Here is a 66,439-nt window from a genome sequence, read left to right on the forward strand (position 1 = left end):
CTCCAGCAACCCTCAGTTTGTTTCCTGAGATTAAGAGTCTCTTGTGGTTTGTCTCCCTCTCTTGTTTTTTCTTGTTTCATTTTTGCCTCCCTTCTCCTATGATCCTCTGTCTTGTTTCTCAAATTCCTCATATCAGTGAGATCATATGATACATGTCTTTCTCTGATGGACTTATTTTGCTTAGCATAATACCCTCTAGTTCCATCCATGTCATTGCAAATGGCAAGATTTTGGGGTTTTTTTGATGGCTGCATAATAATTCCATTGTATATATATACCACATCTTCTTTATCCATTCATCTGTACCTGGTTTCTACTCATTTCCTCTGGGCTCTGGGGTGGCAGTGGGTGTTTCAGGAAACTATGCCTGGCACTGGGTGTAATCTTGAAGTTTTTCCTTTAATATCTAAGTTGGGGTCCCCTCTGCTCCATGCAGAGTTTTGGAAAAGTCTCCCTTTAGGGAGGGTAGACATGTGGAAGATTAAGGGATATATAACCACGGAAGTACTGAATCTGGCCCCAAAGTCCGGATTGCAAGCTGCACTGCCATCGGTCCAGAGGACGACCCTAAGAAAGGCCCTCCAAATGTTCCCTGCTTTGCCTGGTACTGATTTAGGGTCCTCCTGGGAGATGAGCTACTGGGAGACAGACAGACAGACGGGTGGACAAATCTGACTCTCCAGTGGATGGACATCTGATGAGTGAGTGACTGATGGATTCTCAGACGCAGGTCAGACTGTGAGATGTCAACACAGGAGATGGATCTGTCAGCCAGAAGGTCAGGCATGTGACTTTGAGACCGACTGACCGCAGGGCCTGAAGGCCTGGGAGCCTGACACTTGCCGACTCGGCCGCGAGGGGGCGCCGCCACCCTGTCCGGCGTGGCCCACCGCTGCCTGGGCGCGCGCTCGCGGCCCGGCGGCGGGGCGGGGCTAGCGTGCGCACGGGGCGGGGCCAGCTTGCTCCCGGGGGCGACCGCGGGCGGGGGCGGGGCGCGCGTGCTCGCGGGGGCGGGGCGCGCGCGGCGGCGGCGCGTTCTGTTCCCGGCCGAGGCTCGCGGCGGAAAAGTTGTGGGGCTGAGAGGAGCGGCCCCGGGACGGGCGGAGAGCGGGACGCCGAGCCGGCTCCCGGCGCCCGCGGTCCCGCCATGGACGACCTCGGTGAGTGAGCGGGAGGCCGAGGGAGGAGGCTGCGAGGGGCGCGCGGCCCCGGGCCGGGCGGGCGCGAGCGAGCGGCGGGGGCCGCGGGATCCCGCCCCCGGCGACCCGGGTCCCGGCTTTGCTCGTTGAATACTGGGGTTCCGCGGGGCCGGGATCCCCGGCTGGGCCTGAGTCCCGGGCCAGGCCGGCCTCGCCGCCGTCCTCACAGCCGCCAGCCCCCGCCTCGGGGACGGCCCCACCTCCGGACCCCGGACCTCGGGGACCCACCCCCATCTCCCAGACCAGCCGTAGGGGCCAGCTTGCACCTCAGGGACCCGCCCCGTCCGCCCCAGGGACGGACCCCCCACTGCCTGCACCACATCGCCTCCCCCGCTGTGGGACCCTCCCCTCACAGACGGCTCCCCCACCCCCCACCTCACTGATCGGCCGCCCAACTCGGGGAACAACAGCTGCCGAAACTCGGTTGGTCCCTCATTTCCAGGACCTGCTCCCACCCCTTTAAGGACCTCGGCTTCAGGGATAGCCCCTCCAAGGCCACCCCTTTCATTTCACAAGTTAAAGATGAGCCTCCAATGACCACACCCCCACAAAGACAAGTTTCTCTCTGTCCTTCCCCCCCTCCCCCCCGGCCCAACCCAGGTCTGGGCACCCTGTTCCATGGGCTGGTCACTCCACTTCCCGACTGCCTGTCCACTCTGTGAACCAGCCCCTCCCCTTTCCTATCACAGATGAGCCTAATCCTCGAAGAGTAATTTGGGGAGACATGATTCTTCCCCCGCTCCCAGAGTCTGGTGCAGTGCCAGGGGAATGAGGTGGGAAGTGGGCCCCAAGGTATGGCCATCTCTGGACTTGTCCGGGCTGGCAGAGTTCCTCCCACCCCCCAGCATCCAGCCTTGCTGGAGGCCACACAGGTAAGGAGGACAGGATGCCCATAACAGAGTTTTACTGTTTTCATGTTATCAGAGCTCCCAAACTACTCTTTTCAGTCCAGTCTTGACCTGGTGTTAGGACAGGGAAAAGTATCTCCTGAAACCTGACACTAAACCCAAGGGGGTTCATGCCAGGGTTCTAGGAATGCCTTCAGTGACCTGAACCCTGGAGTGAGAGGATTCACTCTTCACTCCTCTCTCCCTCCCCTTCATGCCTGTAGCCAGAGGGCCTCTGAGCTGGGGAGGTATTGGGGGGGGGGGTTAGTTTCTTCTCTGTAGGAGCCTTGTCTTCCCTCTCTGGACTGTGGGTGGCTTGTGTGACCACTGATGCTTTCTCTGTCCCAGGCTCTGAGGAGCAGATTCATCAGACAGCTCTGACTGGCCGCCCCCAAGCACACAGGGCGCTAAGTTAAGACTGGCTATTTGTAGGTGCTGGACTTCCAAGGGGTCAGGGAGGAGGACCGCCAGCTTCCTTTTGCAAAAGATCAGGGCGCCGCCGAGAGATCCTGGTGCTGGGGATGGTGTGCAGTCCTGCCTGTTTTGCAGAGTGTGGTGGCTGCCAAGCATAGTTCTGCCTTTGGGTCAGCCTTGGCACCCATTTTTCTAACACACTCACGATTGGCATGGCTTGCAGGCAGGTATTTTTTTCACATAAAAAATAAGCTGAGAGGAGACTGGGGGATGTTTTTTGAACCAGGATCTGAAAGTCTTGATGCTTTCCCAGCAGGAACTGAGGAGCAGAGTTATGGTTTCTAAAATGCTGATGTGTTTCTGTTGCTTTTCTACAGTCCCTTCCACACAGTAGTGTTTGAAGGTCTGAGAGAGTTTTGTAGAGTTTGCTGTTGGAGTCCAGAATTCCTCTTTTCTGACAGTCTTCCATTTAGGGCCAGGAAACTGAGTGAGTCTCGGGAAAAGAGTATACTGGCAGAGGGGACTGCAGGAATTGAAATTTGCTGTTTATGGAGTGCTTCCCCATACCTCAACTTGTCCCATCCTCCCTCACAGCAACCCTTTATAAGAGCCCCTTACTTAGGGCCACTGCTCTCATTACTACCTGCCTTTTACAAATGGGGAAAACGGACTCAGAGAGGTTGATTCACTTGCCCAAGGCTGCACTGCCATGGAATGACCAAACCATGACTAGAAGCCCAGTCCTTGGCTCCTAGATCTGCAGCTCTCGTGTACCAAGAGGTCTTTCTTCCCGAGGAGGGGGTGAGCAGCACGTGAAGGAGGGGTCGCAGGGGGTTGGTGGCTGCCGCCTGTAACTTCCGCCACCTTCCAGCACAGACTCCCCAGTTGTTCTGGGCTGCCTGACTTCCTTGGACCAAGCTCCCAGGAGGCCAGCCACGCCTGGCTGCCCCGGAGCCCCTGGGTGGGAGCAGTGGGGTGAGCAGGAAGGGGAGAGGAATTTGCCTCTGTGCTCAGGCCCCATCAGCTGCCTGGTTGGCTGCACCTCAGCTGTTTTCCTTAGTTAGGGTGGACACAAAGGCCAGGCCTCTTGTTTTTATTTTTCTCCTGAGAGTGCTCTCAGCTGTGAGCCTCCTGGTCCCTGAAACAGGGGAGAGTTTATGGTCTGTCCTGTGGCAAGGCTAGAGGCGGCAGAGTCTCTGCTGTGGCTTGGTTTTTTTTTTTTTTTTGGTCTTAAAAACTGGGGAACTCTTCCCTCCCCAAAGCGGCTAGTGACAGCCTCACTATGTGCTGTTTAATGAGTTACAAATTTATAGCTCTTTGGGCAGAAAAACAGAAACACTGCCCTTCCCTGTGTGTTCTCTCCTCTTTGTGCTGCAGGGGTGGTTGCTGGTAGCTTTTCCCATTACTGTTTAGATGCTGGTTTGGCCCAGAGTTCGCTCTGTTGAGTTCTGGCCGGAGTTTCCTGGACAGAGTTCCCACAACACTGAGATGCACTCTGATTACGGTTTCGGACCCAACTCCTCGCTCTCCCCTCGTTCATGTTCCTAGTGCTCTTGGGGGGGGGGGGGCTGTGACCACAGCTGCGGTCCAATAAAGGTCACGTGTGCTTGATGGGAGACAGACATCAGACTCAGCACTTTAGGGGTATGATCACTGCCATTCCGAGAGGGAGGTGTTTTATCTCCGCTTTACACATGGGGAAACGAGCTCTGGGAGGTTCACTGGGGGAAGCTGGGGTTGGAACACAGACTGATCCAATTCCAGATCTAGTGAACTAAATCATAATAAGGTTAAGTGCTGGGTGAGGTGACTAACTGGGGGGTGAGCCATGGGCCTGCTGACTAATTGCTAGTTACCTTCAAAATTTGTGCTCTGGGGGCCATCCCGAATAAACGGCCTCTATGGTAAGGCGTGGGTCCAGTTCAGACCTTGATAGCTTTGCCTTCCCATTTCTTACAGGGGGAACAGCCAGCTGTTGGCAATGCCCAGTTGCTGCTAGAATCTGGACATGTCTTCTTTCAGCTTCTCAGCAGTCTTGACCCTCTGAAAAACAGTGCCTCATTGTCCTTAGGGGGAGTGCTAGGGGGGTAGGGGAGTTGCCTGGGGCATTCCGGGCTACGGAGCCTCCCTGTTTCCATGGAAAGTCCGGACTTTGGGCTTGCCTGTCTGTGGTGCCTCTGTGTGTTAGGCCAGGGTCAGGGCACCCAGCTGCTGGGCCCACGGCAGAGGCAGCCTGGGGAACGATGGTGCGTTCCATGTCCGCGCCGGAGCTTCCCCTGGGCTATACACTAGCGAGGTGCAGAGCTGGGCTCCGAACCCTGGGTGTTTGGTTCTCAGGCAGGTGCGCTCTCCATTGTGCTAAGCTGCCTGCTGCTCCGTGTGGAGAGGTTCGGGTTGCTGGGGCCATAGCCCTGCCGCTGTGGGTTGGAGGTCTTCCAAGGGAGCCTCGCAGTATTCCCTCCAGCTTCCCCAGTGATGGCCATGCATTGAGAGGCTGGGTGGGTCTTTGGCTGGAGCGCCGCTCAGAAGGCTGGAGTTACTGCAGGGGTACTAAGCAGCGCCTGTCCCCCATATAACTCACCATGCGTGGAGTGTGCTGACCCTCCAAAGCTTCCTCGGGCCTTTACCTTGTTCCAAGGCCAGAGAGTTGAAAAACTCCTCCCGCCTCCACCTCATTGCAGCCCTTCCCTGGGTTGTCCTGGTCTCAGTGCTTCATTAATAATAACAAACAGCTGTAGAACTCTTTCCCATAGTTTTTATTGAGCACTTAAACTGCGTACAGGCACTGTGCTGGGCACCTTACACGCATTGTTTCCCTGACTCATGTCGGCGATAGGAGGCACAGGTTCTATTATTATTACTACTGTCCATTTTACAGACGACGAAACTGAGGCACAGAGAGGGTTAGCCCCCTTACCCAAATTCTGTTAACTAGTGAGTGGCAGGGCTGGGGAGTGCAGAGTCGGGCTTGTAACCATTTTTACCGCTCTGTTCATGATGCTGGATTGGATCTCGCTTGCCTGTTGGTTTGGTTGTTTTCCATTTCTAGGATGCTAATCTGCCCCCTCCCCACAGCCTCCATTCTTCCCCTCCCCACGGTCTCCCCCATTCATCCTCTTCCTGTTCTCTGGGCTTCTTCCCTCTCCTTCAGTCTTGCTCGGGATGGGCTGCTGGACTGGTGGCAGAGGGTCTCCTGCTCAATGCCCTCCCATCCCCCATCCTCCCCCCCTTCAGTCACCTGTTCCCCTTGGGGCAGAGGGTAGTCCTCTGAGGTCCCTCTTCTACGCCTGGTTGGAATCGGAATCAAGCCCTCTATGCCCTTGGCCCATACAGATGTGCTCCTGTCTTCATTCAGGTGTTTGTATGTTGCCACCCCTGGAGCAGACCCATTTCCAGAGGAGGAAGTCTTTTAAGGTGGAGAATTGAGAGTGTCCTCTGGGAGGGAGAGAGGGCGAGAGAGAATTAGGGGGGCTGAGTTTTCCCAGAAACCTTGACAAAGCTCCTGATTAAAAGGGGTGTTCAGGAATTGTCTCCTCCCCAGGAGAAGCCCAGAGCCTTCCCAGCCCCCAGGTCTACTTTGCCTCTTCAGTTGGGGGCCTGTTGGGAGTCACACATCTGGCCTAAAGCCTGCATTCACGTCCCGATAAAGCCTTCCAGCTAACAGATTGATTGCCTAACCAGTGGGACTCAGGGCTGGCCTCTCCAGGGAGGCCTTGGACGCTGGGCCGATGGCAGGCAGAACGTGTGGTTGGCCAGGCCCGGCAGAGCCCCCGGTGGCCAAGTTTTCCCTTAAAGATGGCCTTTTAATGCTTATTTCTTGTGTGATTGTGGTATTGTGGTTTTATGGGTGAATATTATCATTGTTAGGTGCATGTTAAAAGTATTTGGGAGTAAAATGTCATGATGTCTGAAACTCAGTTTGAAATGATACAGTAAAAAAAAGGGGTGTATATATATATATATGGAGAGAGAGAGAGAGAAAGCCTGCAAACGTGTGCCTGTTTATACAAAATGGCAAAATGTTAATGACTGAATCTAGGTAGAGGGTATGTGGGTGTTCATTGAAATGCTCTTTCAGCTTCTCTGTATGTTTAGACACTTTCATGACTAAAAGTTGGAAAAAAGTAAAACGTGGCTTATTCTAGAGCGGGCTCAGGGTTATTCAGCCAGGAGTGTACATAAGTGTCCACCTGTGACCCTCGGCCTCCTGGGACGCTGTGCCCCCGGTGGAAAGACTGGGTGGGCCAGCAGGAGCCAAGCAGGCCAGGGATGGTCAGGATCTATAACTCTCAGCTCGGGTTGGGGCACACAGCCACAATGACCCACGCAGTAAAGAGGACAGGGCCAGCCAGAGACAGCGAGCTTCCACAGTGCGGAGGCAGCCTCCGGGGTTATTTTGGGTGTGGTGACATTAATCAGACGAGGGTCAAGGCAAGGGAGATGCTGGGCTCTGGGCAGAGTTTCGAGAGGGTTGCCTGGGTGGGATGGGAGCAAGGCTTTACAAAAGAATAGCCTCTGGGCAGCTGGAGCCTGGGGGAGGGGACGAAATGCCATTTGCCTCACATCATGAACCTCTTATCTGTGGCCAAAAGAACACCACTAGCCTGTGGGCAGCGTGGGCCAGAGTGGCCCCCAGGCTCTTGCTTGCAGCTCAGGTCTGGCCATCCAGCCTTCAGTCTCCCTCTCCTGGAATCCCCACTTCCCAGGTCCCTCTTGTCTTGTTTTGTGCTGACTCAAAGCTGGGCCACTTGGGCCTGCCATCTGTTTGGGAGAAATAGCTGGATTCTGGCACCAGTGGCCCCCTTGGCTTTGAGGGCCTGGTGCCTACTAGGAAGATTTTGGGCAGCCAGCAGGCTCTTTCTTGTAAGGGGAGCACTTCACGTGAGGGTCTGCTTTGAGACCCATGTCTGTCCGTCGGCCTGCAAGGACACGGAGGCTGGCCGCTTGGTGGGGATCAAGGGATCTTCCTAGTGAGGGCTCAGAGTGGTGTGCCATGGCCTTTCTCTGCCTGTTTGAAACGCAGCATGATGTGTGTTTTATGGGGGGGGGAGGGGCGGTGCTGTGAGGAAGCTGTATGTAATTCTTGGCTGGGACTCAGGTAATTGTTTTAATGAAATGGAATGCAGCTTATTCAGAACTCACTTGGCAGAGACAGCCATGTTCTGTTCTGTTTTCTTGTTGGGGAGAGCAGGGCGCACATTTGCAGCTGTTTGAATAGTAGAGCCCTGGGTGAGCGTGAAGGTGGGCGGAAGGCTCCGGGGAGCTCTTTTCGGTTTAGCTCATGGATCCTCAGGCTGCTTGAGACGCCTCTGGATAGCAGTCTGTGTATCCTTTTGAATAAGCCCTGGAGACGTGGGCCTTGCTCTCGACAAAAAATCCTGTTGAAACCAGGCTGTAAAATGGGCCTGCAACCTGCCTCCTGCATCGTTGGGAGTCCGTGGGCGACGAGGGGTGTGGGAGCTCCTGGCACACAGCAGATAGACCGTCCAAGGCTGTTCGCCCACCCCACACATCCCTCCACCTCAGCACCTTTTATGAGCGCCCCCCCGCCCCCCCATATATCCCATCAGCATAGACCTGACGTGGCCATCAGTGGGTCCCTTTTTCTTCTGGTTCCCTCTCTTTACCCATCTGCCCCTTTTAACTTCTTTGTCACGTCTTTACTTTGCTCCTTTTCTGTTTTTAACACAGCCTGGGCCATTCTTCCACGTTTTTTCTTTTGCTAAGAATGCATCCCACTCTTTAGTGGCCTATTTCCCCCTCCCTCCCTTGAGATCTGCTTCTCCACAGACACCCCCCCCCCCCCCCCCGCCCCAGCTTCCTTCCCATTTCCTTCTCGAATCCCTCTGTGGGGGCCCACCTCTGTGTTATTCCAAAGGCATCTGCTGGCTCCCCGTTTTGCTCCTAGGTACCCTAGGTCAATTTATCTACTTGCGTGATCTCTTTTTTCACTTGTGTGCTGGCGACTCCTAAATTTATATTTCCACCCCTGACGTGGATTCTATTGTCCAGATTCTTCCGGCCTGCACGCCAGCAAAGACCCAGCTCATTTCCTCCTCACTCTCTCTTCGTGGCCTCAGGCATTGTCTGCTCTCTCTGTGATTGTCCCCTCTCTTCTCTTGGCCTATGTGACATCATGGGCCTTTGCTCAACACTTTGAGATTTAGACAACATTTTCGTATGCTTCATCATTGTTGATATGATTCTGACCACAATTCTTTGGGTTGGGTGCTAGTTTACCCCATTTTGCAGATGAGGAAGCTAAACTGCAGCTCCAGGGACTTAGGGACACACCCAGTGTCACCCAGATCCTGATGCAAGAGCTTGACCTGAGTGTCACCTTAGACCCTCTGGCACCAAACCCATTCTCTTTTTGGTTCTTCATACTGGAACCACAGGTTGGATTTGGCCTGAAGACCCATGTTGCTTGGCCTTCATAGTATTTAAAAATATTCCAAATTACTGTTGGATCCTTAAACAACACGGGTTTCAACTGTGTGGGTCCACTTATATGTGGTTTTTTAAAAAAATAAATACAGTATAGGGCGCCTGGGTGGCTCAGTCGTTAAGCATCTGCCTTCAGCTCGGGTCATGATCCCAGGGTCCTGGGATCGAGCCCTGCATCGGGCTCCCTGCTCAGCGGGAAGCCTGCTTCTCCCTCTCCCACTCCCCCAGCTTGTGCTCCCTCTCTCGCTGTCTCTCTCTCTCTGTCTCTGTCAAATAAATAAATAAAAATCTTAAAAAAAAATAAATAAATACACTATAGTTTTGTCAATGCATTTTCTGTTCCTTATGATTTCCTTAACGTTTTCTTTTCTCTAGCTTACTCTGGTCTAAGAATATAATATGTAATATACAAAATATGTGCATAAAATATAATATACATACAAAATACGTTTTCATCGACTGTTTATATTATCAGTAAGGCTTCTGGTCAACAGCAAGCTATTAGCTGCTACATTTTGGGGGACTCAAAAGTTATATGTGGATTTTCATAACTTGACTGACAGAAGCCACTTATTGAAATGTTGATATTATTAAAAAAAAGAAGTTGGGAGCGCCTGGGCGGCTCAGTCGTTGGGCATCTGCCTTCAGCTCAGGTCATGATCCCAGGGTCCTGGGATCGAGCCCCGCATTGGGCTCCCTGCTCGGCAGGAAGCCTGCTTCTCCCTCTCCCACTCCCCCTGCTTGCGTACCCTCTCTCTGTCAAAATAAATAAAAAAGTAAAATAAAATAAGTTATATGTAGATTTTCAACTTCTCAGGGAGTCAGTGCCCTTAACCCCTGTGTTGTTCAACGGTCAACCGTGGTTGCCGACATTTAAAACATTAGGAGTTACACATATAAATCCATACGGTGTCTCTTTTGAAGAAATCAGTTGGCTGCCTTGGATGCCCGTCCTCCAAGGCACCACTGGGTTGGCCTCAACAGCTCCAGCCCTCTCGTTGGTCTTCTCCGTTGGCCTGCAGTGGGCCTGCTTGGGGAGGTTCTTAGAATGCTCTCTCTCTGCCCCATGTTTATGGCAAATACATACTTGCTAAATCTAGGGGATTTCTTTTCAAGATTTTCAAGATTTTATTTATTTATTTATTAAAAAAGTAATCTTTATACCCAATGTGGGGCTCGAACTCACAACCCCGAGACCCAAGTGTTGCATACTCCACTGGCTGAGCCAGCCAGGCGTCCCATCTAGGGGCTTTCCTAAGCTTCATTCTCTGTGTTAGATATGATTTCTGACCACTCCAAGCACTTAGCTTCGCCTAGAGTCTGGATCTTTTTTTTTTTTTTTTTTTAAAGATTTATTTATTTATTTATTTATTTGACAGAGAGAGAGAGAGGCAGACACAGAGAAAGCACAAGCAGGGGAAGCAGCAGAGGGAGAAGCAGGCTCTCCGCTGAGCAGGGAGCCTGATACTGGGCTCGATCCCAGGACCCTGAGATCATGACCTGAGCCGAAGGCAGACGCTTATCGACTGAGCCACCCAGGTGCCCCTAGAGTCTGGATCTTGGTCCAAGTTGCCGAAAATTGCCTCCTTCCGTGTCTGTCTCCCCTCCCCCTCCTCCTTTAAGATCTCTGCAGCGGCTGCCTTGAGGCGGCTTTTTTCTGGTTCAAACCAGCCAACCTCTTGACCCTCCCACTTCAGTATAATGTAAATTGGGCTTCTTTCCTTTTGTCTCCCCCTCTGCCCTGTAGGCCCCTTGAAGACAGGGGTCTTATCTGCCTTTCAAGCTTCCCTAAGTGCCAAGTTCAGCTCATTCTCTGCAGTTGCTTAATACATATTTGATGGTGGTTGATGATTAAGTGGGTTTGAACTGCGGACACCCACCGTGATGCCAGACCTCCAGCAAACCTCTTCCTCTGCTGGAGAATCCAAGCAGGCGACCGTTTGGGTTATAGGTTGGTGGGGAGGCTGCATAGTGCTGCGGACAGAACACAGGCTCTGACATCAGCCCTCCTGGGTCTGTATCATTGCTGCCACTTGCTGACTGCATGACCCTGGCAGGTCACCTCACACCCTTAGCCTCAGTGAAACAGGCACACTTCTAGAAGTGCTTTAAAGTACTCAATAAGGGGGCGGGCCCCTGGGTGGCTCAGTTGGTTAAGTGTCTGACTTTTGCTTTTGGCTCCGGTCATGATCTTGGGGTTGTGAGATTGAGCCCCGTGTCAGGCTCTGTGCTCAGCGGGGAATCTGCTTGAGATTCCCACCCCCCTCAAATAAATCAATCTTAAAAATAAAGTACCCAATAAATGTTGATGGTTGTTATTATCATTCCTGCTTGGAATAATCGAAACACTGCTTGGGGGCCTTGGCTTTCTCTACATTTGATCTTAGCCCAAAGGCCAAGAAGCGATGGCCTTGGCCTTCTCTGTCACCTCTCCACTTGACCAGTCTGCTGCCTGTGTTTGCTGTGGCCTTGGTGGCAAACATGTGTTTATTTTTAATTTTTAATTTTTTTTTACTTTTCCCCAGTGTTGAATAGTAGTGGGTAAAGAGGACAGGTGGCAAACATTTAGTGCACATGAGCCTGGTTGACCATTCAGCTGAGCCTGAGGGAGGAATCAGACTTGGGTTATCTCCTGGGAGGATGTGATTTGGGACTCTCATGGCCCTGTGGGGTAGAGAGTTTGGGGGTGCAACTCTGGAGATGAAATGGTTGTCCCCTAGTGCTGGTGTTATTAAGTTGGGTTTTGGTTGTAAGACATTGCATTTCCCCAGAGCCTCTTTGGTGGCTTTGAGGAGGAAGTGACTGGGGAAAGAGGTCGCTCAGTGGCTAGGTTTATACCAACTGCTCATCTAACACTAACGTATGAGAGCTGCACAGAGAGCGGCCCTGGGATCCACTTCCGGTTCAGTACTGGGCTTCTCCCAGAACCCACAGGCCTTCCTCTGGTCAAGGAAGGCTGTGAACGATGCTCCATGACATCTCTAAAGCCTCACGGGATGGGTCTAGGCCACTGAGGCTCCTAGTAGCAGGAAGGAAAGGGAGAGTTTGGTTTTCTGGACCATAAACTGAGGTTTTTGTCAGTTGAGTGAACCCAGCTAATAGCAAGAAGCTGGCCCAGTGGCTGGGCTGCCCTGCCTGCCTCTGGGACTTTTTAGGGGCAGTGAATCTGTTAGGTCAGCCCTCAACTTTGTGGGGAGGTAGAAGTGGTTCAGAGAGTCCTGGCCAGGCTTTTCCTCGCTCTCTGTTTCCAGGAACATTCCTCTTCCTTAGGTGGAAATGGGAGTGTCCCATAGCCTGCACTTGGTTTCCTCTGGATTTGCCATCCTCCGCCCCTGGACTCCTGGCCTGGCTGACCCACTAGGGTGGTTTCTCATCACTGCTGAAGTCCAGGACAGCCAAGTCGGCTTGGCTTTTCTGGGGTGGGCTCAAAGGAGAGGCCGTGCCTCAGAGACCCGACGTGGCTACCCTGCTGGGCTTGCTTGGTCACATGTTGCCTGTCTTGGCGCCGTGAGTGATGTGTGGCTTCCTCACCCTTCCTTAGTAGAGTCAGCCTAGCTGCACCCTTGGGGTGAGCTGCTGGGTAGTGGGGTGGCCTCATTTCCTCCCTGCCTCACCAGCTCAGATGGCCTCTTCTGTGTCCTGAACTTTCCAAGAATTTCTGCCCCTTTTCTCTCTTCGGAAGTCAGTACTTGAAGTCTTTTTGCCTGCCTGAGGCATCCACGCCGGAAACAAGCTGGGGAAAGAAGAGAAGTGTCACCTGGAGGCGGTTGTCACAGCTTCCTGTGGCCACTTGTGGTCATCTGCTTCCAAACATCCTGTTTGCGCCCCGAGAGCAGCAGGAATGCTGACCTGGAGATAGCTGTTCTCTGCCTGACCTCGTTCAGAGGCATGGGGGCCAGGGGTGTCACAGTCCATCTGTCCCCCTGGGACCCTTGGTTTGCTGGTCACTGGCTGTTGATGGTGTTGCTGGTAGCAGCTCCTTTTGGCATCTCTGGCTTGGACGTCATCTCTACTCTGCCCTTCCTCTCCTCCCTTGCTTCTTCTGCCTGTGAGATTTGTCCTCTGAATGTTCTGTTGGGTGTGATGAGTCAGCGCTCCCCTTTCTGTGGTTCTGGACCCATCTAGTCTTCCTTAGACGCCTCCCTACACTGACAGAGCTGGAAGAAGTCTTAGGATATCCCCTACGGGTGTGTGTGTGGGGGGGGTCTCCAGCCCATTACCTTCCTCAGTCAGAGTGACGCACTTCTTATCAGTTTCTATATTGGATTTTTATCAAAGACTACAATTGCACAAGGAGCTTTGAGGCTTTTTAAAACATTGAAAATAACAGTGTAAAAACATTTGAAAATCACAAGGTTCAATCCACGCCTGTTATAGGTGGGCAAGCCCGAAGCCCTCTGAGGAGAAAGCACTTGCCCAAAACACTCCGTAGTAGAGCAGAACTGTGTTTTTTCCTCTTTCTTACCCTTTTTGAGGAATATGTAGGGTCCTGGTTTTCTTCATTTCTAGAACTACACACCTGCCACAGTGTAGCCTGAAGCTTGTTTTTCTCTAGGGACCTTTCTCCTGTCATTTTGTATCTGATACTGTTACTTTTGTAAAAAGTTTTTATGTCAAAAAGATACATGCTTATTACAAAAATTTTAAACTTTTTTTTTTTTAAAGATTTTATTTATTTAACAGAGGCAGAGATAGTGAGAGCAGGAACACAAGCAGGGGTAGTGGGCGAGGGAGAAGCAGGCTTCCCGCCGAGCAGGGAGCCCGATGCGGGGCTCGATCCCAGGACCCTGGGATCATGACCCGAGCCGAAGGCAGACGCTTAACGACTGAGCCACCCAGGCACCCTACAAAAATTTTAAAAAGGCATAAGAGAGAAAATGTTTGCCCTTTCCCCAGCAGGGTTAACTAGTAATATTGTTAACAGTTTGGTGTGTATCTTTCCCAACCATTTTCTGTACATTTATAAATACGTAAGCACCCAGATGATATACATACCCTTCACTGTGTTGTTGTTGTTTTTTAAATAAAGTGAAACTCATGGGATGCCTGGGTGGCTCAGTCGGTTAAGTGGCTGCCTTCGGCTCAGGTCATGATCCCAGCGTCCTGGGATCGAGTCCCACATCGGGTTCCTTGCTCGGCAGGGAGCCTGCTTCTCCCTCTGCCTGCCTCTCTCCCTGCTCGTGTTCTCTCTCTCTCTCTGACAAATAAATAAATAAAATCTTTAAAAAAAAAAAAAAGTGAAATTCACATAACATACAAGTGACCATTTTATTTTATTATTTTTTTTAATTAAAGGTTTTATTTATATTTTGGAGAGAGAGACAGAGCACAGGTGGGGAAGGCATGGCAGAGGGAGAGGGAGAAGCAGACTCCTCACTGAGTGTGGAGCCCGATGGGGGGGCTTGACGACCCTGAGATCATGATCAAGAGTTAACCCACTGAGCCACCCAGCTGCCCCTAGAATATTTTCATCATCCCCAGAGGAGTCCCCATACCCATTCAGCAGTCTTTCCCCCTGCCACCTCCCCCAACTCCTGGTCATCACTAATCTGCTTTCTGTCTCTATGGATTTGCCTATTCTGGATGTTTCATATAAGTGGAATCTTATGGTATGTGGCCTTTTGTGATTGGCTTCTTTCATCCAGCATACTGTTTTTGAGGTTCATCCATGTTCTAGCATAAATCAGTACTTCATTCCTTTTTATGGCTGCATAATATTACATTGTATGTCTGTATACTGCAGTTTGTTTATTCATTTGTCAATGGATGGATGTTTGGGTGGTTTCCACATTTTGGCTGTTGTGAATAGTATTGCTGTGACCATTTGTGTTCAAGTTTTTATTTGCATACCTGTTTTCAGTTTTTTGTTGTTGTTCTTTATGTCTCTTTATGTCTCTTCACTGCTTGTAAAGTTTATTTTTCTATATTGTTGTAAATGCCTAATAAAAGACTAATCATATTCATGTTTTTTTTTTTTTGAGGAGAGAGAGGGGGAGAGAATCTTTTTTTTTTTTTTTTCCTGAGAGAGAGTGTGTGAGGGGGGCGGGAGGGGCAGAGGGAGAGAGAATTTTAACAGGCTTCACACCCAGAGCAGAACCCCACACAGGCTCAATCTTATGACCCTGAGATCATGACGTGAGCGGAAATCAAGAGTCAGCCGCTTAACCGACTGAGCCACCCAGGCGCCCCATTTTACTTTTAATATTTAACTGTCTTTTTCCTGATTATCAATGTTATTATACATGTTCATTGTAGAAAATTTGAAAACTGCAAGGGTGCCTGGCTGGCTCAGTCAGTAGAGCATGTGACCCTTGATCTCAGGGTTGTGAATTTGAGCCCCACGTTGGGTGTGGAGCCTACTTAAAAAAAAAAAAGGCTACAGAGATCCAAAGAAGGAAATGATGAAAACTGACAGAGATAATCTGAGAGAACCACAATTAATATTTTAGTGCATTTTTGTAAAATCTTCTCAGCACATATATATTTACATAATTGAATAATTGCCACCATTACTATAATGTTTACCCTGTGCTAGACATTGTTCTAAGTGCCTTACTTGCATTATTTCCCCTTCATAACGACCTTACAAAGTAGGTATTCTTGTGGATGCCAATGCTGACGCACAGTGAGGGTAAGGGATTTGCCTGAGGGGAACTGTTGGTATGTGGTGGAGCCAGGGTTGGAATCTGGAGGCTGCTTTAGCCCACTGTGTCCCATCCAGGCCCTTTGGTTAGACTTTCTTTCTTTCTTTCTTTCTTTTTTTTTTTTTAAGATTTATTTATTTGAGAGAGAGAGCATGAGCAGGAGGGGCAGAGGGAGAGGGAGAGAGAATCTCAAGCAGACTCCACGCTGAGCTGGGCTCACAACCATGAGATGAGGACCTGAGCCTAAACCAAGAGTCAGAGGCTGAGCCACCCTGCACCCTTAGACTCCATTCTGATTCCTACTCAGTGATGCCACTGAGGGCCACTAGAGAGGTAGGAGGAAAGGAGTCAGGCTGGTGTGCACGTACGTGTGCTTTCCTGCACGTGTGCGTGTGTATCCTGTATATGTGGATCACAGTGTGCTTTGGAGTGTGGTAACTGAGAAAATGATCAACCAGTTGCATGGGGGGGGGTGTTGAACCCTGACCCCCATCAGATTTGTCAGGGATTGAAAGCCACTGGGGAGTGTGGTGTGAACTGAAGTGCCTCCCTCCCTCTGGGGGAGGTTTGTGGACCCAGCAAAAGGAGGGGAGCCTTTCCTGCTCTATGGCCACCCCTCCACCCTTTTGCTGTGGTGAGCAAAGGCCTGGGATCTCTTGTGCTCCTCAGACCAGCACTTTGTTGGCCCTATGTTTTGGTACTTTTCAGCTCTTGGATTATTTTCTTAGGTCTTCCTCTGGCTTCCTTTTGAAGGGCTTTTTCTCAATTATTGGTCTTTCTCAGTTAAAGAATTGAAATCTCCATGCACAATTGTGGATTTGTTTCTTTTTCCTTTCAGTTCTTTTTTTTTTTAATTAAGATTTTATTTATTTATTTATTTATTTATTTATCAGGGACAGAGAGAGAGAGCTCACAAACACAAGCGGGGGAGCGCAGGCAGAGGGAGAAACAGGCTCCCCACTGATCAAGGACCCTGATTCGGGAGTCAGTCCCAGGACCCTGGGATCATGACCTGAGCTGAAGGCAGATGTTTAACCGACTGAGCCACTGAGACATCCCCTTTTTCCTTTCCATTCTGTCCATTTTCCCTTCATCTAGTTTGAAGGTCTGTATGCATTTAGGACTGTTACATGTTCATGATGAATTAACCTTTTATCATTATGAAATGTCCTTTTTTATCTCTGGTAGTATTCTTGCTTAGAACTCTACCTCATCTGATAGTAACAGAACCAATCCAACTTTCTTGGTATTACTGTGGTATATTTTCTCCACTGTTTTGTGCATAGCAAACTGGTAAGAACTGTTTATCTGTGTCTTTGTAATTAAAGTGTTTCATATAGATAGTATATATGGAATCTTGCATTTTTATCCAGTCGTACAATCTCTACTTTTTAATTGAGGTAGAGATTTAATTGATCTAACTATATGGATTTTTCTGACATTTACAGTAATTATCAACATGATTGGGTTTATTGTTTCTTTTGGGTTTTTGTTTTTGTTTTTGTTTGTTTTTTTTCTTGGTGGGCAGCAAAGCAAGGTTTATGAGTAATAGCAAAGTGATAGAACAAAGCTCCCAAGGAGGGAGGGGACCTGAGAGGGTTGCCCAATATGCTTGGGTTTAAATCTATCATTTTGCCATGTTTTCTATTTATACCATCTGTTTGTTTGTTTATTTATTTATTTCAAGTAAGCTCTATGCCAGCGTGGGGCTTGAACTCAAAACCCTAAGATCAAGAATCAGATGCTGTACCTGCTGAGCCAGCCAGGTGCCCCTCTACCATCTGTTCTTTATTCTTTTCCTGTCTTCTTTTGGATTCATTGAGTATTTGTTAGGATTCCGTTGACTCTCCACTGTTGGCTTATTTAGCCATACTTCATTGGTTTGACCTTTTTAGTGGTTGCTCTTTGGTTTACAGGTACAACTGGTCACAGTCTACCGTCAGGTCGTGTAATACCATTTCACATACAACATAAGACCTGACAGCGGTTTATTTCCACTTCCCTTTCTTGTCCTTTGTGTTACTGTTGTCCTAAGTTTTATTTCTATATGTATTATAGAGCTCACACTATATTGTTAGGCAAATTTATTTTCTGGTTCTCTCTGTTTCTTTATAAACAGGGCCTTTTAAAACTGAAGGAAATTAGTAAAAAGTGTTTGCAAAACATTTCTTTTTTTCCCTCCCTCTCCCTTTTCAAAAACTTGTCTTTCTCTGGCTAGTTTTCCCTGCCCTTGGAGCTTCCCTCAGCATCGCTGTCTTCTGGGTATGCTTTGTGGTTCAGATCCTCTGTGGCTCGGTCATGATAATCAATGATGCTATCAGCCACTCCAGGCTCCAGAGCCCGTGGCTGGTGTTGCTAACACGTTCCAGTGGCACCGTTTCAGAAAACCTCACATTCCAGCTTATGTCTCCTGCCTCCTCTGCCCCATGGGGAGAGGTGTGACAAGATGAGATCTGTGGGGCGCTAGGGCTGCCATTCTCCCTTTTCTTTCTTGCCCTGTCGCTTGCTAATGAATGCCCCTCCTTCTCTTCCTCCAGCACCAAGTGAAAGTGCCACCTAGTCCCAGGGCCTGGCTCTGCCTGGGTTATGCAGACTCCCTCTGGGTGCCTTCTTCCTGGGAGCAGCCCACATCACCAACTCGACCCCCCCCCCCCCCCCCCCCCCGCCACGGAAGAAGCTAGACAGGCATACAGTGAGTTTAAATCTTAAGTACCCACAAAGGGCTGCTCTGCTCCGGCCACAAAATCTTGTGGCGTGTTCCTTTTTCTTTTTTTTTTTAAGGGTGAGCGTGGTGCTGTTTGGGGAGGTGGTGGTAACTAGATCACTGTAGAGGGAAATTTCCTGGGTGAGAAGAATAGAGCGGCTTGGGCCCTGTGCGCATGCGTCGCTTACCCTTCCCATGCTTTGCGTGTAGTGAGTGCTCACTGGGGCCTGGAAGCAGCACAGACTGAAGTGGTGGGGCAGGTCTCTGCCAGGCATGGGCTTGGCAGGGTCATTCATTCGTTTAGCACTTGTCTGCAGAGCACCCGTTATGTTCTAGGCTCTGCTCAATGCGAGGAGGTGAAGATGGGTAAAGACACAGTTCTTGTCCTCATTGAGCTCTCACAGGCTGGTGGGACATGGACACTCAGGCAGACGGTTCTTACCAGTTGGGTACATGCTCTCATAGGGGAAGTGCATGGTGCTTTGGGAAATCAAAGGAGAGGGGCCTTGAACCCTGTGCAGGGAATGTGGTTGGGGAGGGCTTTTGGAGGAAATGGTACCCTAAGCTCACCCTTTGTTGTGTGTTTATTTTAATTGGAATGCTGACATTTATAAAAGGCCCAAACCTTCATCTTTTAAATAGATACCATTCCATAATAAGATTTGGGAATTTCTTACAGAAGAGGGCCCCATCATAAAAACCACACATCCCTTTTTTTAGGTAGGCAAAGCAGATCTTTTTTATCCTCATGTTGTAGGAGAGGAAACTGAAGTGTGATGAGTCTCAAGGGATATGAAAGGATTGAGCATGGTAAAGAAGATAGGAGGGTGGTCTAGGCTCAGGGAACAGCGCGTGCAGAGGGCTGGAGGGAGGAGGCTTTTGTGTGTGTGTGCTAAGTTTGTTGGCTATGATTTGGCACCCTGTGCCCTCCCAGTTGATCTTACAAACTAATCAGTCTGAGCTGCAAGGCCCAGGACAGTCACTAGCCTTTGCTTCCTCAGTGGGATGATCTTTTGGGGTGGCTTTGGTATGACAGCTGAGGTGGGGCCATCTCTGGGGCTTCTTTTATCCTCGGGGCAGATGTTGAGCTCTTTCTGTGCTGGGGCCCCGGGCCAGTTTGGACGGGCATTTCCCCGAGAGTTTGGGGCCTGAGATTTCATCCTGGGCTCACTGGCCCCAGTGGTGAGCCCACGTGCTCACATGGCAGGAAGGACCTGGTTCCAGTGATAACGCTCTTGGCCTGGTCCCTCTTCCGGAGGGAGGCTGTTGGGGGTTGGAGCTACCTTTGTATTTGGATTTCAGGGCAGACTTCACCAAAAGAGTGGGCCAAGGAAAGGAGCCCATAGTATTCCTGGGCACTCTGAGGACCCCCAGAGCAGACTGCCTGTAGTTTACAGCTCCCGCGAGGCCCAGCGGGGAGAACTCCTTGATTTCAAAGGAAGAGCAAACTGGAGAGGCCATACTGTATCATTTCCTAAATAGCTACCTTCTGGGCCCCTATGAGACTCATAGGTGACGTGGCCAAGGGAAAAGTAAGTCCCTCGGGCCTGGCTCTGTGGCCCTGTGTCCTGCCTGTCCTCGATTGCTGACCCTTCCCTGCTCCTTCCTGCCCTCGCCCTGCTCCTCCTCCCGACCTGCAGTCTCATCTGTTGGATGTTCCAGCCTCCCACAGGAAACAAATGTGGGATGCCTCTGTTCCTCCCTCTTTTTCAGCCACTCCATTGCCAGGTCTCGTTGATTTTACCTAGTTTTATCTAGAGCATTGCTCCAGTTGAGCCCCCCTCCCTCCCTTCTCTGCTACACGTGCTGTCTGAGTGATCCAGAATGCAAGCCTGGTCCTGCCTTCCCTGTTCCCTGCCCATAGTCTTGCGTGGCTTGCCCTTCTAAGTCCAGATTCCGCAACAGGCCCTGGGTCCTTGACTCCTCTTCCACCAAGCTGAGACTTGTACTCTGAGCTCCAGCCCCCTCTGTCTGCCAGGCTGTTTCTCACCTCTGCCTCTGCTCCTCCATCTGCCGGAAAGCCCCTCCTTCCTTCTCCCCCTGCTTGGATTATGATGGTCTCCCACCAGTTAGTGCTTCCCGGGGATAGACACTGTATCTTTGTCTCTCCAGTGCTCAGCATGGCACCTGTGCATAGTACTTGTTTGTGGACATTATTGGAGCCACCACTGGTAAAGATGAGGGATGGAGGAACTGGAGGAGGCAGGTGGGACTGGTATGCAGAGCTCACCCATTTTCAAGGTTAACCTTGGATACCCAAGTGGGGCTTCCCCTGCCTGTTTCATGCCTTCTGACTGGTGGCATCTTTGCTGGAGAGGAGCGCGTGTGCTGCCTGGGTCAGGGCCCAGCAAGGCCCCTTCCGGAATCTGTACCTGGGATTGAGGTGGAGCTGAGGCTGCTTCAGCCCTGGCAGTAGGACTTGCCTTCCAAGGACCTGACAGTGAGTTGCAGGCATAGAGCGGCCACTCATTGGTATCACCTCAGTGGTAGTGGATTCCCGACCCCTTTGGACCATGACTATTATGAGCTGTCTCCCAAGAGTAATGCTGTGGGGACGCGCACAAGACGTTCTGTGTGTTATTTCAGGTGGTCTGCACATCCCCTGGAGGGTTATCCATGGGCGTCAGGTTCAGAGGGAGCAAGGTTAAGCTCCTTTGCTGTGGGGGCTCACTGCCTCTGTCACCCTGGAAGGGGGAACGAGGAGTCCCTTTGCCCCATAAGTGGGGTGCTGAAACGAGTCAGCAGGAGGAGGGGGGATGCGGGGCCAGGTGCAGGCCACACCGAGCAGGCAAGCACTTGTCATGCCTGACACTCAGGGCCCCTGGAGCAAGTCCAGGGCAGGCTTGTGTCGGTGCTTTTCCAAAGGCTGAGCTCTCTGGCCGAGTTAGAAGTTAGAGCCCTTAGATGGGCATGTGTAGCAGGGACTACCCCGGCCCGTCTCGGGCCTCCTTCCTCGGAGCTTGGATTGTGGGAGCAGATGGCACTGTGGGGCCGGAAGTTCGGACTTTGGACTGGACTCCCGGGAGGACCAGCAGTGAGTACCCTTCCTGCTGTTGGCTTTGTGCACTGAGCTCCCCATGCCCTGAGCACAGGGCACTCCAGGTGCTCCCACTTGGCAAGTCCTTGAACTCGGGGATGGCTCTGTAGCCAGGGAGAGAGATCACTGTTTTGGTTGGGTCCTGCACAAGCCTGTCAGCTTTTTAGCCAAGATCTCCTTGTTGGTAGAGACCAGTGATCGGTCCTGGTGTATTAACAGCTGGATCTGGGGTCACTGTGTGGTGGAGTTGGGCTGCCCACCTGACACCTTTCAGAGCACCTTCTCTGCGATTGCTCATGGCTTGTAGCGCTGGGTGCTATCTCTCACCTGCTCAGGTGGGGCAGTCAGGGATGTCAGCTTTATGGGTGGGACAGCCACTCGGCCCCCATCTGTCATCTGCTGTGACCTGGTGAGGTAGGCACAAAGGATATGTACGGACTGTGTGCTTGTGATACGCCAGATAGGCTTTCTATTCATTATCTAAGTTCTTCCTCCAAATGACTTGAGTGAGGCTTGGGGATTCCACATCCGCATGATGTAAGGGGCTGTTGTTACGCCCGTCCTATAGATAAGGGAACTGGGCTCAAGGAGGTGCCGGGCTAGCAAGGGGCAGAGCTGGGACTTGAACTGAAGTTGTTCAGCTGCAAAACCCACACTACGTTGTGTTGCAAACTCACATACCTGCTGAGGCCAGGCAGGTGCTGTGTGTGGATGAAGTGGGCCAAAGGAGAAAGCTAGATTTCATGCTGCAGCCAATGGTGACCCTGCAGGAGAGTAGACCGGTATTGCTAGCTCTTCTGACTCGCTCCCAGAAAGCCAGAAATCCTGGCTTTCAAGTGAAATCTCTGGATTTCTTAAGACAAACTTGGATTTCTTAAAAAGCATAACCACATTCATCGGCGAGTGGGGTGCAGCCTGCAGGCCCCGGGCTGGTGGCCTTCGCTGTATTCTCTGTTGTCTCCCTGAGCCCCCCTTCCCCCTCATCGTGGAAGATGAAGAATCAGAGTTCATTGCTGAAAGAGATCTTGGAAGATTGATCTGGGCCAACCCTTAGCCCTTTATGATGCCTATTTCACCAGGAAGATAGGGAGGTCTGGAGAGGTAAGGAACTGTGAAATCTGGCTCCTGGCTCAGCAGGGAGTCTGCTTCTCCCTCAGACCCTCTCCCCTCTCATGCTCTCTCTCTCATGCTCTCTCAAAAAAAAAAAATAAAATCTTTAAAAAAAGGAACTGAGGGGCGCCTGGGTGGCTCAGTCGTTAAGCGTCTGCCTTCGGCTCAGGTCATGATCCCAAGGTCCTGGGATCGAGCCCCACATCGGGCTCCCTGCTCCGCGGGAAGCCTGCTTCTCCCTCTCCCACTCTCCCTGCTTGTGTTCCCTCTCTCGCTGTCTCTCTCTCTCTCTCAAATAAATAATATCTTTAAAAAAAAAAAAAAAGATTTGTCCCTGTCACATGGAAGCTGGAGTTACTGTTCATAGTCCGTGAGATTTGACACCTCTCATCTCTTTTTGTACCTCAACTTGGTTTGGAGTAAGAACGTGGAATGGGGCCAGGCACCCCCTTTGCTTGCAGGCAACCCCCACCCCAACCAAGGGACAGCGCCCATGGAGGAAGACACTGCAGTCTGGGGCACAACAGGGCGGGGTGGGTGGGGACCGAGGCTTCCACTTTTGAAAAGGAGAAACAGTGGTGTGAGAGAGGGCAGTGCGAGGGTGGTGTTTGATCACTCACTGACTTGCTTGGTGACCACTTCCTTTCTGGTTACCGAGGTAGACAGGAGGAAGGGCAGCAGCCTTCACTGGCAGGCTTGTTCAGGTCAGAGGGTGCCAGGTCAACCATGAGGCTCCCTGGTTCCCCAGACATTTGTTCGGGAACAGAAGTGCAGGATTTCTTGCCGGGTCCATCCTCGGGAAGTTTAGACCAAGGGCGTCTGGGGCAGCTGTACCCCCTGGTGCACAGCACACTGCCAGGCACAGAGCAGGTACTGCGAGTAAAGAACGGTGGGGTTCGATGCTCCTGGGTCATGCTGGCCTGCCCCCCGCCCCAGGTGGGCCTTCCCCGTGGCCCCTCAGAGTGAGCAAGCATTCCCTGCCAACACTGTAGAGCCTGGCGTCCAGGGGAGTGAATGATAAAAATGGTCTACCTGAACAGTCACCCAAATCTTCCCTTTAGACCGTTGTTTCTATTAGAAGACATTCCCTATGGTTCACATCCAGCTTCCAAGCAAACTTTTGGAATATAATGTGTATGTACACTGGAGACTTCCTGTGTGATGTTTTGGGCATTATGGCCGCCGGGCACTGCAGTTGCCATCTGCCCTGGCTCTGCTGGGTTGGATTCCCAGGGCTTCAGAGTGTCTCCTGCAATAAAATCCAAATCAGCACTGAGGTGGATACTTTCCCCTCGTCCGCATCAGTGTCCTGGTGTAACCAGCTGGGCCTGGTGGAGGGAGGCCAGCCATGCCAAGTCAAGCTGGAGCCGTGGGACCCTCTTTGCTGCATGAGCCCCGGAGCACAGAGTCTTGGTGTTCACTTGGTCGTTGTCTCAGCTCTGGGGTTGGTGGGCTTCTTGCAGGCAGACTACAGGGTCTTACTTTGGTTCTGTTCCCACCCTGTCCTACTCTGCACCCTCATGTCCTTACATGTGAGCTCTGCCAGCGAGGCTGACGGCCCAGACGTCTCCCTGAATGCTTTTTGCTTCTGGCAAGTCCATCTTTCCCGCCTTCTTTTCTATTGTGGTTTCCCAGTGTGACTCTGGTTAGCCAAAGCCGGGAGGACTGTGGCCTGCATCTGCTCCCTCCCTGTCCAGGACGAGGCTGATTTCCTAATGTGGAGAGTTGGCAGGGATCTGGGCTTCCAGAGAAGTTCTTCTTGCCCTCCTCAGGATAATGGCTGGAGGCATCCTTCCTTTGAAGATCATTGACACCATCCCACCAAGCCACCTGCGAGTGTGGGGAGCTCTGGAGGGGCTAAGATAGGACTTAGGGCTTCTGTGGGTGTGATGGGCTCTCCCTCTTACTTAGGACGTGCCAACCATCAGTTGTGACACCAGCTGCCAAATGGCCTCTGGAGAGCTTTGTCTTGCCCAGAATGAAGCAGACGGCTTCCAGAATTTGTGAGACCAAGAGGCTGATCCCTCTAGGGAAGTGAAAGTGTCATTGGGGGTTAACTGGGGAACACGGGGGCGGCTGGCCCAGTCTCTCTCTCTCCCATCTGCCCCTTCTCAGAGCTCTTGACCATCTCAGAGAGTGGTTCCAACTTTTATTTCCACCAGGACATACCCTACAGGTGACACTTAGGACAGATGAGGATCACATGCTGCCCATCCTTCTTCCTGAGGGTGTGCCTGGGACTCTGTGCACTTCCCAGCAGATCGAGGGGTGCCTGGGTGGCTCAGTCGGTTAAGCAGCTGCTTTTGGCTCAGATCATGATCTTGGGGTCCTGGGATCGAGCCCTGCATCTGGCTCCCTGCTTAGCGGGGAGCCTTCTTCTCCCTCTCCCTCTGCGTTTCCCCTGCTTGTGCTCTCTTGCTCTCTCTCTCTGTCAAATAAATAAATAAAATCTTAAAAAAAAAAAAAAAAGAAAGCAGATTGAACACATGTGGGTGGGACTGACAGTCATGGAGTAGTCTTGAACCCACTTGAGTTTATTTTCTAAAATTAAAAGCAAATCAGTTGCAAATGTCAGTAGTTTATGAGGGTTAGCCGAGGAGGGCTGGTGGCACCCCTCACAGCTAAGAGCCAGCGTGAGAACCGGTGTGAGGCCAGCTCCTGACTTGGGCTTGTGTTTCCCCGGGGTGCTAGTGCACTCCACACCCTCTTGCCCCCAGTGGGAGGTGGGAAGAACATTTACAGAGGACGGATGGATGGGATGGATGGATGGAAGCCAGGGCCTGCCACTTTTTTGCTGGGAAGAGTTAAATGCCTGGGTGAGACGTGGGGCTATCTATTAAAGGAAGACCTAGGGGCGCCTGGGTGGCTCAGTCGATTAGGCGCCTGACTCTAGGTTTCGGCTCAGGTCGAGATCTCTGGGTCATGGGATCGAGCCCCGTATGGGGCTCTGCGCTCAGTGCGGAGTCTGCTTGAGATTCTCTCCCTCTCCCTTTGCCCCTCCCCCCACTTGCACGCACACTCTCTTTCCCTTTATTTCAAATAAATCTTTTTTAAAAAGTTTTTTAAATGTATTTATTAGAGAGAAAAAATGAGTTGGGGGGGCAGAGGGAGAAGCAGGCTCCCCGCTGAGCAGGGAGACCAACACGGGGCTCGATCCCAGGACCCCGGGATCATGACCTGAACCAAAGGCAGACGCTTCACTGACAGAGCCACCCAGGCGCACCTCAAAAAAATAAAATCTTAAAGGAAGACCTAGGTTGACTCTGGGTTGCAGAGTGTAGGCCAGTTGTCTGTCTGTGCCTCAGTTGTCTGTTCAGCGAGTTCAGTGGAGCCCTGATGATTCTCGTGCTGCCTTTGCCTGTTTCTGGTGGGGGCTGAGGAGCCACTGATTGTCTGTGCCCTCCAGACAGATGGCCCAGGGCCCTCCCTCTCATCCAGGTAAGAAGGCAGCCTGGCAGAGAGGTCAGAGGTCAGTGCTCGGGCCAGCCCCGTCTTGTGTCACGCCACTCAGATCTGGCAGTGCTCGGTGCGGCCCCGGAGGGAAACACTCAGGCGGGTCAGCCCAGCAGCGCGTTAGCCTGGACCGCGGCCCTCCCGCCTTCTCTGAGTTCTTGAGCTCTGAGGGCCACCACCAGGGGCTCAGCAGTGGCTCAGGACCCTGCCTGAGACGGGGTGGGGGTGGGGGGACCAAGAGCAAGGGGCTCATGAGGAGGCAGCGGTGGGGCAGCACCCCGTGGCCAGCCTTTCTGGATTGCAAGAGGGGCTCCGGAGACTGCTTTGGACACAGGACAGTGGCGACAGGCAGAACAAGGGATGGCTACGGGAAGCAATCGCTCCTCTCCTGGTGGGGTGTCATGGGAAGAACGAGGATGAGCTTCTGGAGTCAGGCCGAGCTGCCCTCACAGGGACTCCGCTCGCCTGTAGGGTACGCTCACTGGACGTCTCTGAGCCTCTTTGTCCTTATCTGTAAGATGGGGCGGTGAGGCCCGTAAGGATTACTCCTCTCCCCCTCCCCCTGTCTGAGCTTCTTCCTGTCCCTGTGGCCCTGTCTTTGGGTCCCTTTGTGGCACTCTGCTGGGTTTGGAGCCTCGGTGGCCTGAGCAGAGGCTGCTCTGTCCTGGGCTCGCTCCTCTGGGAGTTCAGAGGCTGAGAGCGTCTGTGGAGCTTGGGCAGCTCCTTCTGTTGTCGCTATCCCAGGTTCAAAGCCACAGGGCTGTCAGACAGCTGTGACTTCCCGGCAGGCAGTAGAACTGGCCTGCCTGCCGTTGCGGGGTTGGGGGGGAGGTGCTGGAGCCCTGCAGCTTCTCTCTTGCCTCTGTCCTTGCTAGGGAGTGAGTTGGAGGCTTCTGGGCTCAGCTGATGTACTCTGAGGGGGACTTGGACTGAACCCCAGGCACTGAGGGGTGAGGTCAGTGGTTTGCTCAGCAAGGAGGCCTGAGTTAGGGACTGGCCTGTCATAGCTCCCAAGATTCCTGGCCACTGTCCCTGGCTCCACCTCCGCCCCTCCCATCCTTAAGGGAGATGAAAACCAGTGATGTGGGTTTATCTACTGAGTGTCTCCTCTGTGTCACAGTGGGAGGGCCCAGGAGGTCCTCCCCAGCCACCATGGTGGCTTTTGCATGCTTTGTCATTGATTCCTCACCGTGTGTTCTCTGAGTTATCGGAGTAGCTGAAGCCCAGAATGATCTAGCTAAATTGCCCACCCAGGCTGGTGAGTGGTAGAGCTCCAACCTGTCTGCCTCGCTAGTCTACTGGGGGGTTGGGGGGGCTTCTCTCCCCTCTGCCACACTGCCCGGTGGGTGGGATGCCAGGGGTGTACGGAGAGCTATGTGACTGTCCCCACTCCAGTGGCACTAGAGCAGCCAAATTTGTGGCATGGACAGGGGTGGCTTTGTGGTCCTGCTTAAAATTGTTCACCAAAGTCCCCAAGTGCATGTGCAAAGAGTCTCTTTGAAGCCTTACTTTTTTTTTTTTTTTTTAAAGATTTTATTTATTTATTTGAGAGAGAGCACATGAGAGGGGGGAGAGTCAGAGGGAGAAGCAGACTCCCTGCTGAGCAGGGAGCCCGATGCGGGACTCGATCCAGGGACTCCAGGATCATGACCTGAGCCGAAGGCAGTCGCTTAACCAACTGAGCCACCCAGGCGCCCTGAAGCCTTACTTTTTATCTTACAATTCATTTGCCTTTCACCTTTGGCTTCAGAAGGTAGCTTTGCTTGTTTTAGGGCAGTGGTTTAAATTTCTTTCTCCTGAGTAAATTTGATCCTCAGAATATATTGATCCTGAGGTGGTTCCTGTGCCCCTTGGCCTCCATGTGTCCCCTGGGGGTACGGATAGCCCGATAGAAGATGCGGGGGAGGCATGTTTAGTATCGTGAATATTGGCACACAGCTGGGGAAAGGGAAGAGGGGGCCCAGTTTGTCTAGAGAGGCAGGTTGCAGTGAGTATGCTCCAGGAGGAGGTGAAAGCTCGTTTGGGGCCGTATTCTGAGAAGCTCAAGAACGCCAACCCCGGGGCTTCTGATTTTATCCTGCAGGCAGAGAGGGCCATCCGTGTCTGAGCATTATGACTCCCCCTTGCCTGGCACACATCCACTCACTGTAGGAGAGGCTCATGAGGGTATTTGTGCTGTGGATCTAGCGAAAGGGAAGGGAGTTTCTGCCCCAGGAACATAGGGTGTGTGGTCTAGTGGGCAAGGTGACACACACGAAAAAGGGAGTTCCCAGAAGTTCACCGCTGGTGTCTGCTGAAAAGGTCAGAGTTGGGGAACCTGGGCAGGGGCTTCAGGCAAGGCTGAGAAGGGGCTGAGCCTGGATTTGGATGCTGGTCTCAGCTGTCAATGAAAAGAAAGGAAGCCAGTAATGGGAGAAGCACCCGGAAGGGAAGAATTAATGCGCCAGTGAAGTGTGGGAGCCAGGGAGGGCCGCAGCTCTTAGGGTTGCTGTCAGAAAACCCGAAAGGCAGGAGGGAGAGAGCTGAATTCGGGACATGGCCCAATTGCCCGAGATCAGGAAGCACTGGCCCGTTCTGTGGCCACCTCGGGCTGTGTTCATTGATCAGAACTTGACTGGCAAAGAGCGGGTAACTATGGCTGTCAAATCCACAAACATTGCAAAGACCGTGGCTCATCCCTGCAACAGGCAAACTTTTGAACTTTCTGTTCGGGTCTCTGTAGGGCAGATGACTCATTCTGAGCCCCTCCTAACCTCTGGTGGTGATTAGCGGGGCTGAGAGGCCCAAGGAGCCGCCCTGCCTTGCAACGGAAACCGACTGACTGGCCTCTGAGAGCCTGATTGCAGGAGTGGATTGGAGTGGGTGTGGAAGAGCTAAGAAAATTTCCAGCACCTGAGCCTCTTGGGTTTGAGGCTCTTTTTGTATGTAAATCGGCGTTAAAGGAACTGTAGCATGGGCCTGGAGTTGAGCCCTAGCTTGACCTTAAAAAGCGCAGTCTTCTGGATAACCCGAAGAGGTGAATGAAATCTGACCAATGGAATGCTTCCACGGTGATTCTGGGACCGCTGGGGGAGGGCGGGGCCTCCTGATTCCGGACGGAGGGATGAGTTACGACAGAAAAGAGACTGCAGTCTGGCCAGCTCGTACCTGCTGCTGGGCTTGCTGGGAGGTGTGCGGGGTAAATCTGGGCGCCTCCTCCCATTTGCTATTGCCTGGGGAAGGCTCAGTAGCAGCCAGGGGCCTGATCAGTGCGGGGGGGCCCCTGTGTGGGTGCAGATGGGGCCTGGTGCCCTTGGGCTTCTGCCGGGAGCTCAGGGTGACTTCTGGAATTGCCTTTCTGCCTTTATTCTCTCGAGTCTCCGGTTACCTGTGCTCTGTGACCTTGGGCACAAGCCAGACACCCAATAAAGGTGACCCAGCCGGCACACTCATGTTGTATCAGTCCCGCAAGGAAGGGCTCCTCGGCAGACAGGAAACCACCCTCCTCTGGCATGTGGGAAGCCCAGGGTAGAAGTGCCTTACCCTAAGGGCCACCTCCCAGCTTTCCCGGCAGCAGATTGGAAGACTCTGGCCTGTCCCCCTGGTTTCCCGTGTGTCACCCCCGGCCCACACTTCCTCTAGAGCTTAGACAGTAAAATGGCAGTTCCTGTTGAGTGAGGCATGAGTCAGCGAAGGAGAATGGTGGCTAAGTCTTCATAACCTCCAGGCACGGCTATGAAATATTTAAATGACACTAAGTATTGATTGTTTCTTATCCATCCCCTTAGGGAGAGCAGTTCCTGTCTGGGATTCAGATAATGGCAATGCCTTGGATTTAGACAAACTCCAAAGAGCTCGGAGATGCTATATAAGTCTTACCTGAAATTGTGTTTTCTCCTCCCTAGAGCTTGCTCCCAAGGAATTGGGTTCTGCCCATTTTACAGACAGAGAAGAGAGGATGACCCATGTGGGTGGTTCGATGTGCTGCCAGGCACTGGGCCTGAAACCCTTGCATCCTGGCTCCTACTCTGCATTGGCTTTTCTCTGCTCACTGCTCTCTCCCCATCTTCCTCTTCCTCCTCACAGCCTGCATCATTCCCGCTTCTGGGGAGAGGCATCAAGCAATGTAGACAAGGCCCTTGCTCTCCAGGACTTAATTCTTGGAGAGGAGACAGTGGACAAGCACCCAAATTGGAAGGGAAGGCCCCTCCAGGAGATTGACCTCCTAGTCAGTGTCCAGACCCTGGGTCCCTGGGCCCAGTGGGGGCAGAGTGGGTCTGGCCTAATTGTGGCTTGGCCCTTACTGGTCACAGATCTGCTTTTCCTCCGAGGACAGTTATCAGGATAAATATACCCAGCTCCCCATTCCTGGGGAGTTACTCACCAAGTAAAAGTACCCCGCTGTGGATTAGATTACCTCTGCTCTGACTGCTCATGTGCTCAGGGCTGGGGGGAAGGGGGACCCGCCTTCTTATCCTGCTTCCTTCCTAATCTGGAAGAGTCTCAGCAAAGGGGCTGAGATGAGACCATCTCTGAGCTGCTGGTCCTGCTGTTTACATAGCTCCTTCCTTAGGAAGGGCCAAACCCGCTCACTGCTTCGGCAGCTTCTTCTCTGACACTTGAGGCCCAGAGCAGGTGGTCAGCAGGGGGAGAGGGGGGACTGAAACTTCCCTTGCCCCGAGTTCTGAACCCAGCAGGGTAGACAGGCCTGAGACGGGGCCTCTCTAGGACTTGTGGGAAAGGGACTTGCTGAGCCGCTGCTGTCTCTCAGAGTCCGATCTCATACTAAATGGCAGGGGTGGACAGCTGGCTGTGGACTGTGGGGAAGGGCCTTGTGCTGTGGCAGCCCCTTGCCTCCTGTGCTGGAGCTTTCGGGGGGGTGGTGCTCGCTGCTCCTTCCTTCCGCTTGTCAGCTCCTAAGGAAACTGTGTCAGGCCCTGCCCTGGGGTGATGAAAGCTGAGTTAAGGCCCGTGGAAAGAAGGTTGGGGGAGTGGAGTCTTGAAAAGATTGAGTTCTAAGGGCGGGCTCTCCTGGGCCAAGCCTCAAGAACACAAGGCATTTTGAGGTGGGCTCTTACTGAAGGCTAAAGGACCCTTCCTCTTCTAGTTCAGCGCTGCGCTGCTTGTGGAGGAGTGGGAGTGTACCTGTCCCGTCCGTGGAGACCTGGTGCGGAACCTTCTCCAGGGTGGCTTCCTTTTCCCCAGCGTGGTGCCCCTAACTGCTTGCTCATCCTTTGCCTCAGGACTGGGATAGGTAGGGGAGGCGCCTTCTCTTCCCTTCCAGCGCTCACCATCTCTCTGGGAGCCAGCTCCCCTCAGGTTAGCAAGTTACTGAGAGTGTGCTCTCTTCCAGGGACAGTGCTAAGCAAGCACTGTGTATCCATTTTTTCATGATATTCCTTGCTCCTGTGAGTAAAATGGTGGAATTCCCATCAGACAGACAAGGAAACTGGGGCACAAGAACCGTTAAGCAGCCCAGCTGAGCAGCTTGGCCTCCGAGCAGCTTGTTCACTGAGCAGAATCTGTGTGACTCAGAATCCCCCTGTGCACGTTCTAACATCTAGTGTCTTTAGAGCCTGGGAGGAGAGAATGGAGTAGTCTTGGGTCCTCCCTCCCCCACTAGAGGGGTCCTGGTGGATGATAGACCTTTATCTCTCAGCATCTGCCCAATTCTGGTCTTGGCAGTCTTTTTTTTTTTTAAAGATTTTACTTATTTGACAGAGAGAGACAGTGAGAGCAGGAACACAAGCAGGGGGAGTGGGAGAGGGAGAAGCAGGCCTCCCGCTGAGCAGGGAGCCCGATGTGGGACTCGATCCCGGGACCCTGGGATCATGACCTGAGCTGAAGGCAGATGCTTAACAACTGAGCCACCCAGGCGCCCTGGTCTTGGCAGTCTTTATCACACACTCAGGAATGGCCAGGGCTTGGGTAGGAGGAAGCCAGGCTTGTGAGAGTCTAACTTGTTTTTATACTTCATTGGAGGTGGACATGGAAGGGGTTCATTGCGTCTCTTTAGCTTATTATAGGGTGTCATGTGTCAGTGGGTCAACCTAGGTCCCCCAGAGCCACAGTCTGGGGGACATGAGGAGGGCCTGGGCTGCCCCTGTCCTGCATCCCCGGGCTGGTTTGGGAATGTGAGGGGTGCAGCTGCGGCTTGCATCCTGGAATGCAGGCAGACCGGCCCCTCTATCCCCTCCCTCCCTGGGCAGCCAGCCGGGGACGTCTGCGTCTTAACTCCCTCGACCCCCTCGGGGCTGCAGACCCCGAGGCTCCCGCTCCCCTTCCCTCCTGCCCGCCCGCCCGCCAGGCCCGCCCGCCCGCCCGCCAGGCCCGCAGGATTACGTTCGGCGGGTCGCTGGGGCCCGGGAAAGGGCCTCTTCGTTTTGGCCTGGCCGGGTGCGCCCTGCCCGCCCCGTCCGCCTGCCCCCGAGCGGCCTGCCGGTCCGAAGGCGCCCCTGATCTGAGCGGCTGCTTGGGCCCAGGCCCGGCCGCGGGGTGGCGACGGGGGCGCCCGCCGGCGCTGCGTCTGCGGAGGGGCACGCGTCCTTGTGGGTCTCCGGAGCCCCATGGGGCTGCGTCACTCTTCGGTCATGCCTTCAAATGTTCGTGTGCCCCAGACATGGGTGGGAGGTTTGGCATCTCCTTGTGCTCCTCCCGTAGCTGCTCCGTCCCTCCAGCTCACTGAGCTTTCTCGGGATTGAAATTTCCCCAGGGAGCCCATGGCCGGGGGCTACCCGGTCTTCCCCGGCTCGAAAATTCCGTGGTTACGCGAGTTTACCTTCGGTTACGGTGCCTGCCCCTGGGAGCCGACGGGCCAATAGCGCCCTCTGGCGGGAAGCAGCGGATGGGCCGCACGCCTTCCTCGCCGGGGCTGAGCTGGGTGTCCTTTGCCCCTGGTAGGCTGGAGACTTTGCCCCCAGCCTGCCATCCCCTCCCCCATCTACCTGGAGAGGAGAACCCCTCCCCCTGGCACACACACATCGGACGGTCTCACCCAAAGACTTCCACTTTCCCTCTTGTGTGGGTAGAAGTGTCAGGACATGCATCAGCTGGCCCAGAGAGGCAAAAAGCCTGCAGCATCTAGGGTGGTTTCTTCCAGAAAAGGGATGGGAAGCCCCAGGGAGAGCTTCCTTCCGCAGGGTGGCTTGGGTGGTCCTGGTGGCTCTGACTTGTCCTCAAGGTTTCAGGCTTGGACCCAGAAACTTAATGGAGAAATGCTCAGGACGTTTGGAGCCTTCTTAGCCTGGAAGAAGGAGCCCCCCCCCCACACCCCGCTTCTGGTACTGCCTCTGTGTATCTGGAGCGGATCCTACAAACATTGGTAGGGGGATGGTGTTCCACCTTCTTTGGGGTCTGGGTAGAAGGACTCTGAGCCCGGCCGTCGGGTATTTAGAGCTAGGTACCAGGCAGTAGGTGTCGCTGAAAACTGGAGGACCCACCCCACCCATCGAGTACTGCTTGCAAGTGGACCCCCCTGAGCACTCTTCCCTCTGCCGCCTTTGTTAACTAAAGCAGGGGCGGAGTTTGCTGAGCTTGCAAGGAGACTTTGGCCTGTAACCATTTTGCAGGCTTTGGGAACATAGCGGCCTTCTGAACCCATAGGAATCCAAAGTAGAGGCCAGAGGTCTCCTTGGCTGCCTCCTATATTCCTGGCTCCCTTACCCTGAGGCATTTGTGGGGAGCTCTGGGGAGACAGTGACACCACGTCCTGTGTAGTCACTGAGCAACGACTAAGGGTGCAGAGAGAGAAGGAGTGCCTCATGCGTGTGCTCTCTCCCACTCAGGCAGATACACGTTTGATGTGCTTTTCCCCTGGCATCCACACACGCTTCACTCTGAATGTTACTTTATTACTTCGCTTTTCTCATGAGGGTTGCCCTTGTCATGTCTTGTCCAGATTCTACCCATAGAAGATGTAGGAGTGGTGAGTACTTTGCATCCTACCCTGACCTCCTTGGAGGAAGATGTTTTTCAGAATTTCACAAAACAAGTAAGATCTGATGTTTGCAGCTTCTCATGAACTGTAGCATCTGCTATCCCATGTAGACCTCACACCAATACTGTGAGGTAGGAATTATGAACCCCAGCTTGCCAGGGCAGCTGAGGCTCAGGGAAGCAAAGGGATTGGCTTTGTGGCCGCGGAGATTAGATAGAGGAGCTAGGACTTGAACTCCTGGGACCTTTTGTTTCTGTCCCCCTAGGACTGCTCCTTCTGACCAACAGATGCATCAGTGTGTAAAAGACCCCAGTGAAATTGTAAACCAGACTTAGAGTCAGGGGGAGGGGGAGGGGATTCGAGGCAGAGGGTGTCGTAGGCCCTCCCTTGAGGGTCTGATGGGATAGGTTAACCATTTGTCTTCTGTTGAGTGGAGCCTGAGAGCCCTGAGTTTAGATCCTGGCCGGGTCCCGTCAGCCCGCGTTGGCAGCCTGGGCACATGACTCTGCCTCTCTGCGCCTCACTTTTATCCTCCGCACTGGTGTTGCTGTGAGGAGGAAGGGAAGGAACACGGGGTAAAGCTCCTGGGGGGCGGTCAGGCACGGCAGCCCCTCCTGTTACTCCCATTGGGGCTGCACGTGGTGCCTGCTCGGGGGAGCCCTGTGGGGTTTTCCAGCTGGCTCTGCCTTTGATGGAAAAGGGGAGACCCTGCCCCTGCTGAATCGGGCCCAGGGGAAGTGGGGATGCCGTGTGAAGCCAAGGCAGCAGGTGCGGCCATTCAGAGGCCACTGAGATTGGCCCTGGACACCGGTTCCTTTTCTGTCATTACCTAGGCACACTGACGGCCTCTAGTTCTGCTTTGCTAGAGACAGGAAGCCAGACTCTTCTAGAGAATCTGGAGGGGGAGGGGGCTGCAGGAACTGACTTTCCTCAGAAGTCAGGAGACCCTTTTGCCAGGCTGCTGGCCCCAGGGTCCTGGGCCTTGTGACAAGCTCCCCTTCTGTCCCTCTGGGTAAGAGCTGGGGGTAGATGGGGCCAGCCTTGGGGGTGGGAAGGCAGGGCAGGCAGCTGGGAGGTGTGGGCCCCCCTTGCTTCCCTCTACCGAGCAGGGGTAGGGTTGAGGACAGGGCGTAAGGAAGGATCAGCCTGGGCCCCGACAGTCAGGAAGTTGTACCGTTTAAATATGGCATCATGTGATCACAGCAGACTCTTGCGGGCCAGATTTTTGGGGCTTGGGGCTACTGAAGAGCCAGACAGTCCTGTCTCTCACTGGCTTTGTTATCTGGGCAGGTTCCACCACTTCTTGAAGCCCCTTTCCCCATCTGTAAAGGGAGGATCAGAATTCCAGCTTTATCCAGTATTTTAGGATTAACGGAGAGACCCCATACACACAGTGCCTAGCGTGGTGCCTGTTCTTAGGGATTGGCAGTAGATACAGCCATTGCTTTCTGATAAATAATATCCTCAGGGCCAGGGACTGAGCATTTCTGACCCCCAGCAGGTCGGCATGGAAAGTGAGAGTGAGCAAGTCCTTGAATATGGTAGGAATGAGGGTGTGGTGTTGGGGCCAGGCTCTCTGGGCTGTGGGGCTGTTGAGGGTCTCAGGAGGGGAGGATTGAAGTTGAGGGGTTGTCGGCCGTTTCTACTCTTGCCCCTCCAGCTGTTCTCTTGTCTGGCGACTGGGGAGATCCAGGGCCCCCCTGTTGGCCGTCCAGTGCCAGGGTAATGGAAGCTTGCACTCGATTCGGCTCCCTTCTGCTGTTAAAAGCAGAGTAGCGGGGCCCTGGAGCCTCTGGGGCCAGGCTGCTTGCCAGGCTTCCGCAGAAACAGCCTACAGAGCAGTCCTGCCCCCTGCTCAGCTGAGGGGGTGGGGAACACTGCACCAGCCTCGACCCAGCCCCCACCTCCCCACGTACCTTACCCTGTAGCCCAGGGTCTCGGGAGGAGCACGGAGCCTGGGGTTTTGCTTCTACCTGGTCAGAAAGGCAGGTACCATACCCCAGGGACCACTCCAGTTGGTGGGGGGGGTTTGCTGAGAAAGCCCAAACTCCTGGAATTTAAGTGGGACCTGGCACTGCCTGGGCCCCTCCCCGTGACGTGGGGCCCCTCCCGCCCATTCTCCCCGCCTTACCCTGTGGAGTCAGAGTGCGGAGTTCCAGGCAGGCATTTCTGACTTCCAGCCAGCCAGCTGTACAGCCCTGTCGGGGGGAACGCAGGTGCTCGAGTGCCAGAGGTAGGAGAGCCTCAAGGGCAGCCCAGGAGCCTCCACAGCCCCTTCAGCCTTGGGCTGGGGAGAAGAGGTCAGTTTTAGAAGCTGGTTCTTAGCCAGGCTGGTCTGGGCTGATAGCTTCCTGCCCCGAGGCTTCCTTCTCCCAGGGGTGGGGCAGGTGCTCAGAAGTCATTAACTCTTGGGTGCAGCAGGCCAGGAGGGCACTGCCACTGGATGGTGTATTCCCAGGATCCCTGGTTCCTACCAGCTCTCGGCATGTTCTCTCTGCAGACGCCCTGCTGGCAGACTTGGAGTCCACCACCTCCCACATCTCCAAACGGCCTGTGTTCTTGTCCGAGGAGACCCCCTACTCATACCCAACTGGAAACCACACATACCAGGAGATTGCCGTGCCACCCCCTGTCCCGCCACCCCCGTCCAGTGAGGCCCTCAATGGCACGGTTCTTGACCCCCTAGACCAGTGGCAGCCCAGTGCCTCCCGATTCATCCACCAGCAGGTAAGGTGGGGACAGGGGCCAGGTAGACAGGGAACCGAGGCTTTGGGGCAGTAGGAGCTTGTCTGGCAGCAGCTTGGGGAGCTAGGGGACGAATGGGATCAGGGCGATGGGCAGAGGGGCCAGGAAACGGCCGGGTCTCCCAGAGGCCACGTGAGGGGGCAAGTGACCAAGTATTAATCACCTTTCTCCCGGCCGGAGTGTGGGAATTCCCTGGTGAGACGGTCTGTGAGCAGGAGCCTTCTGGGGGTGACTCGGGCTGTTCCTTTTCCTCTTCTCGGGGGAGGCTCTGAGCATTCTGTTCCCTGCAGCCTCAGTCCCCGTCACCCGTGTACGGCTCCAGTGCCAAAACTTGCAGCACCTCCGTCCCCCAGGACGGCGCCGGCCCCCCGTGTTCCCGAGCCGCTGAGGAAGAGCACGTCTACAGGTACTGACGCAGCCCTCCGTGCGCTCCTTCCCCTCCAGGGCTAGGGATCCGGCCTGGCAGCAGCCTGCACAAGGCCCCGGGGCTGCTGGCCAGCTCACTCTGCCTTGGGCTACCCTGGTGGCCTTAGCGCTGCCATCCCCATACAGTAGCAGGGCTGGGCTGTCACGTCACCGTGTGTTGTTGAGGAACTGAGGCAAGACTTCCTTCGTCCCCTCTTCTCAGCACATCCCTTCCCCACTGTCCTATCTCTTGCTGGGGGAGACTTCACTCTTGCTCCACCTTAATCTGCTGGAGTCTTGGGGGGCTGCCAAAGCTGGGGGGCGCCTCTCACGGTGGCCTCCCCTCTGCCTCTCTCAGTTTCCCCAACAAGCAGAAGTCGGCCGAGCCTTCACCCACGGTGATGAGCTCCTCCCTGGGCAGCAACCTTTCTGAACTTGACCGCCTGCTGCTGGAACTGAACGCGGTGCAGCATAACCCCCCGGGCTTCCCTGCAGGTAGGACTGGCTCCCTGGGCCCACCTGCTGGCCTCTGGATCCCCAGAGGGGTCAGGGCTGAGCAGCCTTTCTCTCTCGCTCTTCCAAGATGAGGCCAACTCAAGTCCCCCGCTGCCCGGGGCTCTGAGCCCCCACTATGGCATCCCAGAGAGTAACAGCCCACTGGGAGGCAAAGCCGGGCCCCTGACAAAAGAGAAGCCCAAGCGGAATGGGGGCCGCGGCCTGGAGGATGTGCGGCCCAGTGTGGAGAGTCTCTTGGATGAACTGGAGAGCTCCGTGCCCAGCCCCGTGTGAGTATCACTGGGCTCTCCCAGGCAGGGGAGGTGTCGCCCAGCCAGCGCTGGGCTCCGGTGTCTGTCCGCTTGGCCCAGTTGTCACGCATTCCCTCTGCGAGGGCCTGTTGTTTGCCAGGCCCAGGCCAGGCACTGGGGGGTTCGTGGAGTCCCGTGGACACCCTCCCTGCCTTCAGTGAGCCCCCACCCATCAGAAAAGATGACATCGTGCATGCCGAGGGTGCCAGTAGCTTAGTGGCTATCTGTGCAGGCTCTGGAGCCACGCTGTATGGGTTCGGATCTTGGCTCTGTCCTTACTGAGTGTTGTCTCTCAAGCCTTAGTTTTCCTGTCTATAAAATGGGATAAAGAGATATAGGATAATGGCGGTAAGGCCACCTGCCTTGATGGGATGAGACCCGATAATACACGTAAAGTTTCTGGAATGGTTTCTGGCTCAGAGCACATAACGCACATGGTTGGTTACTAAATATTACCCCTTCTTGGGGTTACTGTGTTATTGGAACAATCTCACAGGTACATGCGGTGTTGTGGGGGGATACACATGGTGCTTGGGCTTGTTTAACAGGCGAGCTTGAACTCGGGCTGGGAGGGCCAGAGCTGTCCTCCTGAGAAAGGGGCCCGTCGAGCTGTCCTCTTCTCCCACCTCTCACCTCAGCTCTGTTCCCACGGCTGAGATTGGGAGCTGGTGGGCTTCTCTGGAGTCGGGCGGGGGGGCCCATGTGAGAGCTGAGATGTTGAGACCCTGGAGAAGAGAGGGCCACTCTGGGGGAACACGGAGCTGGCCTCTGGGGTCCCCGCTGACGCCGTGCCCACCCTGCAGCCCTGCCATCACTGTGAACCAGGGTGAGATGAGCAGTCCTCAGCGAGTGACCTCCAGCCAGCAGCAGACACGCATCTCAGCCTCCTCAGCCACCAGGGAGCTGGACGAGCTGATGGCCTCCCTTTCGGATTTCAAGGTGCCCCGAGACCCCTCCTCTTCCCTGCCCCCACATTCTTCTTCCCCTCTACCTCAGCGTGAGCAGCTGGAACTTGGGCCCTCAGTGTTTGGGTGCCTCACCCTGAGCCAGGGATCCTGAGGGGAGGGAGGGTCTGACCGGGCTTCATGGGGACTGGGCTGCCTCACGGCCTCTGAGGGCAGAGAAGCACTTAGCAGGGAAATTCCTTCCTCCCGGGTTGCTCCCAGCTCCCAGCCACCCAGGCGAGGGGATCAAGAGGCTGGGACAAAGGGTTCTGTGTTGATGGTTGCTCTTTGGGGGGGAGGGCATTCTCTGCTGGGCCGTGTGGGACTGGGATCCTGTGCCTGAGAGGTCATTTGCCCTGGAGCCCCATCTCCCACGCTGGCTGTCTCTCCTCAGCACATCCCTTTTCTGTCTGCCTCTGGCTCCCGAATGCACAGGCCTCCTTTACCAGCCTCCCTCCATCCTTCCCCACACCCTCCACAGGCCCAAGTCCCCACAGGTTCTGTCTGTGGGAAACCGAAACCCCTCAGGCTCCTGGGCCAGTCCTGCATTGAGGCATCCTTCCCCTCTCATCCTGGGACTCCCAGGCCTGCCAGACCCAGGATGTTTTATTTAGAAGATGCAGTGCCTGACTGATCTCCAGCAGTTGCTGACTTCACCCTTCCACGTGGGTCTGCCCAAGACCTTTGGGGCACGAAGTAGGGAATCTGAGAAGGGGAGCAAGCCATCTGAGTGCTCTTGGCCCTGAGGGTACCTCCAAGAGTTCCTCCAGCTGGGGTTTCACAGTGGGGGATGGGAGCTGCCTGGGCTTGTGACCCTCACGTGCCAGTGGTTGTGGGTGGTGAGTGGCCACCATCAGAAACAAATCCCTTGGGCTTTGGTGTTGGCCTTGGGGAGCCCTGCGCTACCACCCTTTAGGCTGTTTTTACCTTTTTTTTTTTTAGATTATTTGAGAGAGACAGAGAGAGTATGAGCAGGGGGAGGGGCAGAGGGAGAAAGAGAGAGAGAGACTTTCTGCTGAGCGGGAGCCTGATGTGGGGCTTCATCCCAGGACCCTGAGATCACGACCCGATCGGAAATCAAGAGTCGGACGCTTAACCGACTAAGCCACCAGGCGCCCCTGTTTTTACTTTCTGAGACAGACAGTGTTGCAGTGCCCACAAGAAGCTGCGCTGGTTCTAGCTGTGCCCCAAGATGAAGGTCTTGGGGGATGCAGGAAGGCTAGGATTGTTTGGGGGAGACAGCCAGGTTGAGCCAAGTTTGGAGGAAGCAGAGCAGCTGCCTGCGGCCGACTCTCCCTCGATTAGTGCTTGGGCTGCCGTTCCTGGTCACTATCTCCCATGGTTCACCCTCTGTAGCCTTTTCTCCCTTGTCCTTACTCTGACTGGGGTGGCCCCGCAGGCGTGTCTCAGTGGAGGCTTTCTACTGCCTGGGTTTGATGGGGGCCAGGGATGTGGAGCCCAGGAAAACCTTTGTGGGGTCTGGGTCTTTTTCGCAGGCCAGTCCCCATGCTTCAGGTTCTCAGCCACCTCGGTCTGGTCTTGGTCAGTGTAGATGGTGGCTCTCAGAGCCCTCAGGCCAAGCCCACCCTTTGCAGATAGCACCTCTCCTCACCTCTCCCATCTCTCTCTCCTCTCCTTTCTGCCTTTTGTCTTTCTCCTCTTCCAGACCAGCTCCTCTGCTGTGGCCTTGAGCTCCCGGGGGCTGCCTCCCAAACCGGCTCCATCCCCACACCACATACCTTCTCCTCCTCCTCCTCCTGGGCCCTCTGTATTCTTGCCATCCACTACTGAGCTCCCCTCTGGAGGCCGTGCTCCCACCCAGGAGGTCCTCTGCTTGGAGGACCGGGATAATGGGTGGGGCCTTCTACCTCCTGTGGCCCCCAGCTGGCTTGATTTGGCTGGCCTCCAGGCGACACCTGACACTCCCGGCTCAAGGTCTCCCTCTGTGGAGGGTTCTCTGGGGCCGTTTGGTGCAGAGAGCCAGGCTCAGGTTTGGAGAAACCCACCAAACCTCACAAATGAGCTTTCCAGGGCGCCCCCCTGCCACACACCACCCCGCCAAGCTGGGCGCACAGGTCCCCAGGAGCTGTTGGCCAACCCCTCGTACCCAGAGGAAGCCATGGCTGCCGCTTGGGAGCAGCTGTGGGCTTTGGAGGCGCCCAGGCCTGAGATCCCTGGCGGAGCCACGCCCAGCTTCCAGGAAGTACCTGAGCCAGCTGTCGTGGCCAGGGACCGGCGGGCTATCTTCCCAGACACCTGGAGTCTCACAAAGGAATGTGGACAGCAGGAGCAGAGGGCAGAGCCAGAGCCAGGGGAGCCGGAAAGCAGCCGCCCCGCCCCAGTTGACGAGGAGCAGTTAGGTGGACAGACACCCATGAGGGGAAGGCTGGTCAGGCCCGCCCAGGGACCCGAGACCCCCACGCGGCCAGAGGGTACCACCGAAGCTGCTGCCGAGGCCAAGAGGGGACAGCCGGAGCTTCCACCTGCCATGGTCATGGACACGCCCAGCACGACTGAGAGGATTTGCACCTCTGGCCAGGCAGGCGCGAGCTCGCACAGCTGCGGGGCATGGCTGTCCGTCGGGCCTGAGTGTGGGCCACGCCTGGCTAACCGCATGTAGCCTCCCGCTCTGTGCATGTCTGCTTGGGTGGCAAACCCAAGATTGCGTGGCCTGTGACCCTGATGACCAGTGTTCAGCAGTGGGCTCTGTGGGGCCAGTGGAGCCTCTGGGCCCTGGAAATTCTCTTAGTGACAGTCCGCCTCCTGCTTGTTTGAAGGCTCTTTCCTCTAGATGGACTACCCCTGAGCTCCTGACATGGTGTGTGTGAAATGGTTAAAAGCATGGGCTTTGGAACCAGATAGTACTGAATACAAACCACGCTTCCAGTACCTGCTGCCCTGTGTGACCTTGGGCAAACCCCCACCAGCCTCAGCTTTCTCATCTTTAAAATGGGGGTAATAGTAAGGAGGCCTGGCTGGCTCAGTCAGTAGAGCGTACGACTCTTGATCTCTGGGCTGCGAGTTCGGGCCCCATGTTGGGTGTGGAGCCTGCTTAAAAAATAGAAAATGGGGTTATAATAGACCATTTCCCCCCATCGTTGTCCAAGGATTAAATGAGGTAATGCCTATAAAGTGCTGAGAACACAGCACGTGGTCCTCAATAAGGCATGGCTGATGTTATGGTTCGTATTTGCTTCTTGCTTGATTAAAATTTTATGTCCTTTCCAAAAAGCAGACTAGAGCAACAACAAAAAGTCCAAAACCACTACAAATGAGCAGGTTATAAAATACACCAGGAAAAAAAACTAATTAAAAGATTTATTGGCAGGAAAGATCACGTTTTTCTACGACAGATCAAACAAAGAGCCTTATGCCTTTTCAAGAATATCCACTTACATCCTTTCAAAGAATCTTGGAATAACCCCGTAAGGCAGCCAAGAAAATACTTTAACCCCATTTCAAGGATAGAGAAGCTGAGGCCCCTGGAGGTGAAGTCCTGCCCAAGGTCATTGGTGACTTGGAGGTGAGCGCTGGGTGGAGGGTCTGCTCTGCCCCCTGCCTCCACCTCACCTCTGCTTGGCTCTTCTCTGGCAGTCTTGTTCTGCCCTCTCCTCCTGCCCGGGGCACCTGAGTGTGGACTGAGCAGCCTGGGCTGAGCCCAGAATGGGACAGTGACAGCTTCCCCTCCCCCCCCAGATCCACTCTGTGATCAGGAGGAGCCGGGAGACGGGCCACGCACACCCCATGTCCCGGGAGCCCTCCCCTCGCCGCCGGCTGGACCCCGCCACCCTGAGCAGAACCCCCTCCCAGGAGCGGCTCATCGCAGAGCTGCAGGGTCGGCTGGGCATCCAGCCGGAGGCAACCGGGGCAGTGGGGGCAGCGGGGGCCCCCGCCGAGGACTGGCTGACCGAGGGTGTCATCATCACTGTGAAGCCTCGTGGGAGGCGGGCTGGGGGGCAGCTTGTAGAGAAGGTAGTGAGGAGGTGCCCGGGGCTGGGCCAGGGCCAGGGCCAGACCAGGAGGCTCTTGCCCAGGATGGCTGGAGGGGAGAAGTGGTGTGTGACGGAGGGCGGGGGAAGGGGTCCTGCAGCCTGTGGCCTGGTGAGACTGGCCTCACTCTTGGTGCCAGGGTGGGAAGGCCCAGGGGGAGCCTGGGGGATGGCGCCGTTCCCCGCTCCTCTGCTCTGTTTCATCTCTCTCCCTCCTTTCTTCTTCCCAGGTCGTCTTCCCTCCTGGCTCCCCCGTTCCCCTAAGAAGAACCTTCTCTGTTCTGGCTTCTCCTCCTCCTGTCCCTTTGCTCCGGCAGCACAAAGACGCCTCAGCCAGCAGCCCTTCTCCCTCGCCCAGCTTGCCCGCCCCCTCCTCCCTGGGGCCCTCCGCTCTTGCCCGAGGTTCCCCTGGGGTCCCGAATGCTGCGGCAGGGCTTCGGGAGGAGGGTGTGCGGGGCCCCACCCCTCCCCCTCCTGCACCCCACACTTGGAGGTCCGTGGGCTGCCAGACCGACGAGGACCCGCTCTTCCCCCCGATGCAGGCAGGCCTCCCTGTCCCCGTCCCACTGCCTGGGCCATGTCCCCACTCTGCACACTTGCGGGCACATAGACACACACACACACCCTCTGGCCCTCCGTCCACAAGTCAGGACAGTACCACAGTCCTTCCTTAGACCTTGCCTTGACGCTGGACCCTCTCAACCTGCTGTCTGCGCTCCCAGCCCCTTGATACCAGCTGTCTTCCTGCTTCCCAGTGGGGCTTCTCTCTGCCTGCCCCTTCCCCATGGCCCTTGGTCCTGCTGCAGGTTCCTCTGAGGAAGCCGTTCCCAGAAGGGAAACCAAACCTACTCCCCCCTCCAGCCCCTAGGCCAGTACCCGGAAGGCCTCTGTGCTCTCAGCCCCACTTAACCTTCCTTTCCTGTGTCCATGCCTTTAGTTGGCTCCCCTTCTTCCCCTTCTTCATCTCTCCCTGGGCCACTCTCTCTGGGTCATTTTTCTCTAGACTTTTCCTCCTAATTCTGGTACTGCCGGTGGTGGGGGGGTGTGGGGGATCCTCTTATCTCATCCTAGATTCCCTTTTGTGAAATGGTCCGATACCAAGGTCTCTTTCTCTTTCTTCCTTAATTAAAAACAGTTTTCTTGTCCTCGTTTCCTCCCCTATCCAAGATCCAGGGCCTGGAGCAAATGGTGGATGGAGAAGCGTGGGCGGTCGGCTGGCCTCTGAGCGACAGGCAGAGCAGTCCCGAAGGGCAGGACAAGGGAGGGGTCAGTGCCGAGGCTGGGGGCCTAGGGTCCTGCTTGCCTGTGTTCTGGGCCTTGGTCAGGCCAGTGGGGTGCCTTAAGCCCCTCTGACCGCCGGGATGTCTTGTGGATGCCACTCCCACCCTCCGGGTTCCGGGCTCTGGGTTCTGGGCTCCGGGCTCCTGGCTGCGGGCTCCAATGGCCCTGGAGGAGGTTGTACTGCTTGCCTCCGTCAGCCCCTCTGGCCAGGAGGGAGAAAAGCCCCTGGTGCCGCGGTGCTGCGAGACCTCATCCCCAAGTCTGGAAGTCCTGACCACCTCTCTTCCTGTCTCCGCAGTTCATGGCCCAGGGGAAGACGGGGAGCAGCTCTCCCCCTGGGGGTCCCCCGAAGCCTGGGAGCCAGCTGGATAGTATGCTGGGGAGCCTGCAGTCTGACCTGAACAAACTGGGGGTCGCCACGGTTGCCAAAGGGGTCTGCGGGGCCTGCAAGAAGCCCATTGCCGGGCAGGTGATGAAGGTGGAGGTGGAGCAGGGGAGGGAGCTGCAGGTGGCCGGAACTTGGCTCCTCTGGGAGGGTGCTCCGTGGCAGGCCAGGGCCCTGAGCCTCAAGCCTCGTGCTGCCTCCTTCCCCAGGTTGTGACCGCCATGGGAAAGACGTGGCACCCGGAGCACTTCGTCTGCACCCATTGCCAAGAGGAGATCGGGTCCCGGAACTTCTTTGAGCGGGACGGACAGCCCTACTGTGAAAAGGACTATCACAACCTCTTCTCTCCGCGCTGCTACTACTGCAACGGCCCCATCCTGGATGTGAGTCCCTGCGGCCTGGCGGGCGGCCAGGGGTACCACCCAGTTCCTCACCGTGGCTCTGGCCGTCTCACGCTCAGGGGGGCCACTCAAGCTCGAGCTCACACAGCTAGGAAATGGTGGGGCTGGGATCCAAACCCAGGCTGGATGCAGGACCCCCCTGCCTCTGCCTCCCTTCCACCTCCCATCCCAGATTCCTTGCTGCGGACACTCCAGGGCTTAGGAGCCCTGCGCTGGTGAGTGGAGTGGAGTGCTGGTTCCCTCCCTCTCCTGCCGTGTGATGTTGAGAGAAACGCTTAGCCTCTTGGAGCCTGTTTCTCCACTCATATAAGATGGGAGTCACGATAGAACCTATGACCTGAACCGCATGGGAAGATTCAGGAGAGAGAGTGTGTCTGGCATGTCACATCCTGCTATAAACTGGAATTCCCGGTGGTAATCAGAGCACAGTGAGCAGAGAATTGATCTCTGGTGGCGGGGGGCTGGGGGGGGGGGGGGGGGGGAAGGACCGTCCTGCCGGTGAGTCTCTGCTGTGGGATCTGGCCAGTGGGCCGGCACCTGGCCTCTGATCCCACACTTTGCTCTCACAGAAAGTGGTGACAGCCCTTGACCGGACGTGGCACCCCGAGCACTTCTTCTGCGCCCAGTGTGGAGCCTTCTTTGGTCCCGAAGGTATGACTGGCAGGCAGACCGCCTTGCTGCCCCCCCACCCCCAGCACTTGGGAGGCAGGGGCAGGAGACTTCGCTGCTGTTAGAGTCAGGATGGATCCATCTCTAGAGGCCCTCACTCGGCCCCCCAAACCCCTGCTTCTCAGGGTTCCATGAGAAGGACGGCAAGGCCTACTGCCGGAAGGATTACTTTGACATGTTCGCGCCCAAGTGTGGCGGCTGTGCCCGGGCCATCCTGGAGAACTACATCTCGGCCCTCAGCACTCTCTGGCATCCGGAATGCTTTGTGTGCCGGGTAAGGAGCTCCCTCATCTGGAGGGAGCTGGCAGTGGGCAGCTGGGAGAGAAGGTTCCCCCCACCCCCTTGTGCTCTCTGGAGCTAACTTAGGGGTTATTGAAGGGGTGAGCAGGTAGGGGGTACAGTTCTTCAAGTCTAGTGGGTTCTGGGCCAGGGCTCACAGTGAGGCTAGGAGAAACCAAGGGGAAGGTAGGCACGTTCCCCAGCCTTGTCCTGTGTGGCAGCCCTGGGACCCGTCATGTTTAGCAGAAGGGCATGTGAGAATGAAATGAGATAATGCAGTACCAGCTTCAGTGGAAACAGGCAGTGGTCTCCAGACTGTATTCTGGGGGGTAATGGGAGTCCACAGACGTTAGGGATCCAACAAGGGCTCTCAGACCAGATAACTTTGGGAAACACTGCTCACCTCAGGACTCCTCAGTGCCTTTTATACCCAAGTATGCAAGTTGGTTTCTGGGCACAGTGTTCAGCCACCTGCCCAGGAGTCAGACCTCTCTTTGAATCCAGGCTGTGCAGCTTATTAGTAGCTGTGTGACCTCAGGTAAGTCACTGGACTTCCAGGCCTCAGTTGCCTCCTCTGTTGGGAGAATGCAGTAAGTGTTTAGTGCAGCACTTGGCACATAGGAAGTGCTTAGCCAGTGGGAGTCGTGAGCCTGACGGTGGCTGTCTCAGCCTGGAGCCCCGGCCTGAGCCCCCCGCCCTCCGCCCCGCCCCCTCTTCTGCCTGGCAGGAGTGCTTCACGCCCTTTGTCAACGGCAGCTTCTTTGAGCACGACGGGCAGCCCTACTGTGAGGTGCACTACCACGAACGTCGAGGCTCACTCTGCTCGGGCTGCCAGAAGCCCATCACGGGCCGCTGCATCACCGCCATGGCCAAGAAGTTCCACCCGGAGCACTTCGTCTGTGCCTTCTGCCTCAAGCAGCTCAACAAGGGCACCTTCAAGGAGCAGAACGACAAGCCTTACTGTCAGAACTGCTTCCTCAAGCTCTTCTGCTAGGCGCCCTTCATGGCCCCCCTGCCCTGGCCCAGCCTCCCCAACTGCTACTGTGACCCAGAGGCCTTGCCCGGGGGTGAAGGGGCAAACCCGACCGAAACTGAAACCCGTACCCTCGGCTGGTGCAGGATGGTGAGAGGCCCTGCTCTTCTTTCCCCTGCCAGAGCCTCTGGGCCTTCCTCCTCCTGCAGCCCTCCTCAGGCCGGCAGCTCTTCGTCCTCCCCGGAGTGGAGGCTGGAGGGCCCCGCCCTGCACCATGTGTGTCCCTGCCAACCCGCCTGGCCAGGCCAGCACCCCACACTGGAGCCATCTCTTACTCATACTTTGGCAGTGGAGCCAGGGGCAAGGGCAGGCAGGGTCAGATGGGGTCTTTTTTTATCCTTCTTCCCCGATCCCGACCTAATTGTCCTTGTCCTGAGAGTATTGGGGGATACCGGCTCCCTTCAGACAATGCCAGCATAAATTCATCTATCCAAGGGTGGAAGTGTTTGAGGGGCCACGGAAGGTTTCTTGTGCTCCTGCCCTTCCGGTCTCCCCAGGCCTGGGCCACTGCCCCCCTGAACCCCCATAACTGCTCTGGTTCTACTGAGAAAGGCCTCTCCAGCAATAATGTTTTATAGTCACTTCCTCCATCTCTGGGATGGCGTGAGGTGGGGAGTTTTCCCCCCGTGCCTGGACACTGTACCGACTTTGATAGATTTCTACACTGAGGTTTGAATTCATATCGTCTGAGTTGCTTTTACTTCTCTATACAAAATGATTTTGAAGAGATTTTAAAGATATCCCCTTTTGTACTCTCCTCATCCATGGCCACTGGTCCTGTTGTGACAGTGGCTGTGGTGTGGGGTTTGCCTTGTACTGAGGGCTTGGGGGTGGGGAAGCAATTTGTTATTTTATTTTTTCTTAGCATAAGCAGGTGAACGGGGAGCAGCTCTCTGACTCCCCTTCCTTAACTTCACAGCTCACCAGGACCGTTTTATAAACTGCTGTATTTTAAAACCCCTTCCTGGATACTACCTGGGCCAGCAAGCTCTTAACTGAAACTGGTCTCAGGGTGTCTTGCCCTTTGGGGCCTAGAATTCTGAACCTCATCTGTCCTATTCCTGAGGGAGGAGAAGGGGAAAGTACACTTTGGGGGTGCTGATTCCTGTCTGAGTAAGCCATCAGGAGCATTTTGCTCCCCTGTGAACTTTTTGGCAGCAAAGAGAACCCACCGAATATTCTCAGCCTCCTCATCGCTTTTCTGTGGCTCTTCTGTCTTCTGAGGAAAGCTGGTATCTGGTGTTGACCGTGGGTCTTGTTGATTCCACTGGGCCCGTCATTTCCCCAATCTTCCTGCCCTTCCTGGAGACTGGAGGTCTGGGGAAAAGGGCCCAGGGGTTTGCAAGGGGGCCCGATAGGACTCTGGGCAGAGGGACAGGATCCTGCTAAAAGTAGTGGGACGCCTCCAGAGCTCTGGCTCCCATGGATGAAACAGGAGCAGGCAAGCCTGGGGTTCTGGGTCAGCAGAAAGGGGCCCCCATGGGGTCTAAAGTGAGGAAGATCCAGACCACTCCACTAGCCTCATAGCAGAGGCTGAGCATGCGGGGGTCTCAGGAGAGGGTTCCCTCCTTTGAGGCAGAACTGGGAGCAGCCCCGGTCTGAGGAGGTCAACCAGGCCCCTCCAAAGGTCTGAAGTCTCCACTTCTACCCATAGGCCTTATTGCTCTGTTTACAGTGACCTGCCCCAGGCCCCTCCCCTAGGGGGACTGGGGTTTCTGGGGCCCACCCTCTGGGTCAATGGTTATTTGATGATTTTATTTTTTTCCTCTGTAAACTTCTAACCTGGCTTTTCCCCATGTCAGTTCCTGTGATTTATGCCAATAAAGTTTGCCATTATTTTCACCCATGCCTAGTTCCTTTTCTTGGTACCAGAAGAGAGAGACCAGACCCTCCCCAGACTCATGGGGACCATATTAAAGGTAATGCAGTGATGTTGCCTTACTTGAAGTTAGAAAGCGTGCCCCCCCCCCCCCCAGATGATGGTATCCCTTCATGAGCTTTGCTCTTCCCTCAGCAATTGGTGAGGAAAAGCAGGGGGCAGTGTTGGGCCCTGTGTGGGTCAGGCCCTGCTCTAGTGCTCCGCTGTAGATTCGCTGAGGGAATCATGTGCGCCTGTGGGTGGCCTCACACAGAACCGGAAAAAGGTTCAGAGAAGAAAACTGACATGCACATCACAGTCCTCTTAGTGAGCACAGAGGCAGGCTGTGAACGCAGGGCTTGCCTCTGCCTGTGTTCCTGCTTTGACCAGACGCCCCCACCCCCACGTGTTGGCACCACACCTTGGGTGTGGAACCTTCCCAGCGGAAGTTGGCGAACTTACAGTGGAGGATGGGTCTCTACTGCCCCCCAGGGGTCGTGTCCATATTTGCATGCTTCCTTCTTGTCTGAGCCAGAACTCCAGTCCTGGGCCCCAGGACCTTCCTGAATAGCATTGTTCCCCTTTGAGATGTTTCACAATTTCCCTGTTCTCTGGAATGGTTTTCCAAAAGCAGCATGTTGAATTCTAGTTGGAATTTTGGCCGTTTCACGGTGAGCTCAAGTGGAAATTACCTTCAACCCTCACCCAAAGGTGATGACGGTTTATTCTTCCAGACCATGTCGAATTTATTTCATTTATAGAAATGTGGATATGGGGCGCCTGGGTGGCTCAGTTGGTTAAGCGACTGCCTTCGGCTCAGGTCATGATCCTGGAGTCCCGGGATCGAGTCCTGCATCGGGCTCCCTGCTCAGCAGGGAGTCTGCTTCTCCCTCTGACCCTTCTCCCTCTCATGCTCTCTGTCTCTCATTCTCTCTCTCGCAAATAAATAAAATCTTAAAAAAAAAAAAAAGAAATGTGGATATGGCACATTTCACTGTAATTTGCTTTTTCACTCAACTGTACTTTGTATTTTCCCATGTCAATAAATATGGATCTGCATCATTTTTTAATGGCTTCATGATATTCCATTGAATTGATGTACTACAATTAGAGATGGTATTTATATCATCAGAGCCAAGATGTCCTTGGGAAGGTACCATGTGAGTGTGTATATACTTGGAAAAGTGCATTTGGGGAGAGACAGCCTCAGGGTTTGGAAAGGACTGTATAGCATCGTGAGACCCATGGGCTTTGAACTTGCTCCTAGATTTCAGTTCCGAAGCCATTGTTTATTGGGGCTTGAGCAAGCTGTTTAACCTCTATGTGAATTTTCTCATTGATAAACGGAAATGCTAATACTGTACCTCCTCAGGAAATTGTTGCAAAATTCACAGCAGTAATGTGTACAAAGTACTTAACACAATGCTGAGCATGCAGTAATACATTGTCATTAAAAAGGGATCTTAGCAGTAATTGACTCCACCAGTTTTCTAAACAGCTGTTCACCAGAGACACTAGGAGTCTTTGAAACAGAAATACAAAAATTTCTAACTTGAAAGGGTGAAGATAGAAACACCCCTTCCACCCTAGGATCTACCTTAGTCATAACCAGAAAAAAAAAATTATTGATCTAGGACAAACGTGCAAATAAGTGTTGAATGAATGCATAATAAAAGAAACTAGAATTAGCAACTTCCTCCTACATTCCAGGGACTGTGTTAAGTCTTTTATTTTTTATTTTTATTTTTTTTTAAGATTTTATTTATTTATTTGACAGAGAGGGAGACAGCGAGAGAGGAAACACAAGCAGGGGGAATGGGAGAGGGAGAAGCAGGCTTCCCGCCGAGCAGGGAGCCCGATGCGGGGCTCCATCCCAGGACCCTGGGATCATGACCTGAGCCGAAGGCAGACGCTTAACGATTGAGCCACCCAGGGCCCCCCCCCCATTTTTTTTTAAAGATTTTATTTATTTATTTGACAGAGACACAGCGAGAGAGGGAATACAAGCAGGCAGTGGGAGAGGGAGAAGCAGGCCTCCTGCCAAGCAGGGAGCCCGATGTGGGGCTAGATCCCAGGACTCTGGGATCATGACCTGAGCCGAAGGCAGACGCTTAACAACTGAGCCACCCAGGCGCCCTGACTGTGTTGTCTTAACACATATCTCATTTAATCCTCATAGCAACTCTAGAATGTAGATACTTCATTATCCCCATTTTACAGTTAAGGAAAGGGAAACAGAGGCTCAACAAGGTGAAATCACTTCCTAAGATGACACAGCAAATGGTAGAAGGATATGGACCCAGGTCTTCTGACTGCAAACCTTGCATTCATTCGCTCAACAGATATTTATTATATGCCTGCTATGTGCCAGGCACAAGACTAAAGTCTCTGCTTTGTGGAGCTTGCATTCTTGCAGGGAGTGACAGACAACCACAACATAGTAAGTTATATAGTGTGTTAGAAGGTGTAAGTACTAAAAAAGAAACAAAAGAAAAGAAAAAGGTGTAAGTGCTACTGAAAAAATAGAACAGAGTCAGGGGGAGTGGTAGTGGATTTTTTGGGTAATTTTAAATAGGGCGATCAGGGTAGGCCTCCTTGAGCACATGATATTTGAGCCAAGACTTGTGGTTAATTCTGTGGATATCAGCAAGGAGCCTTCCGGAAAGAGGGACTAGCTAGTGCACGACCCCTCAGGTGGGAGCATGCTCTGGAAAAACAGCACAGAGCATCGTCTGGCTGGGAGAGTCAGTAGGAAAAGAGATGAGATTATAGGAGTGGAGGTCCAGAGCAGATCCTGTAGGGCCTTGTAGGCAGTTTAAGTTTTAGGCTTTTACTCTGAGGAAATAGGAAACTTTTGAGGACTTTTGATCAGATGAGGTAATGATCTGATTTAGGTTTTAAAGGGTTCTTCTGTTTTCGTAGGGGAAGAACAAACTGTAGAGTAGACAAGACACCATGCTGTTTCTAAAGCATGTGCAATTATTCCTCAGCTCTGCATCATACTCTTTTTAGTTTTGCGATTTGGCCAGTGGAGGAGAAAACTTGAACGCTCAGCGTCCAAGCTCTAGTCCTGAACGCGAGCAGCTCCACGCCAGCAGAGGGAAGCAGCTTTGAGACAGCTGCTCCAACATGAAGCGGCGCCTTCCTTAACAGCTTTATTTAAAGGCGGCTTCCCGTTGGCTGGAGTGGCAGCAATATCATCCAATGGCTGTCTAGATCAGTTCAGCGTCACCAGACAGGCGTTGGCGCCAGCCAATAGGTGGGGGACACTGCCCGCGTCTTCTGATTGGCCGCTTCGTTCACATATAAAAGATGGGCGCCGGCGCACGGCCCTCTTTTCTCCAGGCGTCCTCGTGAGAGGTTCGTGTTATTGTTGCAGTCGCACCGGGTACCGGCGGTGGGAAAGATGGGGGCGGGGGGGTGTCTTTGTGGGATTTTGGGAGGGGGCGGGCCCGGGCCTGTTCGGCCTGGGGCCTCGGCGGTGGCTTGCGCTTCCCGAGTGGCGGCGACGGCGGCAGCCCCAAGCCGGGCTGGCGGGCGCTCACGCGTGGTCTGTCCTGCATAGGCCTCGGGCTTGGAGCCCTGTGGGGCTGTGGTGTCGGGGGGTGTCTGAGCTCCCTCTTTCTCCGCAGTGACATCGTCTTTAAACCCTGCGTGGCAATCCCTGACGCACCGCCGTGATGCCCAGGGAAGACAGGGCGACCTGGAAGTCCAACTACTTCCTTAAGATCATCGTGAGTGCGGGGATGGCTCGCGGTCGCCATGCAGCTTGGGCCCTGGGCACTACTCGGGACCATGAATTGTCATGTGTTGAGCGCCTTCTGGGTGTCAGCTACTGAACGACCATTTTTAGGCACATCTTATTTAATTTTCACAATATGCGGAGATCTGCCCCCCCACCCCGTTTGCAGATAAATGGGCTCAGGCAGTTTGAGTGGCTCCTAAGATGACAGCATTCATTATCTGGTCTGTCTGGTTTCCAAATAGCACTCATACTTTTGCTCTTCAGTCTCCCATTTTGCGAACGCCTGCACCAATGAGTGACTCATTATAAAGTGGCAACTTGTTGCATATTTAGGTCTTGTCAAGATACCAAATATCCTGTGAATGTGTTCTCTTGGATGGTGGGGGGGGGGGGTCCTTCCCCGCCCAGAAATGCAGACCATGCTCTTTTTCAGTTATTAGGCTGCCTTGTGGAGCTTAGTCTATTCTCCCCTATTTATCATGAAAGTTTTCAGACACACAGAGAATTTATTTTTTATTTTATTTTATTTATTTTTAAAGATTTTATTTATTTATTTGACAGAGAGACAGCGAGAGAGGGAACACAAGCAGGGGGAGTGGGAGAGGGAGAAGCAGGCTCCCCGCAGAGCAGGGAGCCCGACGCGGGACTCGATCCCAGGACCCTGGGATCATGACCTGAGCTGAAGGCAGTCGCTTAACCAACTGAGCCACCCAGGCGCCCACACACACAGAATTTAAAAGGATTGTCCAGTAATCACATATCCACAATCTAGATTCTGCATGTAGCGTTTTGTTGTATTTGTTTTACTTAGTGCTTAAAATGCTGTAAATCTATTTGGAAGAGTTGTTTTTTCTGCTGATGCAGCCATTTAATGCATCAGAAACATGCCTCATAATTGGGAGAAATTAAAAATAAATGTTACAATAAAAAAATTGGAGGATTGAATGTAGAAACCTAATTTTCACCATTCATACTCAGGGTACAAATCTTTGATAAATCTGTCCATTTTACAACTCAGGTGGCTCCCCATGGGAGGAATTGTCCCAATTTCTGAATCACTTCAAAAGCCTAGAAGAAAGGGAGTGAGATGGAAACCAGTGATTGTGGGATTTGGTTTCTTCTTCTCTCTTTCCTCCTGCTAAACATTGTTTCTGGCTTGTTTTTGTAGCAACTTTTGGATGATTATCCGAAATGCTTCATTGTGGGAGCAGACAATGTGGGTTCAAAGCAGATGCAGCAGATCCGCATGTCTCTCCGTGGGAAGGCTGTCGTGCTGATGGGCAAGAACACCATGATGCGCAAGGCCATCCGAGGGCATCTGGAGAACAACCCAGCTCTGGAGAAGTCTGTGAATTCTCTCGGGCATCTTTGTCCTCCCTTCTCAGTGCCCTTCTCCCCTTTCCTGGAGAAGAATGGTGCTGAAAGGCGACTGTTTCCTGTAAACTTCTCTTTGCAGACTGTTGCCTCATATCCGGGGGAATGTGGGCTTTGTGTTCACCAAGGAGGACCTCACTGAGATCAGGGACATGCTGCTGGCCAATAAGGTAAGGAGAGAATCAGGTTGTCTAACGAGATCTTACTAATTTTGGCTCCTTAAAAGCAAAACTGACCCATAAAAACTTGTATTTGTGGAGAGAAGACTTTTCACTGTTGGTTTTGTTCAGGTGCCAGCTGCCGCCCGTGCTGGTGCCATAGCCCCCTGTGAAGTCACCGTGCCAGCCCAGAACACTGGTCTGGGGCCCGAGAAGACCTCCTTCTTCCAGGCTTTAGGCATCACCACTAAAATCTCCAGAGGCACCATTGAAATCCTGGTGAGTGGACTTGGCTTGCCAGTGCTAGCCAGGCAGGTGGTGGGGGCTTGGTTGCTGTGGACCTGCTGGCTGTCCAGGTGTTGACTGCCAACCCTTACCTTGTTCTTCAGAGTGATGTGCAGCTGATTAAGACCGGAGACAAAGTGGGAGCCAGCGAAGCCACACTGCTGAACATGCTGAACATCTCCCCCTTCTCCTTTGGGCTGATCATCCAGCAGGTGTTTGACAATGGCAGCATCTACAACCCTGAAGTGCTTGACATCACAGAGGAGACTCTGCATTCTCGCTTCCTGGAGGTACAGGCTGTCTATTTCAGGCCCTTGGTTAATGGTTGAGAGCATGGCTAGCTTCACACTGAATCCTGGCTACGCAGCTGAAATAAGCCACATAACCAAAGACAATTATGTACTCTGTTTACTTCCATTTCTTCATCTGTAAAACAGCAGTAATACTATAAGGTTGTTGAAGGATTTAATGAATTGATGAGTATAAAGCCTTTTAACAGTACTGGGCATATAGTGAGGGCCATTATTACTCTAGGGCCTGCAATAAAACGAGATTTTGAATGGTTTCCTGAGTCAAAGGAGAAATGAGGAAAATGAGGACCGTGTAATAACGTAAATGTTGCCAGGTACCCTGTTCGGGGAGGATTGACTTTTCCGGAGACTAGCTTGCTTAGTTTTTGCCATTAAAATACCTTTTAATTGATGAATAAGGTGATAGAAGATGTAATTATTTTTTTCTTTTCGTGGACAAACGAAAAGTTGCAGTTATATATACTGTTAACTTTTTGAAATCTCAGTAGTGGTTGAAATTCACATCTGGAATTAGCTTAACATTTTTTTTTCCTCCCAGAAGTGAATGGTTAGCTTAGTTTACATTTTCACAAAATAGTGACTTTTGAAGTAAATGCCATCATTATGATACAGGAAATACTCATGTTGGCAATAAGGGCAAAAAGTGTTTATAAATTACTGGGTCTGAATTGCCCTGCCGGAAGCATTTGGTGTGAGGTAAGTGTCCTGTGTGAGACACAGCAAGTCAGTCTTGAAATCTTGTGTGCTATTGAGCTTTACTTGGACTTCACGGCCTTGTCTGTAAGATAACCCACCTCGGCTGACCTGGAATTTTTCCCTCCCTCTATAGGGTGTCCGCAATGTTGCCAGCGTATGTCTGCAGATAGGTTACCCGACTGTTGCATCAGTGCCCCATTCTATCATCAATGGATACAAGCGGGTCCTGGCTTTGTCTGTGGAGACTGATTACACCTTCCCACTTGCTGAAAAGGTAAAAAAAAACCCTGGGGCCACAGTGGCCCTGATGGGATAAATAGACGGCAGTGTGCTCAGTTGATGCTGTAATTTAACAAAACAGATAACACTTTTAAGAGTTTCCTTAAGAAGTTGGGGGGCATGGGGAGGTATGTGCTTGACTTTAGAAATGACAAGAGACCTGAAGAGGGGTTAGTTGATGAGTAAGAGCGGGGCCTAAGCTTACCAGGCCATACCCAAGCTGTCTTGCCTGATCATCTCCAGGGAAGGCTTCAGGGGCTGAGAACTAGAGCTGAGGGGTTGTGGGTAGCAGAGGTTGTGGATGGCCGTTTTGATCACGAACTTCTCCCCTTGCTTCAGGTCAAGGCCTTCTTGGCTGATCCATCTGCGTTTGTGGCTGCTGCCCCTGTGGCCGCTGCCCCCACTTCTGCACCTGCTGCCACTGCGGCCCCAGCCAAGGTTGAAGCAAAGGAGGAGTCGGAGGAGTCGGACGAGGATATGGGATTTGGTCTCTTCGACTAATCACCAAAAAGCAACCAATTCAGCCAAGTTTTATTTGTGAAACAAGGAAATAAAGGCTTCTCTTAAAAGTCTCTGGACTCTTCATTTTGTGCATTTTGAGGTTTACGGTGCTGTGTACTAGAAACTAGAGTCAGGGAACAGTAGAGCTTTATTTGAAGTTGACATTTCAGTGTCCCTTTTTTTCTTTTCTTTCCATTGTTCTCTTTGTAATTGAGGTGCTGCTTTCCCAGCATCCAATACCACCCAGCCTTTTTTTTTTTAAGATTTTGTCAGAGAGGGGGGCGCCTGGGTGGCTCAGTCAGTAAGCATCTGCCTTTGGCTCACTAGGATCAAGCCCTGCATCGGGCTCCCTGCTCGGCTGGAAGCCTGCTTCTCCCTCTCCCCCTGCTTGTGTTCCCTCTGTCACTGTGTATCTCTGTCAAATAAATAAAATCTTAAAAAAAATCCATTTGTCAGAGCAAGCGCAAGCAGGGGGAGTGGCAGGCCGGGAGAAGCAGACTCCCTGCTGAGCAGGGAGCCTGCCCATAGGGCTGGATTCCAGGACCCTGGGATCCTGACCTGAGCTGAAGGCAGATGCTTAACTGAGTCACCCAGGTGCCCCTAATACCACCCAGCGTTAGCTGTTTTTCTTTTTTTAAGATTTTTAAAAGTAATCTCTACCCAATTCTGGGCTTGAACTCAAAACCCAGAAATTAAGACTTGCATGTTCCACCGACTGCCAGCCGGCACCCCTAACTGTGTTTTGATTATACCGGAATTCTTATTTCCGTGGCCATCTGGCCACTAGCCTGGGTCCCTCAGAGATACTTGCAGGTAGGCGGTGACCAAGATAAAACGTGATTGCTGCAAGGGTAGGTGTTTCCTTGTGGTTACAAATCTGTACTGGGTCCTGATGGAAAGGTATTTGTTGTAACTAGGTTTCTAACACTTTGAGGGCCACTGCTAAGAGAGGGCCAACAGCTAAGCTGCACAGACACCCTTCTCTACACTATAGAGTTGGTCCGTCTGCACACCGAAAATTTAGACAATGCCTCATGCATCATGAGGCCCTTTACTGCCCTTAGGCGCCCACCCTGTGGCCTTGCCTATCCCCAGTCTGGGACATTTTTGCCTGAGCACCCCCCCCCCCCCCCCAGCTCCTGAATCCTTCCCCGGCAGCCAGACCTCCTCCTTGTTTTCTAACTGGTTGTCCGCCACTGGTTACAAGCTCAGAAGATGCATCTCCCTTTTACCTAAGTCAGTTCTGCCATTTCAGAAACTCATTTCTCTAAAGAATGTGGTCTTCACTCAGCACAGGCCACGTGGGGGAGTCCGGGCCGGACCTGCGAACTCGAAGCGAGTCGAAGGCTACGGGGCGGTCTCACCGAATTACAAATCCTCAAAGACCTTCGTCTCCCACGAGGCCAAGCTGAGAAGGGCCCCGGGGGGCTGAGCAGCAGGCCCCGGGGAGGAGGCCTCGACTGTTCCCGGCGCCGACCCAGGAACAACATCTCGCTGCCCGCCTCCCCGCCCAAGCTGCAGCGGCCGCCGTCCCGCCCGGGGGCGCCAGGTCCGGCCCCGGCGGGCTCCTGCCTCGCCCTGCCGCGTGGGCCCGCGCTGTGACCCGGAAGCGCTCCGGAAGCGGTTCCGGAGTCAGCGCCGGCAGGATGGCGGCGGACACGCAGGTGAGGCGGGCGGCTGTGGGGCCAACGCGGCCAGCGACTGGGTGTGGACGGCGGCCGTCGAGCCAGACCGTTCTTGCCGCTGGCCTAGGGGTACGGTGGGCAGTGGCTGCGGAGGGCGCGGCCCCGGGGCAGTCTCGGGCCGGCCCCTCGCGGCTCGTGGTCCGGCCCGGCCCTCGCGGCGCAGGCCAACCCCGGGCTGGAGGAGTCAGGGGCTCCGGCCTGGGCTTCGGTAGCTGGAGCCCGGCGGGGCCCTCCCTGACCCTGGAGTTGCAGAAGTTCACCTTTACGAGGCTCTGCTGCATTTCTCCGAGCCCTCCGGCAGTGAGCCCCGGCCAGCGCAGACTCGTCCTTAAACTTTACGTTCAGCAAACGTTTCTCGAGCACCTACTATGTGCAGGGACTTAGCGCATAGCCTTTGGATTTATACAGATCCGAGTTTGAGTCCCAGCTCGTTGATTTCCATGAGACGCTGGGCAAGTTACTTAGCTCCGCCAAGTCTCAGTCTTTTCGTCTATAAAATGGGGCTACGGTAGTACCTACGGTAGAGGCTTGTGAGGATTCAGTGAGATAAAGTAGGGCACTTTATACGTTGGTGGTTGTTATTAGGACCAGGGTTGGAAGTAAAAGAACCGCTACTACCTTGGAAGAACCTTATCACCCTTGAGTGTTATCACCTGTGAGTACCTTGTAGGGTGGGAAGGACTTGGGAAAAACTTTTTCCTCCACCTTAGCCTCGTTTGTAGTTATGAGTGTTTTAGAATGAAAAGACAATAATATGGGAAAAAGAAACCCGTGGCCAAGGGACAGCTTGGCTTACTTGGATCTCCTGGGAGAGGAGACTAATTGATTTTGATAGGGAGGCCCTGAGGCCAGAGAGTGAGCACTTAGGGAACATTTGGAGGTTGCTATTGAGAATTTCCTGTGTAGGGGGCTGGTAATTTGTTTCAAGTTGTGTTATACTGAATCCTGGAAAGAAAAGCTTAGTCTGTTGGGTATTTTGGAAGGGGTTAGGGGACACATACCGAATGTTTAACATTCATACTCAAGTGCAGAAACATCTCTCTAGAGCTGTGTTGTTCGGTATGGTAGCCACTAGCCATGTAGGTATTTAATGGCTAGTTAAGTTAGTTAAAAGTAAATGAAAAATTTAGTTCTTCAGTTGCACTAGCCACATTTCAGTGTGTGGATAGCCACATGTGGCTGCCAGCCACTGTACTGGACAGTGCAGAAGAAGAATTTCCATCATCACAAGGTTCTTTTGGACACTGCCACTCTAGAGAGAAACCTCTGAACTCTAAAGCTGTTTGCATCTGGTCACACCAACAAAAGACTTATCTGAAAGATCTTGGTGTGCATTTTCTTCAATTTTCTGACAGGGTCTCAATTCATTTTCTGATTAAGAGAAAGTAGGGCCTTGAACCTAAAAAGGTTCTTTCAACTTTGTGAGAGAAACTATAGCCAAGAATTTAATATTATCCTGGAAAGACAGCTATGTGGGAATTCTAGGTAGAGAGTGGGTTGTATTCATGCATCTATTTTTGGTGTCTCCTCAACCCTCACTAAAACTAGTAAAAGGTTTTAAAAAAAAGTAACCCCACAAAGGTTGGGAGAATGGGGGACAGACAACAGCAGCAAACTTTTGGAAACTAGAAAGTGATGAATGGCAAGGATTTAGCAGACCCAAGGAAAAGAAATCCTAAGCCAACAGTTGGGAAAGCTGAGAAGCAACCTGACTCACATGGCAGCATCTCTGACAGATGGGAGCTGGGGGTATCAGCTAACCTCTGGAAGTGAGGGTGAGTGGGAGGGGCTAAATTAGGAGGATTGGTTGAAAGCTCTTTTCACATGCAGTCAGATCCCCAGCTGTCTTTCTCCACCTTGTCCACCTTGGCAAAAGCCTGGACTTTTTTCTCTGGGGAGTGTAAAACAGGATCACTGTGAGGACTGGTGTAGGAGGCCCAATATCCAAGGAAATCATCTGCAGAGTAATTCAAGAAACTTGCCCTGAACGGAGGGTGTGTTTACAGATCAAAAATGCTGGGCACAGTAGATGAAAACAGACTCACAAAAAGCACATTAGCGTGAAATTTTAGAGCCTTGGACACAAAGAGAAGATCCTAGAAGTTTGCAGGGGGAAAAGTCAGGTCTCATACAAAGGATCAAAAATCAGAATGGCACTGGATTTTGTAACAACACTGAAAGCTGGAGTTCATTGAGAAATGTCTTCGGTAGTCTGAGGGAAAATGATTTCAATCTACTATTCTGTATCTAAACAAACTTAAGTCAAAGTGTGAAGCTACAACATTTTCAGATTTGCAAAGACTCCACAAAATGGAGGATGTGCTCCATCTAAACACAAGAAAGAGTACATTTTCAGGGTGATACACTGTGTCCCATCTATAGAGGATCACTTGCCAAACTGGGGCAGGTCATCAAGTTCTGGGAGAGATTTCTTCAGGAAGATGGAATTTGGTAGAATACCTGATCTGCCCAAATGTACTGAGATTTAGAGAAGTGGCAAATAGTTTGGGATCGAACTGCAAATTAGCACAGATAAAACAAGGCAAACTGAGGTGAGGTGGGAAAGGGCATTTATTAGCTCCAGGGTTAATAAAGCTGTGTAGGATAGTAAACATAGTGTATTAAATGGAGGTTGAGGGACGCCCGGGTGGCTCAGTCACTTAACCGTCTCTGCCTTTGGCTCAGGTCATGATCCTAGGGTCCTGGAATTGAGTCCTACATCAGGCTCCTTGCTCAGTAGGGAGCCTGCATCTCCCTCTGCCTGCCTGCCTGCCTCTCTCTCTCTCTGACAAATAAATAAAATCTTTAAATGGAGGTTGAATGGGGCTCCTGGGTGGTTTGGTTGGGTGTCCAACTCCTGATTTAGGCTCCAGTCATGATCTTGGGGTTGTGGGGTCGGGCTCCACACTCAGCCGGGAGCCTGCTTGAGATTCTCTCTCTGCTCTTCCTTCCGCTTGCTTGGGTACATGTACACATGCACGTGTGCTCTTGTGCTCTCTCTCTAGAAATAAGTAAATAAAATCTTAAAAAAATAATCGGAGATTGAATGCCTACCATTTACATACAGTGTAAACACTGACTACTGAGCTAGCCCATATTATGAAACTGAGGAATTACGTTGGGGAAGAGAGGAGGGTATGAAGTGAGGTTGGAGAAAGAGAGCTGTTATAAAAAGCAATAAAACTGAAAAATAGTAGTGTCACAGACAAGTTATTTAGAGATTATGGAGGTAACTCCAAAATCTTGAGCAAGAATTGGTGAAAGAGGGTGCCCTTGGGGAGTGAAGGCAAGAGACTGGTTTTTTTAGCAGACTTCCCAGAACTCTTCAGCTTTGACTTTTTTTTTTGGAAGTATAGTTGACATGATGTTGACTCTTTAATTATCTGCATATATGACTATAAAAACAAAAGACAGTATTAAAACAATCACTTATGTGGAAGATAGAGTTTTGGCATGAGTTTACTTATTGCCAGTAGAATTATATCAGGGATGTAAATATAAGAAAAACTTAGCATAATTTTGTTTCTCTATACACCCTTGAATCTTACTTTACTACCAAGGCCTGTCTCTGAAATAGCCTTAGAAGAAAAAGATGAGGGCACCAGTGTGTTAGTTACTTGGGTCTTATCATGGCCTCTTCTAGTGCTCATGTATCCATGACTTGTCTGTTCTCTAGCTTGGAGAATATGTCTCAGGAGCAGATTTTCAGTAATATTTGCAAACTACTCTCCCCGCGCCCGCCCCCCCTCAAGTGCAGGGGATGCAGCTGTGCTAATGTGGATGGTGGTTGAAAGCTAAGAGCTGGTTGGCAGTGGTTTATAGACCTATCACTTTCAGGCTTAGTTTCAAAAATGCAGGTGCTATGGCTCTCAAGCCCGGTCTGAGCAATGGCTTCTCCTCTGGGAGTCTGCTCTTTCATCACATGTAAAGGGGGGATACTGATGCCTACCTGAAAGGCTTATTGGCAGTAATAGCTGACCTTGTGCTGAGAGAAGAGTAAATGCTCTACAGAGGCTCTCTCCCTTAGCTTCTAACCGTCCTGGGAGGTGGGTGCTATTACCTGCATGGTGTAGATAGGGAACTGATGGTCAAGGAGATGACGTAATTTTTTTTTTTTTTTTAAGATTTACTTATTTATTAGAGAGGGAGTGTGCAGGGGAGAGGGGCAGAGGGAGAAAGACAATCTTAAGCAGACTCCCCACTGAGCACGGAGCCCAATACAGGGCTCAATCCCAGGACCCTGAGATCATAACCTGAGCTGAAATCAAGAGTCGGACGCTTAACTGACAAGCCACCCTTGGATGACTGAGCCATCCAAGGAGATGACAGAATTTGACTGAGTTTCCACAGCTGGTAAGAGGCAGAGCTGGGATTCAGTCTCTTTACTTTTCTACCCTTCAGCCACTGTGCTTCTGCTCCTCGAATGACCTGCCGGGATGTGGACATGGCCTATGTGGGAGGCTGACATGAGCTGAATAGAGGGAACACACGGGCATGTAGTGGGCCCTCACTGGATTCTACATAATTCTGAAAGGCTGTTTTTCTGTCCTGAGGTTTTGGCCTTTTGCCTTGCCTCTTTTTGTCTAAACTTAAGTAAGGTGTATTGAGTAGTTGACTGGGTTAAAGTAGTACGTGTCACCTGGGGGTGATTTTGCCCACCAGGAGACATTTCACAATGTCTGGAGACAGTTTGGATTGTCAGCTGAGGCAGGAGGAGTGGAGTGTTGTTATTGGCATTTAGGGTGTAGAGGCCAGGAACACCACTTGGAATCCTACAACGTAGGAAGACGGCCTCACAGCAAGAATTACCCAGCTCCAAATGTCCGCAGTGTGGAGGTTGAGAAACCTTGGGTCAGAGAGAACCGCTCTGAACTCTGCACCCCTTTCCCCAGTGTGCACGTGCGCGTGCGCGCGCACACACACACACACACACACACACACACACACACTCATTGTTTTGTAGTTTGCTGAAATTTCTGCTGTGGGTTTGGTCTTCACAGGTTTCCGAGACACTAAAGCGTTTTGCGGGCAAGGTGACAACAGCCAGTGTGAAGGAACGGAGAGAAATCCTCAGTGAACTGGGGAAATGTGTTGCCGGAAAAGGTATTTATTTTCCACCCGTGTGGCTGAGAGCCAATTCCATTTCAGAGCAAAGTTTGCTTTCTGTTTAGAACCATCGCTGCCTCTTCTCCTCGAGGCTCCTTCTGCCTTCCCTTGCCGTATTTGCTTGTTCTACTGTGCATTGAAACCATTGAAACAGTTGGGTTAGCAGAGAGTTGATCCATTTAGGTACCAAAGGTTTTTTCCAGTTTTAACCATTTTGATTGGAAATATTTCTAAAAGATACCAATAAGCTTAAGTAATTTAACTAGATGCAAAAACATTTTCTGTATGACTCGGGGCACCATTTTTCTCAGTCTGTTCCATGGAAGTGAGCAAGATGGTAATAGGTGATTTGACCAGTAAAGATTCCAAGGTCAATTAAGTCTGGGACATGTCACATTTTCTACTTCCCTCTGGGAGATTCACAGCATATTCCAGGAAGGTGTTCTAACTTTATGAAGCTTTCTTTAGTTCTAACTTTCTAAAGTTCTAACTTTATTAAGCTTTAAATCCAGTATTTTCCTTGAACCTCTTTTTTTTTTTTTTCTGAAAACCTGTTTGGGGTCTGGGGGACACATTTTCGGAAATATTGAGCATGCGTAGTTATCCTGATTCTGTACTGTAACTGAGGGCTATCCCTACAACGCATTGGGGTATGTAGGACTAGTTTGCCTTCATATAACACTGTATGTTAACTATACTGGAACTTAAAAAAAAAGACTAGTTTGCTTTTCTTTTTCTTTTTTTTTTTTTAAGATTTTATTTATTTGAGAGAGAGAGTGATCGAGAGAGAGCGAGCACACGAGCAGGGGCAGAGGGAGAGGGAAAAGCAGACTCCCCTGCTGAGCAGGAGCCCGACACAGGGCTCGATCCCAGGACCCTGGGATCATGACCTGGGCCGAAGGCAGACACTTAACCAATTGAGCCACCCAGACACCCCTTGGACTAGTTTGCTTTCATCCAGTAAAAACGAATTAACTTTTGAGTTACCTTTTGGTGTGTTTTTACTGTATAGCATTGGCTCTCAAAGTGTGGTCCCTGGACCAGCATCATCAGCATCATGTCAGAACTTGTTTGAGATACAGATTCTCAGCTCCATCCCAGAAACTCAGATTCAGAAACCACGGGGGCCGAGCCCAGCATCTACATTTCAACAAGCCCTCTAGGTGACTCCTGCATTTGCTGAAGTCTGAGGATCGTGGCTGTGTAGAGTTGGGTCTCCCTTTCCCTCAGCTTTCACTTCTTGTGAGTAAAGAGCCTGCTTCACCCAAGTGCTCATTTGCTGCTTCTGATCCACTGCCGCCTGGTTACATACCCAAGCCTTTTAAAGTTGCGTGTAAATTCAGTACATTCCTGTTTGTCAGCTTCTTTTTTTTTTTTTTTTAATTTTTTTTTTATTCTGTTTGTCAGCTTCTAAGAGATTTTCCTCTGCGTTAACACTTTAATGTACGAGTTTTATGGCACCTTCAGAAGTCTCTCTGGTCACTTTTCATCACAGGGTTGTAGTTAGAAAAGGCTGCCATGTGACAAGGTACTAGCCATACACACCTTCTGAGCTGCAGCGTAACTGCTGAATACTACACTTTTCCCATTTTATGGAGGAAGGCATTTGACATGTATAAGTGAGGTTTATGAATTACTCAAGACCTTTTCAGAGTGATTTTACTCCTCAGCCACCGTGAAGTTCTGCCACTCAGGGTGAATAATATTTATGAGATGTTTAGTCATCTTTCATGTGCAAGTTGATGGTGGGAAGTTAACTACCCTGTATGAAATCTTTAGTTCTTGGGGCGCCTGGGCTTCGTTGGTTAAGTGTCTGCCTTTGGCTCAGGTCATGATCCCAGGGTCCTGGGATCCAGCCCCGCATTAGGCTCCCTGCTCAGCGGGGAGTCTGCTTCTCCCCCTCCCTCTGCTCTCTCTCTCTCTCTCAAGTAAATAAATAAAATCTTTAAAAAAAACAAAAACAAAAAAACTTTAACTCTTGATTTTCTAATTTTCTTAGTCTAAGGAGGAGCCATTGGGTAGCAACAATCATTCTGGCGTCTCCTTTGTTAGGGTGGTAGATAACGAAGTGAGGTAAGCAAAGGTGGGGAGAGGTATTTTCTGCTGGGCTGGGAGTCGAAGACTTTCTCAAAGCTGCCTAAGCCCTGGATACAGACGGTCAGCATGGGTCATCCCATGGGGCCCTGAGGTGCCTCTGATGCTTTCCTCAGTCCTGCCTGCATGTACTTGAACCCTGAAGCTCACTGATGGAGTGTTTACTGTGCCTGCTCTTTCCAGTCACCAGCCTCTAGCGTAGCAGTCACCGATGAAGGGCTCGGCTTGGGTCAGACAGGCTCTGTGTTCTAGCCATGGCCCTGCCACTTTCAGGCTGTGTGACCTGGTTTAAGTTACTTAACTCATCTGAGCCTGTCTCCTTGCTTTGAGCATGGAGATAGCAATAGTGTCTCCCTCAGAGGGTTAGTGTGAGGAGAAATGAGAACACGTATGGATGGTGCTTAACACTGTGCCTGACTCTGGTGAGCACCCAGTGTGTGTTAGCTCTCAGCCACGACCTGTTTCTGGCCCCAGTCACTCTTTTCCTTGGTCACTGAAATAGCTCCAAGTCCAGGGGACCAATACAAGTGTTCAGGGCCCTGGGAGGGACGAGGTCCCTGCCCCTCCTTCATTTGTCCCCATCATTGGAGTACCTGAGGTGTGAGGCGCTGTGCGAGCCCTTGGCTCTCAGTGCCTCCCGTGGGGTGCACTTTGCCCTACACTGTGGCTTACATTCCCCCACTCACACGGAGCAGGGAGCCTTTCGTCTGCATGCTTCAGTCTGGCAGGCAGAACTGGCCACAGGGTGGTTTCCCATTATTGACCCCTGTTGTTACAACCAGAGTTTCTCTTTCATGTGGCTGGCCTGCTCGGTTTCTTGGGCTTCTGTTTCTTCATCTTAAAGTGGCCTCAGTTACCCACTTTACAGGGATTAAATGAGGAACTGTGTGTCAGTGCTTAGAGCAGGGCCTGGCCCCTTGTGAGTGCTAATTAAGTTCTCCTCTTCTTCCTCCTCATGTGTCCTGTTGGGCATTATGCATTCTCGCCCATGCACATGGGCTCCTGCGGTTAACGCTATTCAGCGTGTACTTGTCTCTCTTTCCACTTTTCCATAGCCTTCAAATCTATTAGGCCAAGCTTATGTGTCCTTAGAACCTTTGGAAGCCCCTCCAGTTAGAGGTGCTCTTGCCCTTCTCTGATCCCTCAGAGTACATTAATTTTGTCCTGTTTTTATTATTTATTTATTTTTTAAAAAGGTGTTATTTAGGGGCGCCTGGGTGGCTCAGTCGTTAAGTGTCTGCCTTCGGCTCGGGTCATGATCTCAGGGTCCTGGGATCGAGCCCCGCATCGGGCTCCCTGCTCGGCGGGAAGCCTGCTTCTCCCTCTCCCACTTCCCTTGCTTGTGTTCCCTCTCTCGCTGTGTCTCTCTCTGTCAAATAAATAAAATCTTTTAAAAAAAAAGGTGTTATTTATTTATTTGTTAGAGAGAGCACAAACAGGGGGAGTGGCAGGCAGAGGGAGAAGCAGGCTCCCTGCTGAGCAAGGAGCCCGATGCGGGACTCGATCCCAGGATCCTGGGATCGTGACCTGAGCCAAAGGCAGCCACTTAACCAACTGAGCCATCCAGGCATCCCAGTTTTGTCCTTTTTTTTTTTTTTTT

The 66,439-nt window shown here is 52.6% G+C and overlaps 3 protein-coding genes across 12 annotated transcripts in view; all 3 read left to right on the top strand.

Annotated features, from left to right (window-relative positions):
* Positions 1-1,048: 1,048 nt before the first annotated feature.
* PXN (paxillin) lies at positions 1,049-48,589 on the top strand. Of its 7 annotated transcripts, XM_044920927.1 has the most exons (14): positions 36,298-36,537; positions 36,846-36,961; positions 37,319-37,455; positions 37,544-37,745; positions 38,570-38,705; positions 40,377-41,249; positions 42,407-42,682; positions 42,930-43,241; positions 43,867-43,965; positions 44,279-44,449; positions 44,575-44,748; positions 45,336-45,417; positions 45,561-45,709; positions 46,442-48,589. In XM_044920927.1, the coding sequence occupies exons 3-14, from the start codon at positions 37,362-37,364 to the stop codon at positions 46,706-46,708; spliced, it is 2,835 nt and encodes a 944-aa protein (XP_044776862.1). In that variant the 5' UTR covers positions 36,298-36,537; positions 36,846-36,961; positions 37,319-37,361; the 3' UTR covers positions 46,709-48,589. The 7 variants fall into 7 exon arrangements, with proteins under 7 accessions (XP_044776866.1, XP_044776867.1, XP_044776862.1 ...); XM_044920931.1 differs by lacking the exons at positions 40,377-41,249; positions 42,407-42,682; positions 42,930-43,241 and adding exons at positions 1,049-1,160; positions 33,772-33,798 and having other exon boundaries at positions 36,311-36,537; XM_044920928.1 differs by lacking the exon at positions 42,407-42,682.
* A 3,344-nt stretch (positions 48,590-51,933) lies between these two features.
* Positions 51,934-56,025, top strand: RPLP0 (ribosomal protein lateral stalk subunit P0). The gene is made up of 8 exons (XM_021703395.1): positions 51,934-51,965; positions 52,238-52,339; positions 53,519-53,694; positions 53,807-53,894; positions 54,015-54,161; positions 54,272-54,457; positions 55,308-55,448; positions 55,793-56,025. The coding sequence occupies exons 2-8, from the start codon at positions 52,286-52,288 to the stop codon at positions 55,952-55,954; spliced, it is 954 nt and encodes a 317-aa protein (XP_021559070.1). The 5' UTR covers positions 51,934-51,965; positions 52,238-52,285; the 3' UTR covers positions 55,955-56,025.
* Positions 56,026-57,590: 1,565 nt separating this feature from the next.
* GCN1 (GCN1 activator of EIF2AK4) overlaps positions 57,591-66,439 on the top strand; it is a 57,947-nt gene continuing 49,098 nt past the window's right edge. For all 4 annotated transcript variants that reach the window (XM_044921229.1, XM_044921230.1, XM_044921231.1 and 1 more), the window contains exons 1-2: positions 57,591-57,618; positions 62,640-62,742. In XM_044921229.1, coding sequence (XP_044777164.1) covers positions 57,601-57,618; positions 62,640-62,742 — 121 coding nt within the window. In that variant the 5' untranslated portion in view covers positions 57,591-57,600. The remainder of the gene's footprint in view (positions 57,619-62,639; positions 62,743-66,439) is intronic.

The sequence above is a fragment of the Neomonachus schauinslandi genome, chromosome 14 (genome assembly GCF_002201575.2).
Source record: "Neomonachus schauinslandi chromosome 14, ASM220157v2, whole genome shotgun sequence".
NCBI lineage: Eukaryota > Metazoa > Chordata > Mammalia > Carnivora > Phocidae > Neomonachus > Neomonachus schauinslandi.

Coding starts and splice junctions, on each gene's coding strand:
- PXN (XM_044920927.1), top strand. CDS start 37,362: ATGAGCTCCTCCCTGGGCAGCAACCTTTCTGAACTTGACCGCCTGCTG. Junction 37,746..38,569: donor AGCTCCGTGCCCAGCCCCGT/GTGAGTATCACT, acceptor CCCACCCTGCAG/CCCTGCCATCACTGTGAACC. Junction 44,450..44,574: donor AGAAGCCCATTGCCGGGCAG/GTGATGAAGGTG, acceptor CTCCTTCCCCAG/GTTGTGACCGCCATGGGAAA.
- RPLP0 (XM_021703395.1), top strand. CDS start 52,286: ATGCCCAGGGAAGACAGGGCGACCTGGAAGTCCAACTACTTCCTTAAG. Junction 53,695..53,806: donor AACAACCCAGCTCTGGAGAA/GTCTGTGAATTC, acceptor TTCTCTTTGCAG/ACTGTTGCCTCATATCCGGG. Junction 53,895..54,014: donor ACATGCTGCTGGCCAATAAG/GTAAGGAGAGAA, acceptor GGTTTTGTTCAG/GTGCCAGCTGCCGCCCGTGC.